This window comes from Culex pipiens, chromosome 2 (genome assembly GCF_016801865.2).
Source record: "Culex pipiens pallens isolate TS chromosome 2, TS_CPP_V2, whole genome shotgun sequence".
Classification (NCBI taxonomy): domain Eukaryota; kingdom Metazoa; phylum Arthropoda; class Insecta; order Diptera; family Culicidae; genus Culex; species Culex pipiens.
The window spans coordinates 140,871,443-140,943,531 of record NC_068938.1 but is presented as its reverse complement, the minus strand read 5'-3'; the positions used below and the strand labels follow the sequence as shown (position 1 = coordinate 140,943,531).

At 37.9% G+C, this 72,089-nt stretch overlaps 3 protein-coding genes and 1 long non-coding RNA gene across 11 annotated transcripts in view; 2 read left to right on the top strand and 2 right to left on the bottom strand.

Annotated features, from left to right (window-relative positions):
• Nucleotides 1-6,932, bottom strand: part of LOC120415253 (guanine nucleotide-binding protein subunit beta-2) — a 10,863-nt gene extending 3,931 nt beyond the window's left edge. The window contains exon 1 of the mRNA XM_039576719.2: nucleotides 6,656-6,932. Coding sequence (XP_039432653.1) covers nucleotides 6,656-6,727 — 72 coding nt within the window. The 5' untranslated portion in view covers nucleotides 6,728-6,932. The remainder of the gene's footprint in view (nucleotides 1-6,655) is intronic.
• A 4,479-nt stretch (nucleotides 6,933-11,411) lies between these two features.
• On the bottom strand, nucleotides 11,412-55,329 carry LOC120415234 (uncharacterized). Of its 8 annotated transcripts, none has more exons than XM_052708718.1 (4): nucleotides 55,312-55,329; nucleotides 50,102-50,702; nucleotides 24,191-24,492; nucleotides 11,412-12,167 (listed from the first exon to the last, which is right to left on the bottom strand). In XM_052708718.1, the coding sequence occupies exons 2-4, from the start codon at nucleotides 50,220-50,222 to the stop codon at nucleotides 12,069-12,071; spliced, it is 522 nt and encodes a 173-aa protein (XP_052564678.1). In that variant the 5' UTR covers nucleotides 50,223-50,702; nucleotides 55,312-55,329; the 3' UTR covers nucleotides 11,412-12,068. The 8 variants fall into 8 exon arrangements, with proteins under 8 accessions (XP_052564678.1, XP_039432626.1, XP_039432625.1 ...); XM_039576692.2 differs by lacking the exon at nucleotides 55,312-55,329 and adding an exon at nucleotides 54,743-55,300 and having other exon boundaries at nucleotides 50,102-50,649; XM_039576691.2 differs by lacking the exon at nucleotides 55,312-55,329 and adding an exon at nucleotides 55,033-55,300.
• LOC128093090 (uncharacterized) lies at nucleotides 44,696-46,896 on the top strand. The gene is made up of 3 exons (XR_008212229.1): nucleotides 44,696-45,225; nucleotides 45,285-45,352; nucleotides 45,412-46,896. It is a non-coding gene; the product is annotated as an uncharacterized LOC128093090 (long non-coding RNA).
• Nucleotides 55,330-65,189: 9,860 nt separating the features above from the next.
• On the top strand, nucleotides 65,190-71,627 carry LOC120415251 (leucine-rich repeat neuronal protein 2-like). The gene is made up of 2 exons (XM_039576717.2): nucleotides 65,190-66,019; nucleotides 70,179-71,627. Exons 1-2 carry the CDS (start codon nucleotides 65,912-65,914, stop codon nucleotides 71,538-71,540), a joined length of 1,470 nt encoding a protein of 489 aa, XP_039432651.1. The 5' UTR covers nucleotides 65,190-65,911; the 3' UTR covers nucleotides 71,541-71,627.
• The last annotated feature ends 462 nt before the right edge of the window (nucleotides 71,628-72,089 follow it).

Genomic DNA, 72,089 nt, shown 5'->3' with positions numbered 1-72,089 from the left:
TAGTTCAAAAACGTTACTTAATCTACCTTTAGGTGGTTGGTGCCTTCCTTTCATTTGTAGAGTGATTCCAACCCCCCTAAAGTGTCCACATGTTTATGGATCTCCCCTAACGTTCGCAGCACCTAAGAGGTCCTAATAAAAATAAGTGATGAGTAAAAAAACAGACTACCTACAGATTGTCAAGATTATACAGACACGGCCTTTGAGGAAAATAGCTACACGGCTTTTTCGTGGCGATCAGACCCGACCAGTTGAGGTTATGTGAATTCAGACCATTGTTTGAACTGCTTGTAAGTTTTAATAGGTAAGTCAGATCTTGAAAATTCTTACTCCACCTAAAATGTCTTCTCATATGCTTTCTAAAAATATATAACATGTGAGGGTTTCATGAAAAAACCACCCTTTTTACCATAATTTTAATTTAATATGAAAAAAGTTTTTTTTAACATAACTACACCCAAAGGAAGAATATATATCAAAATCTGCAACAGTGGATTTGCTGCAGAAAATGTTATATTTTATAACAGTTTTTGCAGCAAGCTCATAGCTCATTTTTGCCCGCGTCGTAAACATGTCAGCGATCTGCAGTTCTCACCAACACATATAAAGCTGGCCCGTCCCCTAGTAAACTTAAGAGAGGAGATTGTTTTGGTGCTCTGTCACACACAATCCATCAAGCGTCCATGGTGCGGTGGTAGCGTGTCGGATCAATTACCAAAAAGTTAGTGGTTTAATCCTCGTTCTGTTAAGATTTTTTTTTGCAATACAACCAAACAGCCGTCGGTGATGTCGATAATTATCGGTAACGGGCAAAATTGTCATACCCCTATAGCGCAATAAATGCATGAGGACAGTTTTCATGCAGAATCTGATATACTTTCATGCAGCCATGCATCACAATCATGCGACCGCCGGTTGAGTGTATTTAAATACATGATAAAACTGCATGAATTTAAATAGCAACTTAGGGGACGTTAAGACGGATCGATTAAATCCTTTCCGGCCAAAATCGGTTGAGCCTGTGACAGGATATGCCAGTGACATTGATTTGGTACACATGTCTACATACAGCCAAACACACAGAGATTTGCTCAGCTGGTGATTCTGAGTCGATATGTACAAATGAAGGTAAGTCTAGGAGGTCTAAATAAAAAGTTCATTTTCCGAGTGATTTTATAGCTTTTCTATACTAACAACTAATATGTAAATCTGTTTTGGGCTAAAACCAACTTTTTTAAAGCTTTCTGAACACGTTCTTAAAATTATAGGAAAACAACTGTCTATCTTATCGCACGGGAGCTTAGAACGCCATTTTGTGCAGCTCACAATCCCTCATTTTTTGACCTTCACTGGTCCCCGAAATTCGATTTCAATCCTGAGATATTTAATGAAAACCGATAAAACTCCATGCATTGTTTTCACTCTTCATATGAAAGAAGTTTCGATCAGATCGTGCTATCTTGACACCCCTGAAAGTTGCTGCAATTGCGACAACTGGTCGAAGGGATTTCAGGTCAGAACGCGTTTGACACACGTACATGTCCGACAACCAGGGATGCCATATCTACGGATTTCTCCGTAGATCTACGGATTTCAGCCATTTCTACGGATCTACGGATTGATCTCCAAAATCTACGGATTTTCATGCTGGCTGATAATTGTATGAAGGACGTGAAATTATATTTTTGCGTGATAAAAATGCTTTATGAAAACGTTTTGAACAATCTGTTTTAGAGAAGAAGGTTTGAGGAACGTTAAAATGAAAAGTCGTTTAGGAGAAATGGGAGAAATGAGGCGATGGCTGAAATCCAGTGCAGCTTATCCAGCTTTTGGCGTTCGAATGGTGAACGCCCGAAATGTCAAAATCACGCAGTGGTACCAACATTACGAAAAAAGTGTGCCATGGCATGACAGCCGCATTTTTTTTTCTAATGTTGGTGCTCTTGCGCGATTTTGACATTTCGGACGTTCAACATTCGAACGCCATCTTCGCTTAAAAACCTGGATAGATAAGTAATCGATCTAGTGGGTTGAGGTCACGTCAAGTCGATGATTGAAAAATAATTATGTTGGTGTACATAAAACATTAATAAATAATTTAAAACAAAATCGTAACATAAGTTAAACTTGAGTTAAAAGGCAAATTTGGATTGAAATTGGAACATGTGGTGTGTATTGGGCCCAAGAAACAAAAAAAAATCCCAAAACATCCTGTTTCTTTTCGGAGTTAACTCCTAGCGCTTTGCGATGTTATACTTAGTTATTCTCCGGATCAAAAACTTTAACAAAAATTGAGCATAGGAATATTGTATAGGGTTTTGAGTAACTTTCTCTAAGAAAAGGTTACAAGTGAAAATTCCACATATTTTTTTCGCGTGTTCATGAGGTCATTTTTAGTAACTTTTGCTCTACGAAAAATGTCACTTTTCTTCAGGGATGCACCTTGGGTCCAAGGGGCCCTTGGCGAAGCATCAATTTTGCGCCCTCCTTAATATTTCCCCACTTTGATGAATTGATTTTAAATTCAAATGTTTGCCGATTGCTTTAAAAAATTCTGATTTAAAAATTGCAATTGGCGTAGTAAACAGGTTGATAAAAAAATCCCTAAGTCAGTTTTCTTGTTGCAGTATTTTCAAATCGATGATTTAATTTCTAGTTTCTATTTTCTACTTTAAATTGATATGAAATTCAAAAATACAATTTAAAAATCAAACATTGAATCTGTTTTTTTTTTAAATTAATTTTATAATCAAAAAAAATTAATGTTTTTTTTTATTTAATTATTTATTTGTGAAATCAAATTGATTTAAAATTCAAAGATTTTAAACAAAACTAAGAAAAAAATATTTTTCAAACCACCTATAAAAATATTTTTTGTTTATAAATTTTATTATTTCTATATTTCTTAATAACTAAAACCAAATTTGCTTCGAGATATGTCCAGAGCATTAATATGGTAAATGAGCAATTCTCTGAGATTTCGGTCATTCGATTTTTTTTGTATTTTTTAATCCGGCTGAAACTTTTTTGGTGCCTTTGGTATGCCCAAAGAAGCCATTTTGCATAAATAGTTTGTCCATATAATTTTCCATACAAATTTGGCAGCTGTCCATACAAAAATGATTTATGAAAATTCGAAAATCTTTATCTTTGGAAGGAATTTTTTGATCGAATTTTGGAAATTTCTGAAGAGTTAGCATTTGATGTCCCCTAAAACATATCAGAAAAAAATAATGTTTTTTGCAAGTCATGTTTTAATGACAAAAAGTGAAGTAGAAAATCACTAAATTTTTTTTACCAACTACCATATTTTTTCAGTGTCGAACTTATCCATACCTACAACTTTGCCGAAGACACCAAATCGATTAAAAAATTCCTTCCAAAGATACAGATTTTCGAATTTTCATAAATCATTTTTGTATGGACAGCTGACAAATTTGTATGGAAAATTATATGAGCGAACTAATGATGCAACATGGCTTTTTTGGGCATACCGAAGGCACCAATAAAGTTTCAGCCGGATTAAAAAATACAAAAAATGAAATTAAAGAAAAAAGACCGATTCCGTAGAGAATTGCTCAAATGTGTTAATTTTGGCAAAATAACGCTGTAATATCCCACAACCTGAAATCCATGTAAAAACTAAAAAAAATATATAGACATTTTGTAACTTTTCTCCATACCAGCACGTCCCTGATTTTTTTTTTGTACATAAAAAAGATAAAAACAAAATTCATATAAATGTTTCAATAAATGTTTTGTTAAAAATGTTAAAAAAATTTATCATATAATTGATTATTTTTTTTTTTATTTATGACATTAATATAATTTTCATGAACGGTCTACACAAACAATTTTCGAAAACCGCCGTAGGCCAGATAAAATGCCTTCGCTGCCGGATGTTAGGTAGCCCTGGCTAAGCATTTGCGGAAAATTTAAAATTTTCTAAATTTAGATAATATTTAATGAATGAAAGGGCCATCTTGAATAAAAAAAATCGTGCTGTTCGGGTGACATTTTAAAAACTATCTTTTTTATTTTTTATATTTAAGTGGCTGTATCGCAAGAACGAAAAGACAAACCTACAATGTTTTTTTAGACGATTTTATAAAAAAATTGTACCTAAATAAAAACTAAAAAAAAAATAAAAGAAATGGACACTTATGAAGAAAAATTTTTCATTTTAAAATCTTTATCAAAATTTCTAAAAACTGCTATTCGATTCTACTTTCAAAAATGCAGTTGAAAATGTTTAAAATTTGTGTGAAAATTGTATAAGTCACGGCCAAACATACGTTTTTTTGGAAAAATTTAAATGCAAATTTTGGTAATTCAAAAGTTAATTATAAAAATGTGTATTTTTTTGTTAGAGTTAAAAATCATATATAGCATACCTGCGATCGATTAAAAAATATTTTGATTTTTAGTGAATTTCCGTTGTACATTACTGCAAAAGTTTTTTTCAGCGAAAAAAAAACCGTCAGTACTTAGATATTTTTAAAACTAATGATTGCAAAACAGCTGGGCAGGTGTAAAATGCATTTCCGAAAACACCAAATCAATCGAATAGTTCATTCGCAAGATAAAAAATTTCGACTATTGACCACTTGAAAACGTTGCAAATGTCATTTAAGTAATATTATATGTATTATGAAGGTTTATCAAATTTTACATCAATGATGGGAATAAGACTGTGGACATATTTTTTATGTAATACACATAAATTCAATGTTAATGTTGCAATTTTTTCTAAATAGGGTACCTAAGAAATTATAGTAAATCATTTTTTGTAATAAAAATCAGAGTTGTCTTGAAAATAGGAGTTCAATAAACTCAACATTAAAATACATTTCCCTGTGTTTATAAGACACATTCTCCGGGCTAGTATACCAGTAGGAAAATTTTAAAACTTGATTTAATGGCGAAAGATATGTTGGAATCCTGAAACATATCCGGTAGTCAGGATACATTTTTCCAAAGCATATCATGTCCAGAAAATAGAATATAATATTTACTTTCAGAATCTGTAACAATATTGAGGATGTTTTCTTTGAAATTTCCGAGTTACAGCAAAAAACTGAAAAAAAAGAAACGTCATTCTGTCACGGCACAATGTATCATAACCATCATAACGGACATATGCACATAAAATCATGAAAAAACATATTTTCGAAAAATCATTTATATTTTGTAGTTTATGTACACTAGCACAACTGTGGAAATATAGTTAAATTAGGCATGAAATTTGAAATTAATTTTTTGTTGATCTTGATAAAACCTTAATTCAATTTTAGTGAAAAAAAACTTTAAAAAGAAAACTATTTGTTTGGGAAATACTATAACCCCTAGCTAGAATAAAAATATTTTGGGTTCCCAAGACACCAACCATCTGGATTTTTTAACAAGTCTACGGATTCGACTTCCACCAGACCTGGCATCCCTGCCGACAACCGTTAAAAACATAATTCAATTAAAATTTTCATCCAAACATCGGGACAATGCAGAAAACGGCCAACCAAACAAAACTCGTTTGTAATTGTTTATATGGTGTGCTTTATTCGTTGAAATCTCAACAAAATAAACGTATTCAAAAATGCTTAAAGTTAAGGAATAAAAAATAACAAACGTTAAGTATTTCTATAGAGACAGTACTTGCTGAAAATGAGTTCTTGAATTTTGTTTGAATACAAAACTATGAATGGTGATTCAAGGACAAATATTTTTTCAAATTTTCAAGGAGCAGAAAAAACTAATAAAAAGAAGCTTGAAAATAATTTAAAAAAGTGACATTTGAGTGTAAAATGTAATTCAAAAATAAATATCAAATGAGACAAAAATGAAAATCAAATTGTTTTGACAAAATGAACAGGAAATTTGAAGTTTTGAAGGATTTTGAGACAACTATTTTTTTGCCTTCCGTCGGACGGGAAGTAAATGTTGGCCCCGGACTAGCCTAAAAAAGTTAGGTCGTTAGCTCAGTCCAGGTGTAGGAGTCGTCTCCCTGGGTCCCTGCCTCGGTGGAGTCGCTTGTAGGCAGTTGGACTAACAATCCAAAGGTCGTCAGTTTGAATCCCGGGGGGATGGAATAGGTGTAAAAAGAGGTTTGCAATTGCCTCAACAATCAAGCCTTCGTACACCTAGTTTCGTGTAGGAATCTCGCAATCAAGAACGCTAAGGTAATGCTGTAGAGCTAATAATTTGATGTTTTTTTGAAAAACAATTTAGCTGCTCTAATCATCTTGGTGAATTGTTTTATTTTCCACCCAATGTTCAGGAGGCCATTTTGAACAACTTTTGTTTTATTTTTATAGCTCTTTCTTGAGCTATTTAGGACCCGAATGACTCGTTAGTTAAGTGTAAAAAAATAGCGTGAAACGCGATTTTTTAATAATAACAAAATTAAAAAATCCTTTCTATGCATATTTCCAAATAAAAATAAATCGCTTGCGCATTCTTCAGGGAACTGTTTAGGACCAAATGAAAAATTGCTGTGCTATAAAAACTATCCCAATGTTTATTTAAGATTCAAAATTGGCTCAAATATTGTTTTCGGCCATTTTATTTTAAATCGGAGCCGGTCTAGAGGTAGGATTTGGTCTTCGCGGATTAAATTATCAAAAATTGTTTCATAAATCGTTATGACCCAGTTACAAACCTTTATTTTGGTGATCAAATCACTGAGTTCTTTCTTCAACGCGGTTACTTCTGCATCATCCTTTGGCGCCATTGTGGGTCCGCTTACTTAAAAACTTTTAATGTGATATTAAAATTTTCCAACAAATTCAACCGCTTCGACAAATTAAATTACCGCGCCTATTCCAGCCTAGACCGAGCAGGGAATGCTTTCACCATCGATTGGGTTCGATTTGTTCGCGTGGACAAACCTGCGTAACTGACCGATCGCGACGTTCAACGGAAGAGGACTAGCGCCCTGGGAAAGTCACATCGGTGGGCATACGTAAGGACTCTTGGGCCACGCTAATTAAATTTTGTGACGTTCCGCCTTCTGCAGCTACACATGGCCTTCGGTTTGCGTGCAAAACATAGGGGATGTTGATGTACATAATCATGGTTTGCTTTAGATACTGAACAAATCCTTAAAAAAGTTCCAATGAAAAACTGGGGTCAACTATATACGATTTATAAATTATTTCAAAATTTTGCATTTTATCAGCATTGCTTACCCATTTCCCCTAAACAAGAAGAATTTCAATAGATTATTTTTTCACAGTTGTTTTTCATAAACATTCTAAGCAAAACAAATCATCTGAAGTGAAATGAAGTTTTTGTTTTTCCATCAAAAATTGTTTCAACTCAAAAAATAATTATTATTAGGAAAAAAAACAAAATTAGTCTTTTTCAAATATTACCAACAATCAACCAGTGTCTGCCTGTGCGAAAATAGTGAAAGGTAAGAGCACTTTTGAGGTTTCTTCCTTGTTGCTTCACCGAGGACACAGGAAATTGGAACCGAAACCCTGAGTGCATATGAATGTCACGTTTCGAACAAGCTTTGAATATTGATACATTTGTTTTGAGAAAATATATTATAAAACTTGGTCCAGAAAAGCTTACATGTGAACCATTCGGCCCTATCTATATATTTAAAAAAATCAAAGTGCATCTATTTCTAGGGACCCCAAAGTTCCCTAAAGAAGGGCTCTTTCCTGACATTTTGTGGGGTCCGGCGAAGTATTTCGTCGGAGGGTCTGAGCAACTTTTTTTGAAGATTTTTTTTTCGATTTCATAGGATCTTTCTTCAGAAAAGTCGATGGAAATCGATGGGTTCATGTTCATATCCATCAAATTTCTTAAGAAAGTGCCTCAATCAACTCTCAATTTGACCTGAAAAAAATGTTTCCAACCCAAATTTACCAGATTTCTAGCTTTCTTTGAAATAACCCCAAAATCCAAGCTGAAAACTTCAAAACAACCGAATAAAAATCGTTTCTTCGTACAATTTGTCATGAAAATATAACAACAGATTGCCCAGATACAAATTCGAAATTAAAACATTGATAAACTTTAAGTATTTCCTTTAAAAGCTATTTATTACCCAAAAGGTTCCCAACATTATTTTTTCAATGTTCTGCCAAATTACACCATGACATTTTAAAACATTTTTGAATCAATCACATTGTAGAGAACAATTTCCATAAAAAATATCTATCTCGGTTCAGTATAAGTAGGGCGTCCATTTTTTCCGGGAAACGGGAAAAATATATTTGGAATCCCGGGAATTCCCGGGAATTTTTTTGAAACAGTAATAAAATCTACGTTTTAATTAAATTTGATATGTTTTACAAGCATAAAATCATAGAATCAGCTCAATACTGTTAAGTGGTGATAATCTATACTTCAATCTAAACAAGAACAGCAGTTTTCAGTTAGTTTTAAAAACATTAAAACTTGTTGTTTTTTATTCTTTGTTGTGCTTTGGATTTTTAATGAATCATAATGTTTAATTAAATGTGATTCAAATTATTTCATATTAATAATCTTACAATTCTTGTTAATATATATTTTTATTTTTAAGCGAAATGACTAAAGCTTAAAAAAATCATTTTACAGTTCTAACGAAAACAAATAAAATAATATCATCCAACGTAAAAAAATTACAATAGTTTAAAATTTCATGCTTTATAAAAACACATATTTTACAAATTATCTTTAAGTAACTTCCGCCAACTGGGGGAAGTCGGGACTGCAGTCTGAATAGGTACAGGATTTTTTAGAACAATAAATTTGAAAATATGTGTATAATTGTTTTTTTTATTAAAAAAATCAAAACATTACGGCAAAAAATGGCTTAAACAACTGTCCTAATTCGTTACTTTTGTCCTGATTTGCTCCAGATGCCGATGTTTGATGAAAAATAATTGAATATGATTTTTTTAAAGTTTGAAATCATCATGAAAGTACATCTTTAAAGAATAAATAAAATTTAATGGAAAATATTTAAGCACTTGGCATTTTCTGATCCTTACACTAAATTTTTTGTAATTTTTCCTTATAAGCCAGATAAATGTTTGCCGAGCTTCCGTGGCCGTGAGGTTACGGGTTTTGCCTTGTAAGCGGAAGGTGATGGGTTCGATTCCTGTCTGGCTCGGCAAAGTCAGATCCCTTAAAAGAGTAAATATGCTCACTGGGAATACTGACCACCGGTAGGGGATGGGTTTCGACGAATAAGTTCAAATTAGAGAGCTTTCTAATTAGCGGACATTCGAAGTACCGAATCCGCTCTGTACTTCTTACGGCCATCAGGCAAAAGCAAAATGCATTCTGCAGATTTCCCTTTAACCCACCGGCAGTAGCGTACGTGTACATTGTACACACTTTGTAAGAACACTTGTAATATACGCTAAAACACGCGAATCAATGGAAAATACGCGAATTAATGAGTAACTATGGAAATACACGAATCACTACGAAATTACTAGGTAATTCCGGAATTACAAGAATAACTGCAGAATTGCAAAGTATTCTGGAATTACTGAATTATATCACTTTCTATTTGTGCCGGAAATTCTTAACATGAAAATAATAGGCATTAATTAATTTATGAAAGGTTTATCGTGATTATTTTTAACAGTTCTGGAGTTTTTTTTTTGAAAAGGTCCAATAAACCAAATTATCAGTTTTTGCTTTTTGGGTGTTTTTGAAACCGCCTTGAGTCAGGGGTATCAAAAAACACCCAAAAAGCAAAAACTGAAAATTTGGTTTATTGGACCTTTTCAAAAAAAAAAAAAAAAACTCCAGAGTTATTTTCATTGTATTTTTTTTTATTTTCTGCAGTATGTTTTCACAAATAAGAATCGTGGAATTACCAATAATTACTGGAATTATCGGGAATTACCAGGATTACTCCTGAATTACTGAGTAATTCCGGAATTACAGAATTACTTGCTCAAACTCCAAGTAATTCCGGATTAATGACCAGTTCGAAACTATGCTGGAAACCCCTTGCTTTTTATTTTAACTTTGTTCTAGGAAACACACCGTGTCCTGTGTAACAAGTGACAGTTCGTCAGTTTCTAGTTTGACTTTGTCAATTTAGCGGGGTAAAAATTAAAAACTAACATAATCCACCTATGTGGTTGATGCCTTCCTCTTTTTTTACCAACAATGGGTAATATGAGTGGTTTGGACACATATTTCAGCTATTTTTTTGAATCCAGAAAAAACGTACACACATATAACATAAGTAATCATAACTCGAGACAGGGTTGCCAGATCTTCAATGTTTTGGACTCGTTGGAAATGTTTTTCGATAACCTAACCAACGATGGGTCGGATGGTGGATCCGGACAAAGTTTACATACATTTAAGTGAGATCCGGCTTCCAAAAAGTACATAAATATTACTTATGTGGCCATATCTCGAGACAGGGTTGCCAGATCTTCAGTGTTTTGGATTCGTTGGAAAGGTTTTTCGATTACCTAACCAACGATGGGTCGGATGGTGGATCCGGACATAGTTTACATACATTTAAGTGAGATCCGGCTTCCAAAAAGAGCATCAATATCACTTAAGTGGCCATATCTCGAGACAGGGTTGCCAGATCTTCAATGTTTTGGACTCGTTGGAAAGGTTTTTTGATAACCTAACCAACGATGGGTCGGATGGTGGATCCGGACATAGTTTACATACATTTAAGTAGTATCCGGCTTCAAAAAAGTACATCAATACCACTTAAGAGGACATATCTCGAGACAGGGTTGCCAGATCTTCAGTATTTTGGACTCGTTGGAAAGGTCTTTTGATTACCTAACCAACGATGGGTTGGATGATGGATCCGGACATAGTTTTCATGCATATAAGTGAGATCCGGATATATGTGAAAACACATTTTTATATATAACTTTTGAACTACTTATCGAAACTTCAAACAATTCAATAGCGATGTATGGGACCCTAAACCAAGTCGAATGCAACCGGTTTGATCAAAATCGGTTCAGCCAGTGCTGAGAAAACTTGGCAAGAATTTTGAACACATACATACATACACACACACACACATACACACACACAGACATTTGTTCAGTTTTCGATTCTGAGTCGATAGGTATACATGAATATAGGTCTACGAGCTGTATTTCAAAAGTTCATTTTTCGATCAGGATTATAGCCTTACCTCAGTGAGGAAGGCAAAAAGAGTCAAACGAAAAAGTGACAAAGCGCATTTGATCCATCATCAAATGTCATCTTATCATTTTAGTTTTTTTCATTAAAATAAGATGTTTTTTGTGCCTGCCTTTTATCGTTTTTCAGATAATCAGAACAGATTCAGGTTGAGATCATCTTGACCTATTATTAATATGTAATAGAAATTCCCTGAATTTTCAATTAATTATGCTTAGTTTAAATTTACTGCGAACGTGTTAACAAAGAAGACAAATAAAACGCTTTTCTTTATATTACTATAAAACCATGTTTTATTTATTTTTAAACATATTTTCATTAAAAAAAATTAACAACTGCATTTAAATATTTATACCTTACTTATTAATAACCATAAAATGCACTCCATAACTATTTCATTAATTTCGATCAGATCTCGCGAAATACCTTCGCAAATGGTCGCTAACATGCATTCTTCGTTCGAATTGACCCGTACCCTTCCGCTGACTGATTTGATTGATTGAGGTTTTCGCGGCTGGCAAACGCAAAAATTTATGCGTTTGATTTCGATCCGAGTGAAAACTCAATTACAACTGGTTGCGTTGGAATGTGCGTAAATGTTGGAATGTTTTTTTTTTCGCTGTTGCTACACACTGAAATCGGGATAATTATGTGAATAGTAATTGAATTGTGGCTTTCCTCCAACTGCTAATTGATTTGCGTTTGATTCGTGTGCTCTCCTCTCTCTTTTTATTAGCGCCATTTGATGTGGGCGCGTGGGTGGTTGCCCAGGTGGTTCCAGTTGACCTCCCGCCGATCATCGGTTGATGACGTCGATTGTGATTGGAAGGGTGGGTGGGTGCTGTTATTTATTGTCAACCACTTCGAAACACCACGTGGTGGTGGGATGTATCCCACGTGGATGTGTGCCACGTGGCTGCCATAATTCAAATGAACGAATAGCGCGGTTGATTTGTCGTCGTTTTTGCCAGGTCCAGCTCGGCTTTGGCGATCGGTTTAGCGGTGATGGGGGTGGAGGTGACGGCCTGCAAAAAACGGGGAAAAAACGTTCACTTAATTCAATTAATTATTTTTGGTTTTGGGATGTGTTTAGTTGGGTTGGGTTTGAGCATAAATTCATTTCCACCGCGTTTGGTTGCCCAGGGAAACTGCAACCAGCAGAGCGTTAGAACTGTCATGTGGGGAGGCAATTTATGAGTACGGTGATCTGCTGGTGGTGCGAGAATAAAATTGTGCCCACCGGGGATAGGTCAGAGAGATCATAAACTAGACTAATTTGCACATTAGCGAGATTCAATTATGAAATTTAGGTATTTGATTTCAAATTGTTGCAGAGTCATGGTTTTAATTGCGGTGTAAAAATTTATCGAATTCAATAAAGATTGGATCTTTCATAGAAAAATAATCCTTCCGTCATAAATTGCTCAGTAGGGTGGTTCATGGATATATGAAAAAGACAAAAGTGTTCTATTTCGTTTGCATCAACCGGAATTTCAAAGTTCTATGACCCCAGAAGCTAGCCTGAAAATTTGAGCTCATTTGGTTAAGGGACCGGGACCGGGACCGTGGTGTAGGGGTAAGCGTGGTTGCCTCTCACCCAGTCGGACTGGGTTCGATCCCAGAAGGTCCCGGTGGCAAATTTTGAGACGAGATTTGTCTGATCACGCCTTCCGTCGGATGGGGAAGTAAATGTTGGCCCCGGTCTAACCTAGAGGTGTTAGGTCGTTAGCTCAGTCCAGGTGTAGGGGTCGTCTCCCTGGGTCCTGCCTCGGTGGATTCGCTGGTAGGCAGTTGGACTCACAATCCAAAGGTCGTCAGTTCGAATCCCGGGGTGGATGGAAGCTAAGGTGTAAAAAGAGGTTTGCAATTGCCTCAACAATCAAGCCTTCGGACACCTAGTTTCGAGTAGGAATCTCGCAATCGAGAACGCCAAGGCAAAGCTGTAGAGCGAATAATTTGATTTTTTTTTTTTTTTTTGGTTAAGGTTTAGTTGCTCCAGTTTTGATCTGAAGTTAGTATGGAACTTGATTCAATTTAATATGGAGAATTGTAACTTTTTACATGTTCTTATAGAAAATTTCCCAAAACCCTATCAAATTTTCCTATTCATAGGTTTCTTATAGGTTTTGATCCGGGGAACAACTTTGTAGAACATCGCAAAGTGCTAAGAATTGATCCTGGAAAAATACAGGATGTTTTTTAGAGTTTACTTTTTTCGGCAAAATTTCAAAATATGCTAAACAAATTAATCTGTATCTTTTCGGGATCATTTCCTAGCGCTTTGCGATGTTCTACAAAGTTGTTCCCCGAATCAAAACCTATAAGAAAACTCTTACATGATAAAGTTTTATCGGGTTGAGGAAAACTTTCTAGAAGAAGAGTTAAAAAGTGAAAAATAAATCAATTAAATTTATTGAAATTCCATTCTAACTTCATATCAAAACTGGAGCAACTAAACCATAACCAAATAAGCTAAAATTTTCAGGCTAGCTTTTTGGGTCATAGTACTTCAAAATTCCGGTTGATGCAAACGAAATTGAACACTTTTGTCTTTTTCATATATCCGTGAACCACGCTATTGCTCAGATTAAAAAAAAATTGCTGACAGCTGGATCGTTCTCTACCTCATACGAAATCTGAAAAAGTTGCCCCGAACCCTCTTCAAATGCGTGAAATTTTGTCTTATGGTGTAATTTTGGTCAATAATCACGAATCCGAGGACTGTGTTTTGATATCTCGGTACGACCCCTCCCATTATTGAACATTCGAAAAAACACGTGTTTTCAATAGTTTGCAGCCTGAAATGGTGATGGTTATCGTGGTTCTACGAAAAAATGTTTTGAAAATGTTACTTTTTTGTTTTTCTTTGTTTCGTTGTTTGTATCTGTCGCGGGTGACCTTGAACGGCCACCAACTTTTTGACGTAGACTTACGTCTTTGTCGAAGGTACTGGGGTGTCATTCCAAAAAACCCGGGCCGAAGGCCCTGGATTACTGCGTCATCCGTCAAACGCTTATATCTTCCTTCCCTCTAATTGAATCGACACGATTTATGTTCCATTCGATTCGAAAATTATTCAGCAATTTGCTATAAAACTTTCATTGTTGGCAAAATAGTTTAACTATTGAAACAATTGAATGTTTTAAAATGTTTTCAAAATGCACAGATTTTGTAAGCAAAATGAGCGCTTCCCACTCACGGACGGGAATGTCAAGTACCTATTTTGAGGGGAAAATTATCCGAGCAACGCGACCGAGTGTCGGTCGCGAAAAGGAGGGGAAGTAGCGGGCCGAAAGGCTATATAAGAACGCGCGCCAGAGCCCATTCTATCATTCACGTCTCAGACGTCGGACCGGCAGCAGCAGCAGGAAAGCTCAACCCAGAGCAGCAGCAGCAGGAGAGACCAGAGCAGCAGCAGCAGCAGGAGAGAGAGACCAGAACTGGAAAAGAAGCGCGCATCGCCTTCTCGTCGTCACCGTCAGCCAGTTGCCTCTCGATGGCCGGACCGTTTGGATCTTTCGTGGTTGCCGTGGTTCGGAGTTGCCTCACTCCCCGTCCCTCGTCCCACCCGGGACGAGGCATCAACGAGATGAGGCGCCTTCCGCTGAAGAGCCTCTCGTGGGTCAAGCCGTGGTTGTGAAACAACAACTAGCTCGTCGCATTCGCGGCGAGCGCTTCTGAAAGAATTGCGTCGTGTCCAATTCCAAACTGTTGAAAGAGTTGCCTAACTCCCCGTCTCTCGTCCCACCCGTGATGAGTCGGTGAAATGCCTTTCAGGAACTAGTGTTGGTCTTCGGGGATGACGGATTGCACAGCTTTCTGAACCCCTCTCTCCCCCACATTATGGTACCAAATTTTCATTCGGTTCGCGAAAAAATCGTTTTTCGTTTTTCTCTCCTCCATTCGATGTTTCCATTGTTTAAATAAGGCTTTCTAGTCAAAGATTTACCAACACATTCAAAGTATGGTTACATGACAGTTGAGTTGACTGGAGTGTTAAGTTCTGTTTTGTCGGGGGGTCCATCTCCCATTTACGATCTTATTTCGTTAATGTATTTCAAGTATCTAGCTAATTCTTCAAAATTAAGATATGGAAAACTCAATGTCCACATCTCACAACTTTACGTAGTCTACGCCATTCCGGTTATGTCTGTGACATAACTACTTTGACTTTTCACAACTTTTTTTTTGTAGAATCGCGTTAACTCGTTATGTTTACAAATAATGTCCTTATATTTATCCATCACAATAATTTGTAATTGTCTGTTCTGCAACTTTTCAAAACATTGTTACACTCTAAAAATCAATCCTGCAAAGTTAGAAAAAATATAAAACTTTAAAATTAAATTGTTTAGTTCTAAATGAAAAAAAAAAAAATACCTTTGGCTGCGTTTTTTTTATTACGTAACGCAGTTAATGGGAGGAGGGGGAGTCTGTGTCTGTTACAAAATGTTACGAAAACTTGGGGAGGGGAGGTGTGCTGAACAATTGTGCAACGTAACGCAAAATTTTCATACAATTATTCATAAAAAACATGCAAAAAGACCTTCTATTACGCGTTACAGGGGGTAGGAGGGGTTCCCTTTCTGGGAAATTGCAGATTTGAAAAGTACATTAAATTTCCTTTAAAATTACATGTTTTAAAGAAATTAAAGTCGAGTTACGAATAATGGCACTATTTTTGCATTTGTTTTTTTTTAATGAAAATACGTTTTACAAATCAGGCGTCCAATTTTAAATTTTTCAATTTCGATTCGGTTTTATTTGTGAATAATCAATTTGCAATGAGTTCATTTAGGTACACAACAGAGTTTTGGTGCTCCTTTCAGCTGTGATTTACATCGTAATTCAATCGGAAAATTATTACTTATAACTATGGAATAGACAAGAGTAAGAAAAAGTTTTCAAAAATCTTACAGATAGTGCAATGGGAAAAGGATAGATAGAGAGAAAGCTTAAAACTAGATCACAGACAAAAATAATATCAATTATAGATGTGCTTGATCATCAGCTCCCCGAGGGCCAGAAATTGCTCCGCCTTGTTACGGCAGCTCCGAAACCGCGTCATCATCTCCCCCGCGAGAGCAAAGAACTCCGGCAGGGTAAAGAGATCTTCCCCGGTGACTCCTTGCTGGGCCGCATCGCCGCTACCGGCAGCGACCACGCTGGCAAACGAACGCCCCCATCCAGGAGGGACCGCTGGGTTGTCCGCTGGAACCGTACGCTGCCCAACTGCAGCGTCCAATTTTAAACAAAAGTCTTTTTGACACCAAATTTCCAAACCATAATCATTACAGGTTTTTTTCGAATGTACAAAAATGGAAGGGGTCGGACCTCCCCCCCCCCCCTTCGTTACGAGATTTCGAAAATTGGAGCTCAAATTTGGGATCAGGGACAAATGTTACATAGTTTCACGCAAATCGAAGAGGAGTCGAGGCAAATACTGTGTGAGTTGGCTGAGAATTACCCATGCACAAAATCTCAAAATTGCATATTACTGAAAATTGATCAAATCCACAAAAAGATAATTTCCAATCCCCCTGCAAGTTTAATGAAAATAATTCATGATTATTAAGCAAGACGACGTCGTCGTGCTATCATGTCGCACCCGCCATTTTGACGTTCCGAGAAAAACGCGTTTTAATGTTTGACCTTCAATATACAAAAACGAGAGCACGCAATGTAAACAATAACAAACACGTTTTGTTTGGCTCACCATTCTGTGCATTGTCCCAAAGTTTGGTTAAAGTTGGTTGCTGGAGTCCCGAGTTATAATTACAAATGTTTACGGTAGTCTAGCTTGTACGTGCGACAAACGCATCCTGACTTTCCTGGCCTGAAATCCCTTTGGCCTTTTGTCACACTTACATCAATTTTCATGGAGTGACAAGATAGCACGACAAGATTGAAACTACTTTCATATGTAAAGTGACAAAAATGCACGGAGTTTTTTCGGTTTTTGTTGAATATCTCAGGATTGCAATCGAATTTTGGGGATCTGTGAAGGTCAAAAGGTGAGGCATTGTGAGCTGCACAAAATGGCGTTTTTAACTCAATTTGGCCCAAAATGCACGTACGACAAGTTAGCACGATGGTGACGAAGAGACGATTTATTTTCAATTTGTTGGCACACGCAAAGCGAACTGTGCAGTTCTCTCAGATTTCCGCCATTCGATTTTTTTTGTTTTTTTTTTAATCCGACTGAAACTTTTTTGGTGCCTTCGGTATGCCCAAAGAAGCCATTTTGTATCATTAGATTGCCCATATAACTTTCCATACAAATTTGGCAGCTGTTCATACAAAAATGATGCATGAAAATTCAAAAATCTGTATCTTTGTAGGAATTTTTTGATCGATTTGGTGTCTTAGGTAAAGTTGTAGATATGGATATGGTCTACACTGAAAAAAATGATACACGGTAAAATTTTTATGATGATTTTTAATTTAACATCTTGTCACTCAAACTTGATTTGCAAAAAAACACTATTTTTTTATTTTTTTGAAATGTAATAGAGGACATCATACCAACTTTTCAGAAATTTCCAGGTTTTGCAAAAAATTCTTTGACCGAGTTATGAGTTTTCAAATCAATATTGATTTTTTTCAAAAAATCGAGATATTGGTCGCAAAAATTTTTCAACTTCATTTTCCGATGTAAAATAAAATCTGCAATCAAAAAGTGAATTTTGAATCTTAGCAACTAATGGTCCGATTTACAATGTTAAAAATGAAACATTCGTGAAATTTTCCGATCTTTTCGAAAAAAATATCTTCAAAATTTATTACCCATGACTAACATTTTAAAAGGGTGTAATATTGAATATTTGGCCCTTTTGAAGTGTTGCCTCAAAAAGATCGGAAAATTTCACGAATTTTTCATGTTTTAACATTGTAAATCGGACCTATAGTTGCTGAGATATCGACATTAGAAAATGGTGGGTTGTTTGGGTGAGATTAGAAAACATCAATTTTCATGTTTTTAAACCTGTGCATGGCAATATCTCAGCAACTAAGGTTTGTATCAACAAAGTTCAGAAAAGCAAAATATAGAGAATTTTCTCAGCTTTTCAAAAATATTTTGACAAAGGACTTTGTCTTAAAGCTCTATCTGCGGTGTCAATGCAAAATTTTTCGAAAATGTAGCGTTACCGTCGCAAGCCCTCGGCGTGACATTCTGTTTCTGTTGCGTTGATGCCGTGAAAACTATTTAAGCTAAAAGTTAGCCTCTGGAGGATTTAGCGTCCATCAGACTTTCATCAAAGACGGACCTTACGTTGGGAATTTTATTGCTCACACACACACACACACGCAGGTGGTGCACGAACTTGAGAGGAGGTCCAAGAAGTTATTGACGGTAGCCAGAACGGTCACCGGAATACCGAAATTATTGGGAACAATTTGGTAGGATATCGGCCACACCCGGTGTGGCCAGTGCCCTGAGGGAAGGTTCTACCGTGAGGACATTTACGGAACCATACAAATTTGGGCAATATGGGTATCAAAATTCATGGTTTTTGATACTGGTAATGAAAATGACCATTTTGGCAGGATTGGCCACACCCGGAGTGGCCATTCCCCTGAGGGAAGGTTCTACCGGGAGGACATTTACGGAACCATACAAATTTGGGCAATATGGGTATCAAAATTCATGGTTTTTGATACAGGTAATGAAAATGGCCATTTTGGCAGGATTGGCCACGCCCGGAGTGGCCATTGCCCTGAGGGAAGGTTCTACCGGGAGGACATTTACGGAACCATACAAATTTGGGCAATATGGGTATCAAAATTCATGGTTTTTGATACTGGTAATGAAAATGGCCATTTTGGCAGGATTGGCCACACCCGGAGTGGCCATTGCCCTGAGGGAAGGTTCTACCGGGAGGACATTTACGGAACCATACAAATTTGGGCAATATGGGTATCAAAATTCATGGTTTTTGATACTGGTAATGAAAATGACCATTTTGGCAGGATTGGCCACACCCGGAGTGGCCATTCCCCTGAGGGAAGGTTCTACCGGGAGGACATTTACGGAACCATACAAATTTGGGCAATATGGGTATCAAAATTCATGGTTTTTGATACTGGTAATGAAAATGGCAATTTTGGCAGGATTGGCCACACCCGGAGTGGCCATTGCCCTGAGGGAAGGTTCTACCGGGAGGACATTTACGGAACCATACAAATTTGGGCAATATGGGTATCAAAATTCATGGTTTTTGATACTGGTAATGAAAATTACCATTTTGGCAGGATTGGCCACACCCGGAGTGGCCATTCCCCTGAGGGAAGGTTCTACCGGGAGGACATTTACGGAACCATACAAATTTGGGCAATATGGGTATCAAAATTCATGGTTTTTGATACTGGTAATGAAAATGGCCATTTTGGCAGGATTGGCCACACCCGGAGTGGCCATTGCCCTGAGGGAAGGTTCTACCGGGAGGACATTTACGGAACCATACAAATTTGGGCAATATGGGTATCAAAATTCATGGTTTTTGATACTGGTAATGAAAATGGCCATTTTGGCAGGACTGACCACACCCGGAGTGGCCATTGCCCTGAGGGAAGGTTCTACCGGGAGAACATTTACGGAGCCATACGTCTTGGGGCAATATGGGTATCAAAATTCATGGTTTTTGATACTGCTGATAAAAATTGCCATTTTGGCAGGATTGGCCACACCCGGAGTGGCCATTGCCCTGAGGGAAGGTTCTACCGGGGGGACATTGATCGAACCATACGACTTAGGGCAATATGGGTATCAAAATTCATGGTTTGGCCACTCCGGGTGTGGCCAATCCAGTCAAAATGGCCATTTTCATTACCAGTTTCAAAAACCATGAATGTGGATTCCCATATTGCCCCAAGTCGTATGGTCCGATTAATGTCCCCCCGGTAGAACCTTCTCGAGGGCACTGGCCACTCCGGGTGTGGCCAATCCAGTCAAAAGGCCATTTTCATTATCAGTTTCAAATACCATGAATTTTGATACCTATATTGCCCCAAGTCGTATGGTTCGATTAATGTCCCCCCGGTAGAACCTTCCCGAGGGCACTGGCCACTCCGGGTGTGGCCAATATCCTATAAATGTGGTCCCAAGCCCATTGCCCCAAATCATTCTGGTCCGGTGACCGTCCTTACAATCTTCATAAGAACAGAATTCCTCCCAATTTAGTGCACAACCTGTGTCTATCAATGTGTGGATGTGTGTGTCTGAGCAATAAAATTACCACCGTGGATCCGCTTTTGTCGAAACCTCGTAAGGCACTGAATTTTTCTGAGGCTATCTGTTAGCTTAAATAGTTCGCATGAAATGTGGCAACAGTGGTGCAACATTCTCGCGTGACAGTTCCACGTAAACAGGAGAGGAGGCAAAATTTGCACCATGTTGCCACATTTCATGCGAACTATTTAAGCTAACAGATAGCCTCAGAAAAATTCAGTGCCTTACGAGGTTTCGACAAAAGCGGATCCACGGTGGTAATTTTATTGCTCACACACACACACACACGCACACATTGAAAGACACAGTTTGTGCACTAAATTGGGAGGAATTCTGTTCTTATGAAGATTGTAAGGACGGTCACCGGACCAGAATGATTTGGGGCAATGGGCTTGGGACCACATTTATAGGATATTGGCCACACCCGGAGTGGCCAGTGCCCTCGGGAAGGTTCTACCGGGGGACATTAATCGAACCATACGACTTGGGGCAATATAGGTATCAAAATTCATGGTATTTGAAACTGATAATGAAAATGGCAATTTTGACTGGATTGGCCACACCCGGAGTGGCCAGTGCCCTCGGGAAGGTTCTACCGGGGGACATTAATCGAACCATACGACTTGGGGCAATATAGGTATCAAAATTCATGGTATTTGAAACTGATAATGAAAATGGCAATTTTGACTGGATTGGCCACACCCGGAGTGGCCAGTGCCCTCGGGAAGGTTCTACCGGGGGGACATTAATCGAACCATACGACTTGGGGCAATATAAGTATCAAAATTCATGGTTTTTGAAACTGATAATGAAAATGGCCATTTTGACTGGATTGGCCACACCCGGAGTGGCCAGTGCCCTCGGGAAGGTTCTACCGGGGGGACATTAATCGAACCATACGACTTGGGGCAATATGGGTATCAAAATTCATGGTATTTGAAACTGGTAATGAAAATGGGCATTTTGACTGGATTGGCCACACCCGGAGTGGCCAGTGCCCTCGGGAAGGTTCTACCGGGGGACATTAATCGAACCATACGACTTGGGGCAATATAGGTATCAAAATTCATGGTATTTGAAACTGATAATGAAAATGGCAATTTTGACTGGATTGGCCACACCCGGAGTGGCCAGTGCCCTCGGGAAGGTTCTACCGGGGGACATTAATCGAACCATACGACTTGGGGCAATATGGGAATCCACATTTATGGTTTTTGAAACTGGTAATGAAAATGACAATTTTGACCGGATTGGCCACACCCGGAGTGGCAATTGCCCTCGGGAAGGTTCTACCGGGGGGACATTAATCGAACTATTCGACTTGGGGCAATATGGGTACCAAAATTCATGGTTTTTGATACTGGACATGAAAATTACCATTTTGATTGGAGATTTTCCGAACCATACTTGTTTTGGCAATTTATTTCCACAGAGGTGCCAAAGATTGAAAACATTTTATAGGAATAAATTATTTAGGATTAAATACATAGACAATGTTTTAAAAATATAAAATAAAATAGAATATTTTTTAGGAGTTTTGTACAAAGTTCTTTGTCATACTGGTCATGTAGAACATAACCACCTGCACCTTTTTTTTTCAATAGTGGGCAAACATGTGCCCTTATTTAAAAAAATGAAAAACTTCGACTATTTTGAAAAAAAGTTACCTAAAGATGGCCTTAACATGAAAACGGTGCACTTTATCAAAATTTCACTAAAGTACTTTCTGATTGCAAATGTGATTTTACATCGAAAAATGAAGTTGAAAAAAATTTGCGACCAATATTTCGATTTTTTGAAAAAAATAGTATTGATGACTCTCAAAACATAACCCTTTTGCAGGTCGAAGGTCGATTGTGAAATTTTAGTATTTTTTAAATGCAAAAATAAAAAGTGATCAATTTTTTTTGTATGAAAAACATGATATTTTTTATCTTTTTTAAAATAAACTATTTGAAAATTGGCCTTCGGAACCAATTGAGCGAGTCTTTATCAAAATTTTGAGCTGATGTGGTCAAAGTAGTGTTGAGATCTCGATGCATCCATTTTTTGAAACTGCTAACTTCAATAGCTACATCTCGGCATGACACAACACCCAAAATTCCGAGTCGAGAGAATCGTTTCCTCAAAATTTATTGAGGGCTCAGCGCAAAAATCTAGAGAATAGTGCTACCAACGCACACCACCATAACAAATGAGTTCATTTGTTAATTGAAACAATAAATCTTCAACAAGTGCCATACATTGACATCTGTCCACTCCTTGTTCACCAAGCTGTGGTGGCCGAGGCAGTTAAGTCATTGAATTAGTGTGTCAAAGGTCTCTGGTTCGATTCCCGTAGTCGACACTTTTGGTTTTTTGTTTTGACGGATGAACTTTTTTTGCAAATGAACCTCGATAGAATAATTCTCTCGCCAATCTCGAGCTGTGTTCTCTGTGTCCGTGAGTGGTACCACTATTCTCTCGACTCGAGGCCATTATTCTCTCGGACAAGCGCTGCCCAGTTTTGGGTGAATCAAATGTCTTCAAATTACTGGGTTTATATTTAAAAATCGATATTTTAATGCCCTTAAAACAGAATTCAGAAAAAGTTTAACTTTTGAAATTTTGTAACCCCTTAAAAACTTCAATTTTCTTGTTTCTTTTTCTTTTCAATGTCTCTTGGATATTTTATTGGATTTTTTCTGAACGTTTCGAAAAAAATATTTTAAGGAATGGAGAATCATGGATAATAATTAAGAGCGAGATTTTCACCAATGTGTCACAAGTCGTATCGAGGTACTTCATTGTGGATGAAAATTTCAAAGTTTGTTTGCCTATACATGCACCCAAAACTGGCAGCGCTAGTCCGAGAGAATGATGGTCTCGAGTCGAGAGAATAGTGGTACCATTCACGGACGCAGAGAACACAGCTCGAGATGGGCGATAGAACTATTCTCTCGAGGTTCATTTGCAAAAAAAAGTTCATCCGTCAAACAAAAAACCAAAAGTGTCGACAACGGGAATCGAACCAGAGACCTTTGACAAACTAATCCAAAGACTTAGCTGCCTCGGCCACCACAGCTTGGTGACCATGGAGAAGTCAGAAGTCGATTATGACACTTGTTGGAGATTTATTGATTCAACTAACGAATGAACTCATTTGTTATGATGGTGTGAGTTGGTACCATTATTCTATCGATTTTGGCACTGAGCCCTCAATAAATTTTGAGAGAACGATTATCTCGATTCTGAATTTTGCAACAAGTTTTGCAACGAGTTGCTTACACATTTTTTTGCAATTCCGAAAAACGCTTCTTGAATGGAATTTTATGTCAAACATTCATGTATTTAGTAAATTCACCGTTCTAAACAAAAAAATATTGATAACTGTTACTTTTCGATACTAGTGTTGAAAAGCTCAAATTTTCAGCATCTATTTCAGCACTGGTATTGAAAGTTTTTAATTTTTCATTCTGTTATTTTTGGTAGGGAAAAGTAGACCGTTTTATTTCTCCAGAAGGACAAAAAAAGTTGACAGTTTCACAGCGGAATTGCAAAATTGTAGTTTATGCAACAAGTTGCAAAAATTTGTACATTTGTTCAACGAGGTTCACCGAGTTGGATAAATACGACGAGTGATGAAGAAATCAAGTTTTTCAACGAGTTCCATACAACATTTTATTGCAATTCCAAAAAACATCCTTTGAACTGAATCATAAGGCAAATGTCCATATATTTAGTCAATAAATTGATTGAATCAAAAAAAAAAAAAATGAAGTGTTACTTTTCCAAACAAGTGCTGAAAAGTTGAACCTTTTCTTTAAACTTTTTGCGTACCTGCTTATGCCCCACCGCCAGTTCCGGCCGCTTCCCATTGGTGGCCAGCGCCACCTTTGGTCCCCGCGTCAGGTTCATCTTCTGCGCCTCGTAGCTGCGTCGCATCTGCAGAGCGCGCCGGTGCTGCCACCGGAAGTACGCGTACGTTACGAATCCGATCAGAATTAGCGTCACCAGCAGGATCAGCAGAATCAGGTTGTTGTTGTGGGTTAGGAAGAACACCGGAACGCACCCCACCAGCAGCAGCAGGATGATGATGACCGAAAACAGGATGCCCACCTTGTAGCAGCCGTAGTGCTTTTCTGGAATAGGAAAGGAAAAGCATTTGCTTTGAATTAATTTTAATATTTTTTCGAAGAATTTGAAAAAAATTGCAACACTGTCTTGAAATATCGATATTCAAACTTTTAGATAAGATTAATTAGGCATTTGAAATTCCTTTCCGAAAGATTACAGAACCAGATTTTAAAGGAAAATTAGCTGTATTAACCAAGTGTTAACATCGGTTCGAACAATGAGCAACTCGTTGTAAGTGTAATCAAACAAATATGAATCGGCTCTGCTTTTGAACGCCAGGCACGTTTTATTTGACAAAAAAAAGTTTTTTTTTGTTTTCGTCTTCCTTTTGGAAACAATAGTGCACAAATGTTTGAATCCAAGTAGCTCTGGAAGCACACGTTGGGCACACAATCTGCAGGGAAGCGCCGCAGCAAAGTTTTCGGTCGAAGTAGGTCATTTATGGAAGAATCACGTGTCTAATCTTGCCGCAACGTGACAAAGAGTGCATAAATGGAAATTGCGTTTTCTTTGGGGGGCCTTGGTGGGTTGGTTGGTTGGTTCGATGGGTGTCTTTGGAAATGGCTTCGGAATATTGAACGGCAAAGATCGTGACAAGTGATGGTGTGCAGATTGGCCAGTTATTGTTTGTTTGTGTGGGAGAGTGTGTGAAGGTGGGAGCGGGGGATAAAAATGTGGGCTGGTCACAGGAATTGATTTTAGGGAGGACTGAGTTGAATTGATTATTTTTTAGATTAAGGTTAATGCAAGTCTTCAATGAAAAAGAATATTCATTTAAAACCAGTTACCAAATATTTATTTAACTCTCCTCAATGTTATACCCCTAATTGTTATACAAACAATAAGGTGATAAAAACACAGAGCTGTGTGACCGTAATGCAAATAATGGGTGATATATAAATTTTGCATATAAGCTTTACATAAAAACAATAGTGAACAATAGAGATTTTTTCATTATTTTTTACGAAACAATCTATGATATTGCGCAATTCTCACTAACTTGGACTTCGCACTAAATTATTGCTATCGATCGCACTATTGCGACTTGTCAAACTGGCTTGGGAAATTTTGATTTTCTCAAAAAATTATCAAAGCGAGCCGATGTTGCCCACCTGTTTCAAAGTGCGAATGTCCAGTTTGATGGAAACTGCGGATATGTAAATAAACAACTGCTGGTTGCCTAGTTTTTGGAAATTTTGTTGTCAAAAGTGCGAGAGAAAAGTGCGGGCCGAATCCAAGTTACAGTGAAAGGATCAATATTTTGAAGAAAATGTTGACCAACCTGTGCCAAACCTCAAAAAGATACAATTTTTTTGTTAGCATATTAAAAAATGTATTGTTTCTAAAATTGATATTTGCGCAATGCAGTTTTTTGTGTGAAAAGCCGAATTGAAAAAAGGGATTTTATTGACAGTTCGACATAAGATACAGATGTTTAAACATTTTAATAGCCTTTTCGTATGGACAGCTGAACTACTTTTGATTTTTCCTAAATTATTTCGTGCTGAAAATGAGTATTTCTAAGTGTCACCTAATTAGCGTGTAATTTTGAACTGACGATATCTCCAAAACTATTGATTTGATTTTCAATGCAAAGAAATATAGAAGGCTAAACTACTGGCGGCCAGTTTCGCTAGCGCTCACACCAACCAGATGCCTGATGATCCAGTGACTGTCGTAGAGGTGAACAACTCCATCGATGCCATCGATCGGACCCCGCTGGCGGACAACCATTCGTGGTTGGTTCGTCCCAAAGAGGTGGCGCAGCTTATCCGAAGACTGAAGGCGAAGAAAACACCGGGCCAGGATCAACTGAGAAACATCGTGCTGAAGCGGCTTCCCCGGAAGGCGCACATCTTCATCGCCAAGATCTTCTCCACCTGTGTCCGACTCGGATACTTCCCAGCCGCGTGGAAGCATGCGGTGGTGATAGGCATTCCGAAGCCAAACAAGGACGCCACTAACCCCTCGAACTATCGGCCAATCAGCCTGCTGCCAACCCTCAGCAAACTCCTGGAGCGGGTAATTCTGGTGCGCATCGACCAACACTTGGAGAACACGCGGGTTATTCCGGACACCCAGTTCGGATTCAAGCGAGGGCACTCCACCAATCATCAGCTCGTTCGGCTCGTGAAGGAGGTGCGCGCGAACTTCGCGCGGCGCAAGTCAGCCGGCATGGTGCTCTTGGACATCAAGAAAGCGTACGACTCAGTGTGGCAAGAAGCAATCCTGCACAAAATGTATCTCGCCAACTTTTCGCTGTACATCCTGAAGATCGTCCGCTCGTTCCTGCAAAACCGATCGTACCACGTTGTGGTAAACGGACATGTGTCGGACCGGCACGAAGTTCTCTTCGGCGTCCCGCAAGGTGCCGTCCTTAGTCCCACGCTCTACAACATATTCACGGCGGACTTGGCAATGATCAATGGCGTCAGCTACTTCCTTTTTGCCGACGACACGGGATTCCTCGCGTCAGACTCCGACCCAACCATCGTCGTGACCAAGCTGCAAGCCGCCCAAAACGCCATCGGACGCTACCAGAAGAAGTGGAAGATAACGACAAATGCCGAGAAGTCGCAAGCGATCTTCTTCACACGCAAGCGAAGCCCACGCTACCTTCCCCGCAGGGAGGTTTCAGTGTGGGGTAGCCATGTGCCATGGTCGGAGGACGTCAATTACCTGGGGGCCGCCCTGGACAAGAAACTGACGTTCGCGAAGCACATCAAGAACGCCACGACCAAGTGCGACAAGATCACCAGGATGCTCTACCCGCTTGTGAAACGACGTTCCTACTTGGACCGCAACTCGAAACTGCTGCTCTACAAGACGGTGCTCAAACCGGCGATGACGTATGCATACCCGGCGTGGCACGATTGCGCTGCTTCACATCGGAAGAAACTGCAAGTGAAGCAGAACCGGCTGCTGAAGATGGTGTTAAACCTGGATCCCTTCCACCCGACTGACGACGTCCACAGGATGGCGAAGATGGAGCTGATTGACGATTGGCTTCTACGAGTGCTTCCAATGTTTTGGATGGGGTGTGCCACATCAGCTAACCCTCTGCTGCAGCGGATGTCCCCTTGATGTGATATTAGAATAAGAAATACCTCCTTTCCTCTAACTATCCCCTATCTATTAGCAATTTCGAAGGTTATTTTGTAATTTTTTTCCTTCCCCTGCTCAATTTTTCTCCCGTGTACCAGTAAACTCTAAACACTGTTTGAATTAGTCAGCTGTTGAAAGGTACCCCATATCTCAGCTTAGAATAATTACTGCACTGATGTTTTTGCCAAAACAATCCAATAAATGAAATGAAATGAAATGAAATGCAAAGAAATAAAAAAGAAAGAAATCACAGGCCTAGGTTTCATCATTTGGATGAAAAAAGTGTAAAATACATTTTACACGCGTCCAGTTGCTTTCTAAAAAAGCAAAAGTTTTATTATTCTGTTAAAAGGTGGCGTTAAATGTGTCGGATCATTGTCAAGTGTGAGATTATTATGTAAAATTTAATGATAAACACTTTTGTCAAAGACCGCAAAATGATCCGAGTTAACCCTGGCGAGTTATTAATGATTTAACCTTCCCTTGGTACCGTCAGTGGGGGTGACTATGGATCAAAAAACGATACACCTTTCGTTATTTCTTAATAACAAAAACAATTTAAATAACATCGAAAATCTTACAACGTAGATTTGTTCTTAGATAGTTTACTAACGTTTTCCCAAAATATGGTGGATTTTGATGAACACTACCTTAAATGCCAATAGTTTGAAAATTGACCCAATCTCAGCCCTTAGAGGGGGTGACATTGGGTCAAATGAAACTAAAATGATGCTCAAATAACGTCATGATTCGAATTCCCGGACGCTTCGAAACCCGGACACTTCAACTTGTTTTATGAACTATTTGGATATAAATTCGCATTATGAATGTAAAAAATTTGTTATCTGATGATTTCTAACATCAACTTTCATTTAAAGTTTGTTTGAACGCTGTAGTTAATGCCAAAACAGTTAAATAAAATAAAATTATAAGTTTACCAAAAATGCGAAACATTTCAACGGAAATATTTCATAGGCGTCCGAAGCACCGGGAAGGCAAAGCAGAAATTTATGGTTTTGATTTTCTTAAATTCTAGCCATTTTTTATATAAACTATCGATTATTTTTATATTAACAGCTTATTTGAGACCTAAAGAATGCCATTCACTATCATTTCAGTTCAAATTTGTCCGATTCATAAGCAAAATTGAGTGTCCGGAATTCGAAGCAAAAGTGTCCGGATTTCGAATCAGCTTTTAACAGTGTCCGGGATTCGAAGCACAACAAGTCATTTTAATTTTCAAATTCTATTGAAAAATTGTTAGAAAAGACATATTTTGCATGCATTCTCTTAAAACTGACTGATTATACTAAATCAAAATGATATTTCTACATTTCCAACTTATTACATGAATTTTTGACAGCTATAACAAAAATAATATGGTACTAAGTGTCCGGATTTCGAATCATGACGTTACAACGATATTATAAAATCAAGTCATCCAACAGTGTTTCTTGTTCGAGGGAATCGTATTGACATACTACAATGTTTGAAGTAGAGATTTTCAAACATTTGAGTAGTTTTCAAGCAATTCCAACAAAAAATATAAGAAAAATAATTTTTTGAGAAGTCATTTTTGGCCAAAAACGTATCCCAACTTTAGACAGTCATCTGGACCCAATGTCACCCCCACTGACGGTATTAAAAAAATCACACATAAGGTTTTGAGGTCCTTTTGGACCCCAAACTTTGAAAAATCGTCAAAAATGCGGTTTTTGACCGATTCCGTTTCTTTTGGTCACAAATGAAAGCTTAGAACGTCCCCTTTCTGAAACACGTTCTGGAAAACCGGAGTTGGTTCTCTGTGGCTACAACCGATTCCCAGGGCAGGGTGACCTACCAGTTCCGGAAATCCGGAACATCCGAAAAGTTCATGTTTTACTGTTTTTAACGTATGTGTGATACCAATACTTTCATGATAGTTGAAATTGATCCATAAAACTTACTAAAAATGAAGTTGATGTACTACATGATAGGTTTTCACCAAAAAAGTCAAGTTGGCCGTTCATCGGTTACCCGGAAACCGATTCCAGGTTATCCGGAAGTGGTCACTAACACTCCAGAGTGGTTCTGGCAATCGTGTTTTGTGTTTTTAGTAAGTTTTATGGATCAATTTCAACTATCATGAGAGTATTGGTATGACATATACGTGAAAAACAGGAAAACATGAGCTATTCGGATGTTCCAGTTTCCGGAACGGGTACGTCACCTGGCCCTGATATTAATGTTTGTGATCAAAGTACATGTGAATCCGGTTTTCCAGGTCGGTTTTTGGACCAAAAGAACCGGAATCGGTCAAAAACTGGATTTTGAAAAAAAATTAAAGTTTGGGGTCTAAAAGGATCCCAATACCTTTAAAGTAACTTTTATTATGAACGCTCCTTAAAGGTCGTCCGAGGTTTATTTTTTAGTGAAATGTGTATTAATACTATAAATTTAATGTCAAAAAATTTCAAGCCTCCACAGCTAAAAAAGTAGTAATCCAGCTGCGTGTAAAAGGCCTGGGTGTAAAATAAATATTGCATTATTATATGAAATTTTATATGATTTTACACCCTGAAATATGTAGCCCATCAGTATGGGAATCCTACTTGACCGAAATAGGGGGATGGCGTCGCTATTTTTAGACCACGTTTTCCACTTTTTCTCATCGAAACCGACTACTTTATCGACTTCATTTTGCTGGGCGAGATAGGACGCCGTCTATTTTTAGACGATGACTCAGCACTTTTCCACTCTTGCGCTTAAAAAAACCAGGTGGCAGCACGATGTAACGCCACGTCCCTATGTCAAGCTCTTATATGCGTTTATCCTTACAGATTCACATCGGTCTAATGGCCGAGTGGGCTAAGGCGCCAGTCATTACTGTTGGTGCTAGGTTTGAATCCCTTCGGTTGCTACTTTTTTTTGTGTTTGCAAAAATTGTACATGCAGTGTGTAATATTGAGTGTTTATTTTGACGAAGGGTATGTGCCGAAAAGGACCCCAATACCGTAGGAAGGTTAAAGAAGACGTTTTTGTATGAAAAGATGAACTTCAACGATAAAAAGCAATCCTTAACCCAAAACCGAGTTAACAATTTTCACAGTTAGGGTATTTGTCCCTATTTTGGGCCTACTAAGCCGAGCGCACTTTTTATTTGATGTATCCTCAAAGGCTGCTATAGGCAGCCTTGCTTGTATTTCATGAATACGTTGTTTTTTTAATGCTTATGCTCTTACTTAATCACATTTTTGACGAAAATACTTTATATTTCTGTATAAGCCCAAGAAAATAAAACATTTTTTGTCCCTATTTTGGGGATATTGCTTCTAGCATACGACCTTCATTGAGGCAGCTGAACGGTGCAAAACCGGGGCAGTGCAAAACCGAGGCGTGCAAAACCGAGGCATGACTGTACACACAATGTTATATAAAATAAAATCCAAAAATAGTGGTCATTCTAGAGAGAGTTGGCCTATAAAGCTGATATTCTGAAAATAAATAGTTGATAAAATTAAATGAAATTTGAATTATAATATGAAAATGTTTTTTTTAAATAGCATTTGAAAAAAAAATATGACACAAGTTCATTGTGGAAGCATTTTTATTTAAACAGGATAGCATAGATCAGAGAAAGGTTGGAGATAAGTCATACTTTTTTTCCTCAGTCAGCTGTATGAGTTCAATTTTTGATTAAAACTTCAGTGCAAATATGAATAAATTAAACTCAATTGACGGAAAAAATATATAACGCACAATTCAAAAATTCTGTTCTCCATTCAGTTTTGAGTCATCCTCGTTAGTATCTTCCTAATTCTGCCTGTCACACGGCACACTGACTGTTCTAAGGGAGATGTTGTTGTACACACTATTATGCTAATCAATTGACCTCTTTTTATTGCGTTCGTTTATGCAGATGCCATAATGTTTTGCTGAGCGAAAAATAAATGAGAGCAACATATGTGGGAACCCAAAGTTGGCAGGAATCAACCGCAGTAGATTGAGACCGTGTCTACTAGTCTAGAATGGAGGGTGCGAGCGGGATTAGACACGGAGGGGCAAGGTCGAAGATCATCTTTTGCTGAGCTTGTTATTACTGCTCTCTTTCATAGTTGAAGAAGCAGGTTGCAGGGTTGAAGTTGTGAGAAACTATATAGAATGGTGTGTGTGGGCAAGCCATCAGAACTGCTTTCCATTTTTCAATATTTAATCCAATTTTTCGAATCTTCAATTTCAGGTATTGACAAGATTACTACTCATTATCGTCACTACAGTTATCTCAACATTATCCACGATCAAGTGTCACCCCTTGAATAAATCGAACTCTCTAGTTTATGCATTATACCGATGTATTGAAAAGTGAGTGCAAGAAGACGCCAAGCCTCGTTGAGCTAACGAGCCCCAAGCCCAAGATGATGACGACAGGAAGTTGATGCACACATACACAGGCACGGACAATCATACGCACCACATGTTCGATCGCAATAACAAGCAAGAAGAAGCCGAGCTTCGAAGGAACGTAAGACCGAGAGAGCCTAGCTGGCGTTTGGGTGGAATATTCCGTATAACCAACCGGAACATTTTGAAAACCGTAGGTTAAGTTCGATTTGAATAATCTTATATAAAAATATTTAGAAAAATGTGTACAAAATCATATTTTTTGATCATAACACAAAAGAGCATAATTTTAAAGATTTAAAATTTAAATTGAACAATTTTTTAAATAAAATCACCAAGGTGTGAAACTGTTTTCAAAGAGAAAAAAATATGATAGCTATTTGTCTGGCAAAATTGTTGGTATTGCAAATGAGAATTTGAAAAAAATAGAAACACATCAAAACCAATATTTTTATGCAAAAGAAAAAAAATCAATACTTAAAAAAAACTTCTTTTCAAGTTTTATATTTCCAAAAAAATACAAGTTGTGTTTTTTGATGCTGAACAAAAAAACTGTTGGTTTCAGAATATGGCCTAAGAAGCATTAGCCCAATTTTCGTTAGGGACCATCCATAAACCACGTAGACCATTTTTTGAAATCTCAGTTTTATCAGTCTTATCAGTATTTTTTTTCGATAAAACCGGCAGGTTAAGTTTGAGAACCGAATCGGTATCAAATAAAGCTACAATTTACGAAAAAAAATCCTCTTGATCTTGAGCATTTCTAGAAAAGAGGTCGCAGAATACCTTCTCAACATATTATATTTAACTTGTTTTTAGATAATTTTTGAAAATTTGATAAAAAAAAGCATAAATCTCACCATGCATTAAAAATGCTTCGATTTAAAAATGTTGAAAATAGAGCCACTTATTTTACTGAGCGAGCAAAAATCTTAATTTTTCATGCATCTGACTTGGTTTGAACTTGCGGATCTGTTTTTATTTACTTAAATTTGAACAATGATCCACTAAAAAACAGAATTTTTTGCTCTTTTCAATAAAAATAATTTTAAGATTTTTTAATGAAGAATAACTTTTTGAAGAGGCTTATTTTTGATATTTTCAAATTATGAGTTTTTGTTATTCTATTAACAAATGACTTTTTGGGAGTTATTGGAGGTTACTGTAGGAAGGAGATTCTCTTCCCCTGAGGACATCGTGAATGATTTTGCTTGTTCGCGTTCAACCATCCCCTTTTGGCCCTTCATACGGCGGTAATTTGAAGATGCTCCCTTTAAGTCTGAGCCACTGTAATTCTAGGCAACCGCTACATAGGTCATCCTTGTTGCCCTGTTGGTTAACACATCAAATCAAATCAAATCAAATCAAATCAAATCAAACATATGAAACCCGATAGCTTACAGGACCATTAAAAACACCCCTCTGGAGATGCTGAGCTAAATTTTAAAATTTCAGAATGTTGTTGTTTATTTCATTAACGTGACTTTAACCAATTTCAGAATGAATTTATTAGGATTTTTCCAAGAGTTTATCACGCTCTAGGGAGGGAGGGGGGGTCTGAGCAAGTGTGACATTGCGTGTTATAATTATAGGAAAAGCGTGACAAAGGGGGGGAGGGGGGGGGGTAAATTTTGGCTGATTTTAGCGTGACGTACTTTATGGATGAAGCCAGTTACCGAGATATCGCGAGTTGAAAAGAGGACCTTTTAGAGAAAACTCATGTTTCAAGAAATTTAATCTTGAAAGGCTGTCACAACAACAAGCAGCCCGATCAAAAAAGTCTAAAATGGAAAATTGCAGGAAAATTTTCTCAGCTATTAGAAATCAGTATTTACTGAGGGTAATTTTCCTAAATAAAGTGTTTTTAAACTGAACTGAACATATCTTGACAAATTTCACTTTTAAATGCCTATAACTCAAAAACGGTGCCCTTTATCAATTAAAATGTGTAAAATAATGTTCAATGTCAAATTTATTTTGCATCCTACAAGTGATTTTGAAATTTAGTATCATAACATTTTAGATTCATTCAAACATCAGACTTTGCACCATCCTTTTTACGTCCTCTGAAACAAATAAAAAATCTTAAAAAAAAATTTAAAATGCAAGCAACGATGCCACATTATTTTATGGGAGATCTGCATTTTCCTGAAAATTAATCTGTATTTGAGCTGTATCATGTTGAATGCTGAATTTATAACAGCAGATTTAATTGTGGTTTGGTTGAGCGTTTTAGCAGAATGCATTACTGTGAATACAAAGAGACGAGTTGTTCCTTTTAATTCCGCTAAATATTTATAGCGGAATTAAAAGGAACAACTCGTCTCTTTGTATTCACAGCAGATTTAAGCTTTTTTATTCATATTGAAGCATGATTTAATTACTAAATTGTTGATTTTTTTTTAAATACAACAACTATTTTTAAATCTGTATATACAAATATTTGTTGTTTTTGGGGTTACAAAATCTGTAAAAAAACATTTGGCATGGCTTAATACGATTGGTTCTCTATGACCTCACAAATTTTTTTCACGATTTTTCAATTTTCAATTATTAGTTTTTGATTTGATGAATATTTATCCATGCATTTCCTTTGTCAAAAGAAGCCATTTTGCATCATTAGTTTTCCCATAGAAGTCATACCATTTTAGGGGCTGGCCATACAAAATGGGTATGTAAATGTATGAAATTCTCTATTTTGCGAAGGGATTTTCTGATCGATTTGGTATCTTTGGCAAAGTTGTAGGGATTAGGACTGTTTTGAAATAAAAAAAATTAGTTACCATCTCATGACTAAAAGTTAAAATCTCAATAAACGTATCTTAAAATTTTTATTTTTTTTTTTGACTCAAGAATAAGGGAAATATGCTCATTTTAAGCCTAATAAGCGGTCGTGTTTGAATGATGCTGGATAATCTAGATTGTTCCTTGAAAATCACTTAACACAACACCAACGAGTAGAGCAACTTTTTGTGAACATTTCTGTTTATTTTCACTTTTATTAAAAGTTATGCTATTCCTTTTACAAGCATTTAAAACAAATATTTTAAAAATGCATTTTAATCAGTCGAGAACATTGGGCCAAGCCCATTTTTCTATTTTCAGCTTAGTTCATTTTTCTTCCAGGGCTCTTTTGGGTCCTAAATTAGTGCTGCCAAAATTGATGAAATTTTAAGCGAACACTCAAGAAAAGTAGCATTTATAGCGAAAGTTTCCTGGCAGCACTTGCTCACTCTAACAGGCGCTGCACCAGAATGTTGGTGGTGTTGGTGGCCACCCTTTGTTCTTTATTTGCCTTTGCTTTGTAACCTTTACATACTGCGCTTCAGATCGAGGTGTTAGGAGAATCGATCTGATATCGTCTTGCCCGCCACTCGGCCTGACCCTGTGGAAAAATTTATCCTTGCCACACCCTGCCCTTTTCGAAACGGTCATCACTAATACTTGCCGATCTACGATCTGCTACGTGGACCAATCACAACTGGACAACGCATCGATCCCCTTTTCCGATCCGAGACAAAAGGGCTCGAGGCACGATCGATACGAAGGTCAAGATCAATTGTACTTCAACCGTGCGCGAGTACAAACCGTCGAGCAAGGCCACCGTCAGCCAAGCCTAGTGCGTTTAGAAAAGTGCGTAGTTAGAAAATCTCGATCGACCCAAAGTTGTAAAGATCCTCCGATCGACCACCAAGTGATCAGGTGTCCCAATAGGCGCCCACGGGCGTTGCATGAGCCTGTTTGTTGGCCATTTAAGTGAGTAGTTAGCGGTCCCGGAAGGAATTGTGCCCATAATTGAAATTGTACCCATTTAGCCATCTACCAGCACACTTGATCGTGTACAATTGTACAAAACACGAGGCAGTAGTAGACTGCGGAAGAGGTAAAGGTCATGTGGAGAAATTAGGGTCAGTTCGCTAATTGTCGTTCTTCTGCCTGAAGAAAACCTTCAGGGAGAAGGTTTTTCTCTTTGGTTTCTTCTCAGCAAACCACGCGGCGATCTTCGCCGGCCCGAACTCCGGACAGCATCTACCGGAGCGCGCGATCATCCGTAGCGTCGGACAGCACCTGGTCGCTGACCACGTGGTGCACACGAGGACGTCGACAAGCCCGTAGGAAACCACAGCCACGGTTTCCGAGCTAAGGGCGCAGCCTGCAGGGGAAATCCAGTTTCGACTGGTCGCCTGCCCGACAAAGTGATTTACGGTCACTCCGCAGGGGTGCGTACTTCACGTCTGGTAGTGGTCTACCCGTAGGGGCGCGCCAAAACCCCGAGCAAAAGGGAACCACCGGCGGCTGTAAAAATCTTGGGGATCCACTGCTTGCGAGCAGCGATCGCGATCGTCACCGGACGGGTGCGATCTATTTGACGTCCTCTACCTTCGACGCCGACGCCGCGTCCGGCGCACTTGGGCATCATCCGCAATCCGCACACACGCACGCACTCAAGCTCGACACACACGTGTACGCCATCTTATCGTGTGACAAGACTTCGCAGCGCCATCAACATCCTGCTGGAGCAAACCCGGTCGCACTGCATTGCAACATTTCACCTCGTGCCTCACCTCGTGCCAGCTACAACCACGTGGGGGACGAACGACTACCACGATCAACCATCAGCACGGGCCTTCGAGGAAACGCTCGGACATTCCAGCCTCGTGGGTTTTCAACATCAACACGCGGGACAAGCCGCGTGCGCCATCTACAACCACGTGGCGGTCGACGACCACCTCTTCACCTGTGAAGGCCGTCGGGAAGCGTTCGGACGCTCCAGGCCACGTGTTTCAACTGCGGGACAAACCGGTCTCGTCGTCAACATCTGGGCGGTGATCGACATCACCCGCTCGTCACCGAAGGCCGTCGACAAGCGCAGAGCCGCTCCGGCCACGTGATCATCTCTTCGTCCTGCACGTAGTCATCTAACGACAAGACGCCGAACAGCAGACGGCGTACGCAGCTGTGGGGTTCACCCGCGTTCCTGCCAGCGGCTGCACGAGCATCGATCGGCCACGCAAACATCAACCGCACGAGCGGCAGCGAGAAGAACGACAAGCGACATAAATCAGGTCAGATCAGCTAGATTAAGCTCCCCAAGTCGTCCCTGATGCATTTGGCCAGGGCAATAAAAATCATGTTCATTCCCCAAGTACAGTTTGTTTATTCGTTGCATTATTGAGTGCAATTTGGTTTTGACTTTTAATTTCGATTTTGCTGTAGATTTTTGGGTATCTTTGCCGTTGTACATTTGCGATTGTTCCACAACCCGCCCTGAGCAGAACTAGTCGGGCTCGTAACAGACCTTCCGCAGTGTGGCGATCGGGGCCACACTGGCGCAAAAGCGGGAGTGTTTCAAGAAGGGTAGTGTGTTGGCATTGGGTATTTCTTCCTGCAGAACCTGGCCGAGGAAGGTTGGCATTTCTGTATCGTATTGGTTCTCCTCCACCTCGGTTCAGCTTGCTGCGCATCGTACGACTCCCGTACTGTTACATTTGGCGCCCAACTATCGGATTTTTTTTGTAATTTTTTTTTTGAATTCCCGTAAATTTTTCGGAAATTTTCTTCACGCATTCGTGATATTTTTTTGTAGATTTAATTGGTTCTCTGAAATTTCAGATTTTCATTTACCGCTATCGCTACCGTTTATTTAGATAATTATTATCTAATTTACTTAGTTCTATCCCTAAAATCTTCTTTCCTTTTTTCCTTTTCATTATTTTTCTCTCTAATTAGCAGAATATTTAATTTTTGAATTTGTTTTGCGCGTTTAGTGTTTTTTGCTTTACATATTTAATCACTACTTATAGTTAATCATTTAGTAGCACATTTTCAATCAAGATGTACGATTACAGTGCTGATGAGTTAGAACACGATGAGGTGATTTACGAGCTTTTGCTCAGAGGTGTCCAAATTTATGATAATACACCTAAAGAAAACTTAGTTCGAACACTGCGCGCAGCATTGCAAGATGATAGAAAACATCGACCGTTTTACCAATCAAATCAAACTTTGTTTGGTGAACTAAAAGTAGTCAAAAAGAAAATAGCAGAGATTAGTACAATGCTAGCGCTTAAACCTGAGCACAAACTTCGATCGCGACTTATTCACTTGAAATTTCGTATTCTACGGTTGACAACAAACCAAGAAGCGTGCAGAGATTTGAAGCACAAATTTGTTAACGATATCGATAAATGGCTAAACATGTACTTTCCTGGCAAGAAGAAGAACACGATTACAGAGGCGACATCAAACCAGGTTCAGCAAGAATCAGAAGGAACACAAGAAGAAGCAGCAGGACTAGTAGACGAAGGGCCAGAAGTCAGCCCGGACTTTCATATGGTTCGTTCATTTGACCTGAATCAGAGTGGATCGAGTAGTTTCGCGAATTTAGAGACAAATGTCATCAATAATTACAACGCAAATCCTAATGCAAGCAGACCATTTTGGGACAGTAACCAACAGGCATCTAACATTAACAATCACCCCTCTGGTGCCATTCCAAGAATTCCGCAATTCGAGTTTCCGCCTCCTAACCCGCAGAGACAAGCACCTAATCAGATCCAAATTCCTCAGAATACAAACCCGAACAATCGCCCACCTGGTGATATTCGAAAAGATTCTCGTTATGATTTTCTTACAGACGCAGAAAGAGAGGCTTTGCAAACGATAATGAACGCGTCTTCAAATCCACCACTTCCGGTTTCAAACACCCAACCTTCAGTTGAAAACAACACCAGACACAACGCTTTTTCGTTAAACCATTCACAAAAATCAAAAGGCAACGCGATAAACCAGTCATCAGTACCCCAATTCCCACAACAACATCAAAACCCTCAGAAGAAAAATTTGCAACAACAACAACAATTTTCCCAACAACACCAATACTCCCAACCTCATCAACAATCCTCTCAGTTTTCCCAACAACAACAACACCCACAGCAACAACAATTTTCCCAACAACACCAATACTCCCAACCTCATCAACAATCCTCTCAGTTTTCCCAACAACAACAACACCCACAGCAACCAAATCAATTCCCTCCCCCTCAACTCCCCCAATCAGTCCCAATCGCGAATAACAACAATAGAAGAAACAATAACCAAGACAATAACAGATTCAATATGCATTCATTTAACCAGGTAGTAGACGAAATACAGTTTTCAAACACATCCACACTTAAACGACCAGCTGATGCGTTAAATAGCACACAACAGGGACAGCAACTTTCTCAAACAAACAACAACGACTTTCGTAATGAGATTAGAGCAATGATACAAGAAGTAGTCAGGGAATCAGTTCATGATTATTTCGGCAATTTAGAGTCGCTACCGACCCCAACCTTACCGCCTACACCAAACGTCGTTCCAGATCGCGTAAGACCCGAAATAAACAATAGAGCTCAACCCAATCCACCCGTGATCAACAACAATTTTCCATTCTTAAACAACAGCGTACCGAATGAGATACAAAATCCCGGAATTAACGCCGGAAACAGAAAGTTTAATCAAGATCCTCAAGATTACCAAAATCAAAACAATTACCAGAACAACTACTTGAGAACAAAAATTGAACGTTGGCCCGTGCAGTTCAGTGGTGAGCATAGCACAAGATCGTTATCAGTTAGCGACTTTGTACGACAAGTTACAATCCTGGCGAACACAAACCAAATTAGTCAAGATCAACTTCTTCAAAAAGCATACCTGTTTTTCACAGGAGAGGCTCAAAAATGGTACTTTACGTATTGGGAAAAGTTCCAAACCTGGGATCATCTTGTTTATTACCTTAAACTCCAATACGAACATCCTAACAAAGACAATGATATCGAACAACAAATTCGCGAACGCAAACAACGTGGGAATGAAAAGTTCAGTTACTATCAAGCAGATATGGAAAGGCTTTTCCAAAATCTTTCGTATAAGATTGATGAAACACAAAAGTTGAAAATCATATATAACAATACAAAAATTACTTACAAAAAACGACTTCAATTGACTCCAATAAGTTCACTAGATCAGCTATCACAGTACTGCTACAATTTCGATAGTCTCGAACCTGGGTTATTCCCTCAGCTCAGTTCGGGTAATCAAAGACATTCTACAATTAATCAAATTGATCAAACGAATTTAGACGAAGAATACGAAGAGGTCTCAGATGACGAGGTTAATGCACTTTACAAATCGAACAACAACAACAAATTCAAAAATCGAAATCAACAACAGAAAGCAAGGGAAGATAGGCCTGAGAGTTCAAATTTAGCACAGAAAACACCTGATTTGAGTATTTGCTGGAATTGTAAGCAAAGAGGACATTGGTATTCAAATTGCCTCGAACCAAGAAATGTATTTTGTTTCGCATGTGGTGAGCCATCGTTCACAATCAAGACTTGTCCAAATAAGCACAATTATCGATCTTCTAGTCCAAAAAACTAAGCTCCGGGGCGACCCAGGAAGAATCCCTGCCGCCGTCCCAAGAATTCAACTATTTTAATCGCGTCTTTCAAATTAACACAAGTCCTTCTCGTTGCCCCCATGCAACGGTCGAGATCCTTCAAGAAAAAATTGTTGGTCTTTTAGATTCAGGTGCAAACATTACCGTTACAAATGCAATCGATCTTTTAGAACGATTGAATTTGAAAATTATCAAAAACCCTATTCGAGTTCAAGCAGCAAACGGCTCGCAACTTTCATGTTTAGGTTTCGCTTACATCCCATTCACATTCAACAACAGAACTAATGTTTTACCAACAGCAGTAATACCAGAACTATCAAAAAAGTTAATTTTAGGCACAGATTTCTGGAATGCATTCAACATTCAGCTGTCCATTGAGGGAAAGCCCATTCCAAATATTGATTTATTTGAAAATTCTACAGATTCAGTCCACATTATCGAATACGACGACGATAACATTTGCTTTAATCTACAAGTAGACCCCTCGTTTCGCGGTCCGGTAGAGCCAACAATCAAAGACGAAAGTTTAGATATCCCATCCGTAGAAATTCCGGAACAGGACCTCACAAGACCAGAAGACGTACTAACTGAACACATACTTTCTAACTCAGAAAAACTAAATTTGTTTGAAATAATTAAGAGGTTTCCGCGTACAGTCAATGGAAATATTGGTAGAACGCATTTAATGCAACACCGAATTGTACTAACCAAAAGTTTGAATGAAATAAAACACAAAAAAGTACCTATTTACCCACTCTCGCCAAAGATCGAGAAAGAAGTTGATAAAGAGATAGAACGTTTAAGGAGCATGGATTTCATTGAGGAGTGCGAAAGCGATTTTCTTAACCCATTACTTCCAGTAAGAAAGGGTGAAAACAAATGGCGCTTATGCTTAGATGCTAGGAGGTTAAATTCATTCACTAGACGAGACGAGTACCCTTTCCCTAACATGTCCCAAATTTTGCACAGAATTGAAAAGTCGAAGTTTTTCACGACGATAGATTTGAAAGATGCTTATCATCAAGTTCTATTGCACCCAGATTCACGCGATTTAACTGCATTTCGTACACCAAAAGGGCTATTTCGATACAAAACAATGCCTTTCGGCCTGCTTAACAGCGGCGCAACATTAACTCGTTTGATGACAAAAGTTATTGGTTTCGATTTAAGTCCAAAAGTTTGGGTCTATTTAGACGACATTATAATAACATCAAATACGCTGCAAGAACATTTCGATTTGTTAGAAAAAGTTTCCGAACGCCTCAGAAAAGCAAAACTTACAATAAGTGTAGAAAAATCAAAATTTTGTCAAAAATCTGTTCGTTATTTAGGATTTGTTCTAAGCGAAGACGGAATCGCTGTCGACGCTTCCAAAATTCAACCAATACTTGATTACCCAGTACCATCAAGCGTTAAAGATATCCGGCGACTTTTAGGAGTCGCTGGGTTTTATCAAAAATTTATTGAAAATTACAGTGCGATAGTCACACCAATATCTGATTTACTCAAGAAGTCAAAAGGAAAATTTAATTGGACTGAACAAGCAGATCAAGCTCTTCTGGCGCTGAAATCCGCTCTAACCTCACCGCCGATCTTGGCCAATCCCAATTTCAGTGAATCTTTCACGATTGAAACTGATAGCTCTGATATCGCCGTTGGCGCAGTTTTGACGCAAACCTTGAATGGGAATCGTCGTTGCATTGCATACTATTCAAAAAAATTATCATCTACACAGAAAAAGTACAGTGCGACAGAGCGTGAATGCTTAGGAGTTCTCATGGCAATTGACCACTTTCGTCCGTTCATTGAGGGTACAAAATTTACAATCATGACAGACGCGATGAGCTTAACTTTTCTAAAAACGATGTCCATCAACAGTAGATCACCCAGACTGGCCCGTTGGTCAATGAAAATTCAAGACCTTGACGTAGATTTTGTGTACAAGAAAGGTAAAGAAAATATTACAGCTGACGCTTTGTCAAGATCATTAAATACAATTTCAACTCAGCTTCCTGATGCTCAATATGAAGAACTTCGTGATAATATCAAAAAATACCCTGATAAACACTCAGATTTCAAAGTTGTTAATAACAAGATTTTCAAATTTGTAACTAACGCTGGCAAGTCAGATGATCCGGCATTTCGGTGGAAGTACTACCCAACAGTGACAGAAAGACCAACTATAATCCGCGAAACTCACGAGCAGGCCCATTTGGGATTCGAAAAAACGCTAAGCGTCATTCAGCAAAAGTTTTTCTGGCCGCGAATGAGTGCTGAAGTCCTCAGGTATTGTAGGAAATGTCTAATTTGCAAACGTTCTAAAGTAGCTAACATAAATCCAAACCCACCGTGCGGGAAGGAAAAGATCTGCCACAGGCCATGGGAAATGATTTCGATCGACTTTATAGGGCCATACCCTAGATCAAGAGCAGGTAACACTTATGCGTTGGTAGTCACAGATCACTTCTCAAAATTCACCTTAATTCAGGTCATGCGTCAAGCCACCACAGCAGCTGTGATTAAGTTCTTAGAAAATAACGTATTTTTGCTGTTTGGAGTTCCAAATATTTTGATCTCCGATAATGGACCACAATTTGTCTCTCGCGCGTTCAAGCAGTTTTTAGAACTTTACAACGTAGATCACTGGAACTTAGCTGTCTATCGACCGAGTCCTAATCCAACAGAGCGCGTAAACCGTGTGATAGTGGCAGCGATTAGGAGTTCCCTCGAAGGTAAAACACAAAAAGACTGGGACCAGGGCATCCAATCTATCGCAGCAGCAATTCGAAATAGCGTTCACGATAGCACCGGTTATTCACCATACTTCATCAATTTTGGTCGTAATATTATCAGTTCCGGCCTAGAATACGATCACCTTAGAGATAGTAACTCCGATTGCTCGTTCGATCCCGCGAAGTTAGGCAAAGATATTAAAAACCTTTACGAAGCAGTGCGAATCAACCTCAAGAAAGCGTACCAGCGATACGCAACAAATTACAATTTAAGATCAACAAGAAAAGTCGAGTTTAAGGAAGGCGAAACAGTCCTCAAGAAAAATTATTATCAGTCTGATAAAGCAGCTAATTTTAATGCAAAACTGGCCCCGAAGTACAGCGAAGCAATTGTTAAAAGACAAGTTGGCTCGAATACGTACGAGCTCTGGGATAAAGATTTGAAGAAGAGACTCGGTGTTTTCCACTCGTCAGTACTGAAAAAGATCTAATACAAAAAGAAGAAACCAGCTTCTATCCAGCTGGCCCAAAAAGAACAATACATTTAAAAAAACAAGCTATGTCGACAATAGAAGCAATTTTCTAGGTCAACCAAAAGGGAATCAAAACAAAACACATTTATTGTTATCAGTTCCTCGCGAGATTCGTCTTCCCGAGCGATCCGCGACAGAGATAGATAGAGATCAATTTTATCTTCGTGCGTATTATAGTTGTGAGAGTTTCGAATATAGAAATATCGATGTCGTTGTATATATATTTTTTTTAAATTTACTCATACTATCAAATTTTCCTCTACTTTGGCTGTTCCAAAATAATCTAGCAATAATCCATTCCATTATAATCAATACAATCTGTACAATAGAATATCACAAATACAAATATAATCCCCTTTGTAGCAATAGTTCAATTTTTTTTCATTTCATTTGTTTTGATCACTTTTTTCCATTTGCACAGTTGGTTGGCTGATAGTGCTCAAGCAAATGTATGTTTCAGTAGTAGATAGATCGTCGTATGTGAGACAGCAGAAGCGACGGCTTCTCGAATGATTAAGTTATGCTCGCGGATGTATGAGATCGGTGCGCGCGCGAATACTTCAGTTTATTTTGTTTTTTCATTTAGGGTAAGAAAAAAAATACTCGAACATTTTCGGGATTGCGATTTACCGTTAGCGTTAAACTCTAGTACTAGTTAATACCAAATATATTTGGTGGACAAATTACCGTTTAGTAAATCAATTAGTGTGTCATAGAATGGACCACGAAAAGCTCCAGAAATGTCTGGACATGCAATGATACGCAGAGTGTTCGTTACAGTATGCAAGGACAGGTGTTAGAGGCAGCATAAAGTGTGTGATTTATGCTTTAGTTTTGCTGTAAGTCCATCCAACAAATAGCCATTTTGCAATAGAGATCCATTTGATTTTCAAGCCACTTCTATCTCTTTCTAACCCTTTTTCTATCTATTACCGTTCTTTTTTGAATCTAATTGTCGTTCTTTAATTTGCGTTAAAAAAATAATTCAAACTTCAAAAAAAATACATTTTTGAAATCATAAGCTGAATTCCAGCGAAAATTTTAATTTCCTTAAGAAATTAAAATTTTCTTATTTGAAATTGGGGGTAATGTAACCTTTACATACTGCGCTTCAGATCGAGGTGTTAGGAGAATCGATCTGATATCGTCTTGCCCGCCACTCGGCCTGACCCTGTGGAAAAATTTATCCTTGCCACACCCTGCCCTTTTCGAAACGGTCATCACTAATACTTGCCGATCTACGATCTGCTACGTGGACCAATCACAACTGGACAACGCATCGATCCCCTTTTCCGATCCGAGACAAAAGGGCTCGAGGCACGATCGATACGAAGGTCAAGATCAATTGTACTTCAACCGTGCGCGAGTACAAACCGTCGAGCAAGGCCACCGTCAGCCAAGCCTAGTGCGTTTAGAAAAGTGCGTAGTTAGAAAATCTCGATCGACCCAAAGTTGTAAAGATCCTCCGATCGACCACCAAGTGATCAGGTGTCCCAATAGGCGCCCACGGGCGTTGCATGAGCCTGTTTGTTGGCCATTTAAGTGAGTAGTTAGCGGTCCCGGAAGGAATTGTGCCCATAATTGAAATTGTACCCATTTAGCCATCTACCAGCACACTTGATCGTGTACAATTGTACAAAACACGAGGCAGTAGTAGACTGCGGAAGAGGTAAAGGTCATGTGGAGAAATTAGGGTCAGTTCGCTAATTGTCGTTCTTCTGCCTGAAGAAAACCTTCAGGGAGAAGGTTTTTCTCTTTGGTTTCTTCTCAGCAAACCACGCGGCGATCTTCGCCGGCCCGAACTCCGGACAGCATCTACCGGAGCGCGCGATCATCCGTAGCGTCGGACAGCACCTGGTCGCTGACCACGTGGTGCACACGAGGACGTCGACAAGCCCGTAGGAAACCACAGCCACGGTTTCCGAGCTAAGGGCGCAGCCTGCAGGGGAAATCCAGTTTCGACTGGTCGCCTGCCCGACAAAGTGATTTACGGTCACTCCGCAGGGGTGCGTACTTCACGTCTGGTAGTGGTCTACCCGTAGGGGCGCGCCAAAACCCCGAGCAAAAGGGAACCACCGGCGGCTGTAAAAATCTTGGGGATCCACTGCTTGCGAGCAGCGATCGCGATCGTCACCGGACGGGTGCGATCTATTTGACGTCCTCTACCTTCGACGCCGACGCCGCGTCCGGCGCACTTGGGCATCATCCGCAATCCGCACACACGCACGCACTCAAGCTCGACACACACGTGTACGCCATCTTATCGTGTGACAAGACTTCGCAGCGCCATCAACATCCTGCTGGAGCAAACCCGGTCGCACTGCATTGCAACATTTCACCTCGTGCCTCACCTCGTGCCAGCTACAACCACGTGGGGGACGAACGACTACCACGATCAACCATCAGCACGGGCCTTCGAGGAAACGCTCGGACATTCCAGCCTCGTGGGTTTTCAACATCAACACGCGGGACAAGCCGCGTGCGCCATCTACAACCACGTGGCGGTCGACGACCACCTCTTCACCTGTGAAGGCCGTCGGGAAGCGTTCGGACGCTCCAGGCCACGTGTTTCAACTGCGGGACAAACCGGTCTCGTCGTCAACATCTGGGCGGTGATCGACATCACCCGCTCGTCACCGAAGGCCGTCGACAAGCGCAGAGCCGCTCCGGCCACGTGATCATCTCTTCGTCCTGCACGTAGTCATCTAACGACAAGACGCCGAACAGCAGACGGCGTACGCAGCTGTGGGGTTCACCCGCGTTCCTGCCAGCGGCTGCACGAGCATCGATCGGCCACGCAAACATCAACCGCACGAGCGGCAGCGAGAAGAACGACAAGCGACATAAATCAGGTCAGATCAGCTAGATTAAGCTCCCCAAGTCGTCCCTGATGCATTTGGCCAGGGCAATAAAAATCATGTTCATTCCCCAAGTACAGTTTGTTTATTCGTTGCATTATTGAGTGCAATTTGGTTTTGACTTTTAATTTCGATTTTGCTGTAGATTTTTGGGTATCTTTGCCGTTGTACATTTGCGATTGTTCCACAACCCGCCCTGAGCAGAACTAGTCGGGCTCGTAACAGACCTTCCGCAGTGTGGCGATCGGGGCCACACTGGCGCAAAAGCGGGAGTGTTTCAAGAAGGGTAGTGTGTTGGCATTGGGTATTTCTTCCTGCAGAACCTGGCCGAGAAAGGTTGGCATTTCTGTATCGTATTGGTTCTCCTCCACCTCGGTTCAGCTTGCTGCGCATCGTAGGACTCCCGTACTGTTACAGCTTCTCGCTCGGTTTTCTTCAGCCTTCGATTGGAATGGGTATTCAAAATTCAAACGTCAGAAGACTTAGCGCGTTTGTTTTTTTGATGGTGCTTGCTAATTATTTGCATTTTTTCGGGATTATTTTTCAAGTGAGTGACTAACTAATGTGCCGGTAGTTGGAAGCAATTTTATGTCTTAAGCGCTTTGAAATCATTAGATGAAAAGATATTGATGGCGACTTTCCGCGAGTTCCGCGATGGCGAGTTACCCTCCGATCTTGTGTGTGGATGTTTGTGCCACCAAAATGACGAGAAATGGTCTCGCAAAATAAAAATTATGATCAAAAGTGCATTAAATTTGATCTTTTTTGGCCAGTAAATGGCATAAATTTGCGTGCTTACTCGAGGCGGTGCTGTTGCTGGTAAGTTTATAGCCTGAAAAGTATTTTTGGAGCTTTAATCCAGCATCAAACTCTCCATATGACGAAGATGGGTGTTTGATTAGGAACACTAAAATAAAAAAAAGTATCAAATTCCTAAATTCTAGGAATTTTGCCTCCTTATTAAGTAATCCAAAAAACCCAATAACTAAATAAGGAAAGGAGCCAAAATTCCTAGAATTTATGAATTTGGTACTTTTATTTTTTATTTCAGTGAAGGGTATATTTCCCCTACATATTTCCTCTACATCCCCTACATCACGTGTGCAAAATCTGGTTTGGTAAAAAAAAAGATAGAACTACTTTTAATCTAATCTAATCTAATCTAACCCTAGCGCAGCCAGTCTTTCGAGGGCATCCTGGAAAATGCCTTAGGTTGATTAACGCCTAGCATTCTCTTGTCAATATTAACATTTGCAGTGCCCCAACATAACAAAACGTTTAAGCGGCCAGGCCAACTGCGTAAAGTTAACCGCAAAGATGATTCGTTGAATTGGATTGAGTTTGAACACGAACATTCAAACAGCAATACAGTTCTGAATCTACAGGGGAGGAAGAAACGTGGGGATCCCCCGCTCACGTTCCTGTTTTTTGGGCAATAAATCGTTGGAAGCCACCATGCTAAGAAATTGTGGTGCTCCGGGACCCTCGGGGATGGGACAATGTATTTCCCTAAATGCCCTGGACACTATTTGCCGTGGTTATAGCGCCACAACTCGCTCAAAAAAAAAAAGATAGAACTACTTTTAGGTATAAATTTTCCTTTTTTAGGTTCCTGGAAAATAAAAAAATAATTCTTGAAGCACCTCTGAAAAAATTATTTAATCAATTTCTCTTTGAAGCTTTCAAAAATAACGTACCGTAAAACGGGGTGAGATTTTTCCGCAAAATGAAGAGCATTAATTAAATACGTACGGAATGGTATGGAATCATACTGACCGTGGTAGAGAAGTTTTCAAAGTTCTTCTAGAAAAAGTTTTCATGTTTTTTTTTTAATTTCATAAAGTTAGTTAATGTTGATGAATAGCATTATTTGAATATTCTCAAAGTGTCATGATTTAATCCGTGAACATGATTTCAAATCTAAAAATTAAATGCATTTTCAGATTTTTGAACAATTTTCTACCTGAAGAAGGTTTAATAAGTATGTTAATAATAAAAATTACATTTTTTTAAATCACCAAATTTATAGGCATTTTCAGAAGGACAAGTTCTTTATAAAATGTGAAAACTTTTGATTCGTGCTTCGAAGTCAGTTCAAAATAAAAAAAAAAACTAGTTTCAACGAATTTGAGGCAAAATTTTGACTTTTTAACAATTTTACCTAAAATTTATATGTATTTTGTTAAAAAGCTTATGAACTTAGTTAACTACACGTAACATGACGAAATCCAGTCTGCTAATATCACCGTCTCCTAGCGAAACGAAGCGAAGCTTATGAACTTAGTTAACTAAATAAAAAATATTTTTTTCTACAAAAACTATAGTAGCAACCTTATTGATGGTAGATTTAACGTACACGTAAAATTTGAACACTTTAAATCTGATTTTATCAAAAAAAACTATGACTTTGCACCCGAAATTCAAAAAAAAATTGAACGCAAAAATTTTCATACACCATTGAAATTATTATTTTTTAAATAGTGCAGGGAACTTGTGTGACCTACCCAACTATATGTTTTAAAAATAATAGTCTTGAGATAAACCTTACCAGTTGGAAAATACTCCAAAAATAAAATGAAATCCTATCAATGTAACCCCGGTTTACGGAAGCAATTTTGTATGGCCTTGTTTGGAAAAACGAATGATGCAAAATGGCTTCTGTTGGCAAACCGAATAGATGAACAAAATTTCTTTTGAATAAAGAAACAAAATTAAAAATCTTGACGAAAACTGCGAAATTCTACAGAATTACTCACAAGCATTCTTACAAGCATTAATAAATAGTATTGAAGAATTTGTTAATTTTCAGCAAGCACAGAACTTTAAACCAAAATGTTCAGTGTAACCCCACCCTTCGGTGCGGTACATTCGAGCCCAGAAATGATGCTGATTTCGCTTTTCTTCGTGCGGGCCGGGACGTGGAGAAGCCCAAGGAGCTCAACATTTGCCGTGATTATGCTGATGCCGCTGACAAACTGGATTAGGTTAGTGTATAGAGAAGCGTACCCTGCTGTGCTAGGCTGAGGCTGAGGCTGCAAGTATGTATGCATATGCCGATCCTGTACACTGAATTTCCCTCCCGACTACAGGCAGAGATGATGGTCCAAAAAGGTTCCCCGGGTGCTATCAATCAGATTCGCATTACATTATCTTTTCGCCGAGTCGTGCAGGAATCGTACTCCTGCCTCCTACTTCCGGCTGCTGCTGCTGGGATTGGAACTGATGTGACTGCAAAATGGAGCAAAAAACTGGAGCGGAAATTGAACCGAACAGGGGAAGATAATTTTTCATTTCACTGACTAACTCTGCTGATATCGGTGCAATTACGTGTGTAATTAGCCGGATGGAAACTGGGTCAAATGATGTCGCTTGATGTGAGAGCACTATGTAGTTTTGTGAAAATAATTAGTGTTAGGAATGTAATGACTTAAATCCAAAAATCTGCAGAGTTCGGTATACTTAGAACTGGTAACAAGCTGTTCTAAAAGTGTTCAAAACACTAAACTGCGAACCACGCCACATTTCTCAACTGCATAGTTTGCTAGTAAGTTAATACCAACCTGTTACATTTCCTCCGTCCTGGCTGTAGGGGTAGCGGGTTCCATTTTCGCCACGTGTTGTCCCACTGCTGCCATCCCCAGTACCACTACCGTCACCACGAGAACAGCAGGAACATGCCATTCCTTACACACTATAATTGCACGTTTGTGGTCCCAAAACTTTGTAACTTCCACGACTTCCGGTGGATTACAATAATTGTACACCGAGCCTCTTCTTGGCGGTTCCACGTGTTTGCTGGACAATTAATCTCCTATAGCCAGCCCCGCACAGTTGACCGGAGTGCAGCTGGGAATGCGGTTGAGTCCGCGACGACGGCGGTCGCAATTTCTGCTTGGCTAATCACGACACCGGTGCTAAACTATGACAACATTCCATTCCACACTGGACATTCTTTCACCTGTCTCGGACGATGATGGCCAACACCTAGCGTGCAGATTTGTGCTGATGATCGGTTGACCAGAACGGCGGCGGCGGCGCGTGGTGGCCGTGCTTCATTATCACATTGCAGTAGAACACCGGTTAGCACACACACGCTATAGAATCAGCTCTATTCAAATGATCCGTTTTCTGTTTATAATTACAGGTCTATTGTGGGCTACACTGGTTTGCAAAAAGATGTGTTTTAACTTATGTTTAGATTAAAATATATATTAACACGTTGTTGATTTATTTTATAAAATGTAGTCAATTTATTTTCATATTTTTATCAAGTAATTTTACAAATCGAGTTTAAAATTTTAAAATTGCAAATATATAATTTTTAATTACTGTTTCAATTTAATTTGTTTTGTGTCTATTTCAATTTAATTTTAAATTTAATTTAAATTTGCATGAAAAATTATGTTCAAACTTGATTTAAAAAAAGAAGTTTCATATAAATTTTGCAAGTAGAGCAGTTCTCTCAGATTGCGGTCATTCGATTTTTTTTTGTATTTTTAAATCTGACTAAAATTTGTTTTGGTGCCTTCGGTATGCCCAAAGAAGCCATTTTACATCATTAGTTTGTCCATATAATTTTCCATACAAATTTGGCAGCTGTCCATACAAAAATGATGTATGAAAATTCAAAATCTGTATTTTTTAAAGGAATTTTTTGATCGATTTGGTGTCTTCAGCAAAGTTGTAAGTATGGATACGGACTACACTGGAAAGAAATTATACACGTCAAAAAAATTGTTTATTTTTCATTTAACTTTTTGTCTCTTTAACTTGATTTGCAAAAAAAAACACTATTTTTAATTTTCTTTATTTTTTATATGTTTAGGAGGACATCAAATGGCAACTTTTCAGAAATTTCCAGGTTGTGCAAAAAATCTTTGAGCGAGTTATGAATTTTCGAATCAATACTGATTTTTTCAAAAAATCGAAAAATCGGTCGCAAAAATTTTTGAACTTCATGTTTCGATGTAAAATCAAATTTGCAATAAAAAAATACATTAGTGAAATTTTGATAAAGTGCATCGTTTTTAAGTTAAATCCATTTTTAGGTGACTTTTTAAGATAGTCGCAGTTTTTCATTTTTGAAAATTAGTGCCCATGTTTGCCCACCTTTTTTTTGAAAAGCTGAGACAATTCTCTATATTTTGCTCTTTTGAAATTTGTTGATTCGACCCTTAGTTGCTGAGATATTGCCATGCAAGGTTTAAAAAAATGAAAATTGATGTTTTCCAAGTCTCACCTAAACAACCCACCACTTTCTAACGTCGATATCTCAGCAACTAATGGTTCGATTTACAATGTTAAAATATGAAACATTCGTTAAATTTTCCGATCTTTTCAAAAACAATATTTTTATTTTTTTTAAACCAAGACTAACATTTTTAAGGGCGTAATATTGAATGTTTGGCCCAATTAAATTGTTAGTCAAGATTTAAATTTTATGAAAATATTTTTTTCGAAAAGATCGGAAAATTTCCTGAATGTTTCATATTTTAACATTGTAAATGGAATCACTAGCTGCTGAGATAACGACGTTAGAAAACGGTGGGTTGTTTGGGTGAGACTTGGAAAACATCAAATTTTCTGTTTTTAAACCTTTGCATGGCAATATTTCAGCAACTAAGGGTCGTATCAACAAATTTCAAAAAAGCAAAATATAGAGAATTTTCTCAGCTTTTCAATTATTTTTTTCAAAAGTGGGGAAACATGCGCACTAATTCAAAAAAAATAAAAAAACCGCGACCTTTTTTCAAAAAAGTCACCTAAAAATGGATTTAATTTGAAAACGGTGCACTTTATCAAAATTTTACTAAAGTACTTTTTGATTGCAAATTTGATTTTACATTGAAAAATTAGGTTGAAAAATTGTTGCGACCAATATTTCGATTTTTTGAAAAAAATCAGTATTGATTCAAAAATTCATAACTCGCCCAAATATTTTTTACACATCCTGGAAATTTCTGAAAAGTTGGCATTTGATGTCCTCTAAAACATGTCATAAAAGGAAAAAAATAAAAATAGTTTTTTTTTGCAAATCAAGTTGTAATAGCAAAAAGTTAATTGAAAAATCACCAATTTTTTACCGTGTATCATTGTTTTTTCAGTGTATTCCTTAACTGTGCCCAAGACACCAAATCGATCAAAAAATTCCTTCGAAAGATACAGATTTTTGAATTTTCATATATCATTTTTGTATGGACAGCAGCCAAATTTGTATGGAATATTATATGGACAAACTGATGATGCAAAATGGCTTCTTTGGGCATACCGAAGGCACCAAAAAAGTTTAAGCCGGGTGAAAAAATACAAAAATTAAAATTGAAGAAAAAAGACCGATTTCGTAGAGAATTGCTCAGTACCTTAGGTATAACAAATAACCCAAAGTTTTGATCAGTCTTTAATTTGTTTTTTGACCTACATCATAGGAACATTGAAATGTTGCCCTTTTTTAATTTGTTTTCAAAAGCAAGCGTCATCGCTGTAACTGTCAATTTATCGCCACTTTAGAAAAAAAAAATATTTTATCTCGTTATTGTATTTTTTTCTGATTCGTTTGCAAAGTGTCGTATACTTTCTTGCTCTTTGTTGCGAAAGATCATGTAATCACTATGTTGAAAACTATTTCCACATTTTGAATCAAATTAGATGCATATAGCTGGAGCGTCAAATCGAACTTAAAGTTGTGTTAAATTATGCGTAAAATTACGTTTAATCTAATTTTGGTGGAACATGATTCGAGTATTAATCTCAAGGTAACATTTTTATTTTTTCTCTTATTTTTTTTCAAGGTAACATTTTTATTGCAGTATGTCATAATAAATCACCCGATTTCATTCATAGCCCAAATATTTCTTGATTCTTTTTATTCGACTTTTCTCCAATTTTTGTCTTTGACTTTAGCTTGATTGAAAAGAATTTCGGCATGCTATTTGTTTTGTGTTGACCACACTACTGGTCATGAAAAAAAGATTTTGAGTTCCCATTAGGGTGCCCAGAATATCGGACTTTTTTTTCAAAACCTCGCTCCACAAGCTGATTATTGTTTTTTGAGCTGTTTAAGGAATCTGATCCAAATATGAGCAAAATCGGTCAATATTTACACATTGATACTCAAAGGTGGATGTATGGGACAATCGCGTTACTTCCATCGTAATATTTCCAAGAGTGAGATTCTCATAGGAAATTTAATCCTCTACAACTTTGTAGAATATACCAAGGCTGTAAAACTCGCCTCTGAAAAGTTAGTAGCGATTTAATAAAGTAAATTTTTGTATGAAAAACTTTATTTTAACCTGCTTCAGGCTCGGGTGTTCATGGGTTAGCACTGATGCTTTTAATATCTTATTTATTCAGTTTTTTATTTATTTATCTTTTCATCTTATTTCAATAAATAAACAGGTAGCAGTTATGGATCAGCGCGCCAGTATGCTTATTCTGCAAATTCAAGTAGTATCAAAAACTCAAAACTTAAAATTTCAATATCTCTGGAAAGAAACATATTCCTTTCTGTCAATAAGTGATTTTTATGAAAAATTGGCAGGGGAATGCGATGATGAGTTCAAATTAAAAAAAATAATAGGGCTGTTTTGAGATGCGGCCATCTAAAGTTTCCAATTGCGAAATACAGGTAGAACAAATATTTTTTTTCGAAATTTTGATCATGGAAATGGATTTTACGTCCAATTTCCTTCAAAATTGAGCTTAACACCGACCTTCTAAGATGTGTGGTTCCTGAGCTATCGCCGTTTGAAAAAAGGGGTTTCGCTCAAAAATCGTCAAAAAGTCGATTTTTTGGGGAAGTACCAACATTGAGGGGATGGGGATTCATGCATATTTGTATTTTAGTTTTAACAGCTCTGCCAAATTTGAGCAGGATCGGAGAGGGTAATTTTCAATTTTTTTTTGAAAAGGTCAAATAAACCAAATTTCTACTTTTTGCTTTTTGGGTGTTTTTGAAAACGCCTTGATCCAGGGGTTTTAAAAAACCCAAAAAGCAAAAACTGAAAATTTGTTTTAATGGACCTTTTCAAACAAAAAAAAAAAAAACTCCAGAATTGCTGTTCCGCTTCAGATGGAATGACCCATATCGCATTATCAAAAATAGTTTTTTTAGTTTCATTTTCAAACACTTTTTGCGAACCAGTGTCGTTCACAACCCAACTGTCATCAGTGCCACCCAGCCCGTTTCACCACCTCCTCACTTTTGCTCACAAACACATTCTCTCGGCAGGAGACAGCGAGCGAGAGCCACCCCGGCTCAACCGTTTGCAAAACAAAACACCGTCACTACGCGGCTTAAGCCACCGGTGACCTTCACCGTTTGTTCACGCTTGTCGTGTTTGATGGTAAATATTTTGAACTGATGCTGCTGCTGTTGTGGCTGCCTTTTAATTCACGCGACTTTTGTCACGGTTGCGGTCAGGTTCAACAATTATGATAAATAAAAACACCAAACTCGGTGGAAAGGTCACACGTGGACGGTTTCTCTCACTTTGGTTTGGGGGTAAACACAACAAACACACAAACACACTTGAATTCCAAAACCACAGCAAAATGACGCGATTCTAACGGTTATCGTAGGTCCTCTTTTCACGACGTTCACCTGCCGAGGCCAACAGGTGCCGCAGGTGTCCACGCGCGAACAAAACTCACGACCAACGCGATCAAAGCTGGCGGAGAAATTCTTCCCCAACCTGACACACAATAATATTCACGATCGATTGGCTTTCTTTCCGCGTGATCGACTTTCGTTCGAGAGAGCGCGACTCACACTCAAAACAAACCGCAAACCGAGATTAGATAATGGACTCGTGCCCAGCACGCGGATTAGCCGCCAAAGAAGCTGTGTGGACCGACGCACCGCGATCGATCGACTGAGCGGCCAAGCTCGGGAGAGCTTAGCGCGCGATCATGGAGAAGGAAAAAAAAACATCTTTCGAAATTGGAGAGAATTTGAATTTGATGTGCTGATTGTGTGTTTGCGTGTTTGCGGGATCACGAGTGGGTGAGTGTGTGAGAGTGTGCATTTTTTGAGGAGGCTCACACGATATAAGCCACCCTATCGTGGTGAAGTTGAACTAGCGAATAGTAAAACATAATCTTACTTTTGTTAGCTTAGGAAGACAAAAAAGTATTGGTTTTGAATTTTTGACATCAATTGCAAATGCTTCACCAACTGTCCACCTCTATAATTTATCCTATTTGGTAAGGCCGTTGCAAATATTTTTCAAAATTTATGTCCCCCCAAATGCCAAATGGGTCATTCCACCTGAAGTGTGCAAGAAAAAATGCAAATTTGAAAATTACCATCTCCGATTCTGCTCAAATTTGGCAGAGCTGTTGAGACTATCAAAACATGCAAAAATCCCGAATTTCATCCAAATCGGACCACCCCCTCCATTTTTGTACCCTCCCAAAAAATCGACTTTTTGGCGATTTTTGAGCGAAACCTCTATCTTCAAACGACGATAACTCAGGAACCACACATCTTAGAGGGTCGGTCTTAGACTCAATTTTGAAGGAAATTGGACGTAGAATCCATTTCTGTGATCAAAATGTAGATTAAAATATGTTTTCTACCTGTATTGCGCAATTGAATACTTTAAATGACCGTATCTCAAAACAGCCCTATTTATTTTTTGAATTTGACCTCACCATCGTATTCCCCGTCCAATTTTACATAAGAATCACTTATCGACAGAAAGGAATATGTTTCGATCCAGAGAAATCGAATTTTAAAGTTTCGAGTATTTGAGATTACCTAAATTAGCTACACTCGCCGCCTCTGCTAGAAGCACTCGGGCGCGCTAATCAATAACTGCTACCTGCTTTTATTAAAAAAAGATTTCATCCCAAATAATCATTAACAAAATAGGCAAATATTGAATGTACACCACTGTAGGAAACTGCTGTATAATCTTAAATTAAAAAAAAGTACACAGTGAATTTGTGTGCTAGCCCAATGAATAGCCCAAGAATGGAATTCCCGCAGAGCTAGCAGGAAATTGCAATTGATCTTGTAAGTAACACTTAAGAAAAAGTGTACGATACATTATCGTGTTAAAAATTATGAATTAACATGAATAAAACTCTCGTGAAGCATGATTAAGGAGGAGGATTTCTGGAAAGTATAAAACTGAAAAATGTAAGTAAATCACAAATATTAATCTGATTTATTATTTGATTAAGATCAAATTCAGTTGTGTTGATTTCGACACCGTCCGAACAATAATCTTTTTTTTGTTTGTCAATCATTTAGAAATCTTGAAAGACGATAAAGCTGCTGTCAATTATTCAGATGAAACTGGCTAACAATATAAAAATCGGTTTAATGTGATCAACCTTTCAAACCGTAAGGCAGATATTTTGGAGTTTTTGCTGAATGGCACTATTTTGCTACCGCACATGGCAATAGGGTTATTTCATCTACCACAGCACTATGGGGTATTTCCATATAAGCGAGCGGCCAAAAATATTTTTTTGCTTTTTTGTGACTTTTTTGTGTTGTTTGTACTTAGTATAATGAAAACAAATGAATTTTGATATTTTTCAAAAAAAAAGGTTAAATTTTCGATTTTTTCATATATTTGCATTAAAGTGGTGAATTTTAATATTCTTGCTCTGTCTATTTGATGCACGGAATGGCGGTTTATGCTATGTTAAAGTTTCTGATTTACGTTCAATCTCCCTCCCCTTTTTCTTGATTTAAAATCCACCTCTCTTTGAAGAACCCCCCCCTCCCCCTCCAATTAAAATTTGATTTTTGCGGTGTTTTAGAATTTTAGACGGTTTATTTTATGGAACATTGTATGGATTCTCGTCCACGTTTTTGGTTGATCCACTTGCAAAATTCACGTTTTCCACGATAAATTCTTCTAAATCAAAATCACTATGTAACCGATTGTCGTTAGATTACTTAAAATATGAACTTCTTCTATGGGCTTTTGTATACCTCGTTTTGAAGCTACAGAACAGCATTTTCCTCTGTGGGTTTTTCCTGAGTTGATCATGTGATGGTTCTGCAATGTTGTAATTCTTACAAATATACTCGAAAGCAGATCTCACGTTTTCAGAATAGTGCTTCGTTATATCGTACAGGGACACTACGGTATTATTATCCATACTTTCAAAAGAACACAACAACGAACTGATATGAATATTCGACGAATCGTTTCTGTAAAATACTTAGAATAAGGATTTCTAATTTTATTAAACGTACCTAAGTACTAACAAAGTCATGAATATCAAATCAATTTCAAAACATACATAGCAGGTACGTCATTTCTGCCTCCGCAGGTAAATAATGTGAATTTAACCAAGCGTATACGCGAAATCATTAATTTTCTTGCATGAATCAAAATGTTCAAAATGGCATAACTCAAAAAGTGCACATAAGTGCACTTTGAAATTTGGAGACAAGTTAGGACATGGTTCAAATTTTAAGCTGCAAAATTTTCAGATCGCACAAATGCACACAAAAAAAGTACTCCATTAACAAAGTTGAAAAAAACTTAATTTTGAATAAAAATCCATCTGTTTTGATTTTTATTATTTTTTTAGCCTGTAAAAGTGTGTTTTGTAAAATGTTATTGAAAAGTTGAATCAATTACCTTTCTGAATATATATAATGATGCAGGAAAAAATACATAAACAGCTACACAGTACAACTATGAAAAATAATCATTTTTTTGTCAAAAAACATGTTTTTTCTTACCATTTTCGCCTTTGAAGGTCTGCAATTCAGTGAATTTTGAACCTACAACTTTCAAACTCCGGATTTTTCTTAGTTAGAATGTTTATTTTCGAAAAAAATTAACCAAAAAAATAATTAGAGTATGTCGGTTTTTCGATTTATGGCCGCCTGAAACCCCATAGTGCACAGCCAGCTCTACATTTGTTCTCACTTCAAATAAAAGAAATAATTTGATAAAGTGGGAAGAAATGAGGAACTAGAAAAAATATAAAAATAATAGAAAAATGATATTTTTTTGAAAATTGTATTGTTAAAACTCTGTACTGCCGTTCTTAGTATAATTGTCCCATGTCATTTTTTGAAGATTTTGACCTTTTGACATTTTTAAGTTTAGTTTGTCGTATACTTTTCGAAAAACCCATAAAATCTAGTACTTTGTTCGGAAACTCATCAAAAACAACACCAAGTCTGTTTGTCGCATCGTTAAATTTCTACGCATAGTTGTCCCACCAAGTATTTTCTTTCACGGAATCATTAGTTATACGAAGCATTGAGTCTTGTTTACATACTGTACAGCAAGAGGATCATAAATAAGAGTGATTACTACTACTAACTGGGGCGATTGGGGACACATAGGACGAATTAGAACCCACGGGACAATTTTGCGTAGAAACACAGAAATCGATCGAAAAATTTCAATCGCGTTTTTCTCAGTTGCACTTTTTTGAACATGGGACAATTATGCGTAGAACGGCAGTGTAGCATTTGCAAATAAATATTCAAAGTTCAAATTTTACTTAATATGGTTCAATGACACTGAGGCTTGGACCGTGGTGTAGGGGTAAGCGTGATTGCCTCTCACCCAGTCGGCCTGGGTTCGATCCCAGAAGATCCCGGTGGCAAATTTTGAGACGAGATTTGTCTGATCACGCCTTCCGTCGGACGGGAAGTAAATGTTGGCCCCGGACTAACCTTAAAAAAAAGGTTAGGTCGTTAGCTCAGTCCAGGTGTAGGAGTCGTCTCCCTGGGTCCTGTCCTGGTGGAGTCGCTGGTAGGCAGTTGGACTCACAATCCAAAGGTCGTCAGTTCGAATCCCGGGGTGGATGGAAACTAAGGTGTAAAAAGAGGTTTGCAATTGCCTCAACAATCAAGCCTTCGGACACCTAGTTTCGAGCAGGAATCTCGTATGGTAATTTTCAAGTGCTGTTCCGCTTCAGATGGAATGACCCAAATGCAAAATATAGAAAATTTTCTCAGCTTTTCAAAAATATTTTTTTCAGAGGTGGGCAAACAAGTGCACTAATTTAATAAAATGACTATTTTCAAAAAGATACCTAAAAATTGACCTTGACCTTGAAAACGGTGCACTTTATCAAAATTTCAAAGGAGTACTTTTTGATTGCAAATTTAATTTTACATCGAAAAATGAAGCTTAAAAATTTTTTTGCGACCAATTTTTCGATTTTTTGAAAAAATCAGTATTGATTCAAAAATTCATAACTCGCTCAAAGATTTTTTGCACAACCTGGAAATTTCTGAAAAGTTGGCTTTTGATGTCCTCTAAAACATATAAAAAAATAAAAATATAATAAAAATAGTGTTTTTTTGCAAATCAAGTTTTAGTGACAAAAAGTTAAATAAAAATCACCAAATTTTTTTTACCATGTATCATTTTTTTCCAGTGTAGTCCATATCCATACCTACAACTTTGTCGAAGACACGAAATCGATCAAAAAATTCTTTCAAAAGATACAGATTTTTGAATTTTCATACAAAATTTTTGTATGGCCAGCTGCCAAATTTGTATGGAAAATTATATGGAGAATCTAATGATGCAAAATGGCTTCTTTGGGCATACCGAAGGCACCAAAAAAGTTTCAGTCGGATTAAAAAATACAAAAAAAAACGAATGACCGAAATCTGAGAGAACTGCTCAATAGGGGGATGGCGTCGCTATTGAATGAAAATGGATTTTGGAGTTTATTAAATCGAAGGCCGCCAAGAGAATAGCTTGTAGAGGATCATTTAACAGTTTATAAAGTTTTTGTTAGGCAACTTCTCAAAAAATTAGTCAAATATTATTATAATAATTGTGATATACACAGCACAAAGATATTTATAAAGCAAAATGGCATTATTTGTAACATTTTCATGCATTTAGTTACAGGACGCATGATAAAGGTCAGGAATGCAATCGAATTTGGAAGAATGTTCTATTTTTGTACTGAATAGTGAAACATATATCTGTGACCGGAACAGTAATACTGAAACTAAACAACGTTTAAGAAAAAAAATGCAATTGCCAAATGTGAATATTTTGTAATAAAAGATTTGTTTCTAACGTCGGCAAAAACATGTATGTTAAAATAATGTTTTGATATTGTTTTAGCTGATTTGGTTGAAATTACAACAATTGATTGGTCCAGTTCTGCCTATATCCTCGAGGCTTTTTGCTAACTAGATCACGTTATTAAACGACATCTGCTTTTCGTTTTTCGTAAAGAAGTAATTTTTTTTCGGAAATTGCGCCATACTCAAATTAATAAATACAATTTAAATTGCAATCCAACTTAAGTTAATAATTTTGACATATTTGATCTTTCTATTTGTGAGATTTAAAATTTGACTTCCGTTCTCTCAAATTGTCCCTTTTCGTTGGATTTGCCGCGCAAACTTTCCTTGCGCTCTTCACCCACTTCTTCGAGTGTGTGCTTCCTCTGGTGGCGTCGTGGCGTGACACAGATTCGCGCGTGATGTCTAAATCACTGCCAAAGAGCCAAGGTTGGCTGGAGGTGTTTGGCGAGAGACTCCTCTTGCTGCGCCTTGCTGATAAAGAGAAAGGTGATCGCGCGAAAGAGCGAGCAAAGCGGACTAGACAAGAACGTAATTTGTTTATGCTGATTTCTTTCCGTTCGGTTGGCCGCTGGAATCAACACACAATCATAAAATTTCTTTTAAACTTGCCTCTGTAACCAGTTTATTGAAATGAGAAAAAAAAACATGCAGAAATTATGATTTTCATGACAAATTCTGGTTTCAGCTCTTGAACAAATGGTAATGCTTTTTAGTGTTGGTTTTACTCCAAACAACCCAATGTTTTCAAATATTTGAAGCAAGCTTTGAATATATTTTTTGCATTTTCGAGAACAAACAGTAGAAAGTAATTTTTCAATGATTTTTTTTATTATTATGCAACATGATTTTAATTATACGATACATTAACATCATTCCACAAAATGTCTTCCATTTTTCATATTTAACCCTCTAACACCTGTAGTTGCACCAGTGCTCCATAATTCTTTCACTTCAAATTGTATTTTCTTTAGTACTAGGTATTCAACCAATTCAATTAATTCTTTTTGCACAAATTCGGTTTTCATCTCGTTTGATCATGGTAAACAAAAACGTAAAAAAATATTGTTTTGATGAAATAACATCAATCTGTTAAAAGCATACCTAATTGTAATAATTTAATACAGTTGCGTCAAACATTAATATTATCAGAAATAATTCTGATATCATAACTTCTGATAAGCTGATTCAAAAATCAAACCATCCACATTAACGACCCCCGGGTCTTTTGTGGTCACTATTGCAAGTTTCTGCTCGAACCTAGGAGTCCGAAGGCTTGAATGGGGAGAGCGCCCAAACCTCTTTCTACTCCAAGGAACCTTCCACCCCAGTGTTTGAACTGACGACCTTTGGATTGCGAGTCCAACCGCCGCCAGCGATTCCACCGGAGTAGGCTTGGTTTGGTGTGTTGTTTGTCCTTATGGCATGGAGACGACTCCTACACCTGGAATGACTTAACGGCCTAACAACAACCAAGGCCGGGACCGACATTTTACTTCCTCATCCGATGGAAGGTTGGAGCAGATGGGAATTGAACCCAGAATCATCCGCTTACAAAGCGGACAGCGCACTGCTCTGATAATCTGATTAATTATAAATAAACCAAACAATACATTTAATTGAACAAAATCATGTTGAGTTTGTTCATTTTTATTTTTTCAGAGCATTTTCAAAAAATAGTTCCAAAAACTTAAGAAAATGTATTCTTCCGCTTGAATTTCGGGACGGAAATATTTTTTTCGGGAAATCCCGGGAATTCCCGGGAATTCCCGGGAATTTTTTTCCCGGGACGGGAAATTGGACGCTCTATATTCAATTTATGATTATAACTTTTACATTAAACGAATAGCAATGCTCTCAAGAATGAGCAAATTTTATGAAAATTTAATTTGTGATTTGGATGAAACTTTGAGTAGAATTTTGAGAATTGAAAAAAACGTTGAAATCACAAGCCATGGTATAAACAATTCAACGAAAAAAAGTCTTTAAAATTGTATTTCAAACCAGTCAGTTTTGAAATCATTAGTTTTCAAAATATCCGAGTATGTGCATCGGAATTTCACAAATAATCAAATTATAAAAGAACATGCTAAACATTAACGTACGAAAATGCATTTCAAATTGCTTTCGGTTTATTACACTTTTGTTTCTATGTACATAATAGAAATACGATGGAATAATCATCATCATAAGAAAATCTTTGGCCGTTCATCAAGAATGAAAATCCGAAAGGAGCTTGGTTCTCCTCTCTCGAGTACGATACATCGGTAAAAAGAATCTAAAAAAAGTCATCATCCTGATTATTCAACGAAACATCTTTTTCACTACTACACTTGCAAGTGTAACGTCACACATTGGAAAATGACTGACAAGTAAATTCACAAAAAACATCAACAGAATGATTTTTTTGCGGAATTCGAGAGCGATTTTTCAATTGCGTGATTTGCCTCCGCTCTCTTTCGCGGGTGAAGATAGCTCGCAAGCGAAATTGATTTTTTTTGCGATTATACCATCCCTGGTTTCTGTTAGTTTTTTTTATAGAATTGAATATATCTTGAAAACGGTGAACGATATCAAAATTTTTGTTTGGTTTTGCATCTGAAGACTCGGAAACAAAATTTTCCGCTTTATTTAACGTTTTTAAAACTCATGATTTTTTCGAAAAATTGGCAAAACTGTCAATGAATTTTGACCAATTTGTGCCATAGTTTAATAGAAGGCATTTTTGACAAAAAATATGAATTTTTAAAAATGGATAATTTTTGCAATTTATTTTTTTTTGCGTGAAAAGTCCAATAAAAAAAGGGTTTCTTAAGGGCAAAGCATATTTTTTTGAAAATTCTAGGCTATAACTATAACTTTGCCAAAGACTACAAATCGATCAGAAAATCGGTTCTCTAGATGCAGATTATTGAATATTTTAATAGCTTATTTCTGTGAACGGTTTTCAAAATTGTATGGATTCTTTTTTTTTTTATCGAAAAAGTACATTTGAAGTTTCATCTGAAATAAAATAAATGCAAAAAATAATACTTCCATAATCAAATGTTGATTGTTTTACAGAAAACTGTCTGAAATATGAACTGTTACGATGTTATCCGATATTTTGATATCTTCAAATCTTCAAATCTTCAAATCTTCAAATCTTCAAATCTTCAAATCTTCAAATCTTCAAATCTTCAAATCTTCAAATCTTCAAATCTTCAAATATTCAAATATTCAAATCTTCAAATCTTCAAATCTTCAAATCTTCAAATCTTCAAATCTTCAAATCTTCAAATCTTCAAATCTTCAAATCTTCAAATCTTCAAATCTTCAAATCTTCAAATCTTCAAATCTTCAAATCTTCAAATCTTCAAATCTTCAAATCTTCAAATCTTCAAATCTTCAAATCTTCAAATCTTCAAATCTTCAAATCTTCAAATCTTCAAATCTTCAAATCTTCAAATCTTCAAATCTTCAAATCTTCAAATCTTCAAATCTTCAAATCTTCAAATCTTCAAATCTTCAAATCTTCAAATCTTCAAATCTTCAAAACTTCAAATCTTCAAATCTTCAAATCTTCAAATCTTCAAATCTTCAAATCTTCAAATCTTCAAATCTTCAAATCTTCAAATCTTCAAATCTTCAAACAAAACCATATAAAATCATATCTTCTTATCTTGTAAAACACAACATACACAAATTAAAAAAAATTGTTGTAGGGGAAATATACCCATTTTAATTACTCAAAGCCGTTCGACCAATTCTCATCACTTTGCCGTTTTCCGCTATTAAATCAACATTTGCAGATATTTCAACAATGGAGAGTTGCTTGCTCACTTTAATTCGAGCTATTTATAACTTTGGAACAGTCAAAAACACTTTGTGAAAGCCGTAATTCATTAACAAAGTGCTGATAGGCCGATAATAGAAATAGGCTGAAAAAAGGTATAGTTCCCCTATATTGAGATTGAGATTTAAGATGTGTATTAAAAAATCATGTGTAATCTTTAATCTAAGAAAATTGGAAAAATGTAGGTAATCTTTATTTCTCAAGAACTACAACAATCTTGAAATGCGGGAACAACTAAACACATTTCATCCTGATGATATTACACTACCACGAAAATTTAATGACCCAATCTACCAAAATGTTCAAGTGTTTCAAATCTGATCAAAGTTCAATTTCCAACGAAACCGACCGATTGCTCACCGTGTTTCCAGAAATTTTGCAAAACGCATTCCCCCTTCTTTCATTCACCCTAGTTTCAAAACGGTGATAACAAAAGCCCTCAATCTGTTATCTGGTTCACCGGTTTCCCCATTTTCGACGTCGCCATGGTGGTGGTGTTGGACGTCATTTCTTATCACCAGGTAAACACCCGTTTTGGGGGGTCTTTCATAAATCACGCAATTGATTTGAAGGGAAGTGATACTTATCGCATTAGTTAATGTTAGAAAATGATCTATTCTTTAAATACATTATTATTTTTGAATCGTAGTTTAAGGAAGGCCTCTTACCTGTGCGTGTTGAGCGCTTGTCTCACTTACACAACTTCGCTCAAAATTCGAAACTGATAACAGACAGGTGCAGTTGGGCTAGGGTACATTTGTTAGTATCTGCCATTTTAGTAGAACGGTAGTAGACTGATTGATTCAATTTCCGTGCGTGCTCCACCCCGAAAAAAAAACCATCAGTAAAGCTCGAATTTTCGACACGACAACGGTCGCAACTTGCGGAACTTCAGCCTGAAGATTGGATTCAAAGGAAAAGCCAAACTCAGAAGAGGTGGAGGAGGAGGGGGGAAATCAATTTTCCTAGTTCCGAACACGGAAGTTGGGAGAGCAGTGGAGCGGAAGTCGCCCTCCTTTTTTTCGGATAATCCATACAGAAGGAAAATTATGCGTGAAAGGAATTTTCCCACTTTCCACGATTTCAATCTCAACAACGACTTCGAGGACGGGGAAAACCAGCAACGGTTGTGAACCCACTGTGTGTGTTTGTGTGTCGCTTGTGGAAAATCGGGGAAACCCGAGAAGACGACGGTAGTTAATTAATGGTTGATTCATACTAATTAAAAATTTTACTCTACACAATCGGGAAAATTTGCGGGAAAGGAAAATCCGCTGCTGAAAGCAGAGAAGGGATAAAGGCGTCCCCTCCGGTTTTTTGAGAGTGAAAATAGGAAAGTGTGCTGTGTGTTTAAATATTTGATGAGGAATGATAATTTTAATTAAAATTAAACTGGTGATCACCGTAAACTGATAAGACGTTTTTTCGTGAGTGTCGGGACCCCCGCGAGCTTTGTGTGAAAGAAAGGAGTCAACGTGGGCAAACAAAACCATGGCTGTGATAATGTTTGGAAAATTGTGCCTTCTAATTTGCGTGCTGAATGCTTCCGGCGTCGAGATCGTACGTGGACAGGAAGCGGACAGTACCGGTAATGATGAGGTGAGAAATTATGTGCTAAATTGCAGATTTAAATATTCTTAGCTCTTGATGGACGTTTTAAATGATATTTTAGTCTGACAACTATTTTTTTAGAAATTTTATGTTTTTATTTTATTTTGATGAATCTTTGTGTGTACCGTAAAATGGGGTGACTTTGATAGGTTTGAGATTTTGCCGCAAAATGAAGAGTGCAAATTAAATACGTACGGAACGGTACTGACAGTGGTAGAGAAGTGTTCAAAGTACCTCAAGAAGAACTTTTCATAAAATTTTGAACAGTTTAAAAAGTAAGTTAACTATGGTTAAGAAAATGTTGATGAATAGCATTATTTAAATTTTTAAAGTGTCATGTTTTTCTCATGGTCATGGTTTCATAGACATTTTCAGTTGAACAAATTTCATAGAAAATGTGAAAACTTTGGATTTTTGCTTCTAATTCAGTTTTAAATGCAATATAAATCGATAATTTTATAAACAAAACTTGTTTTAACAAATTTCAGGCAAAATTCTGACTTCTAAACAATTTTACCTACAATTTATATGTATTTCGTCAAAAAGCTTATAAACTTAGTTAACTAAATATAAACATTGATTTTTCCTTGAAAACTATATTAGCAACCTTAGTAATGGTACATTTAACGTAAAAATAAAGTGTGAACACCTTAAATCTGATTATAACAAAAAAAAATAAGACTGTCAAAGTCACTCCGGAATTCAAAGTAAAATTTTTGAGCGGAACTATTTTGTTAAACGCTATTGAAAAACTTTTTTTTTCAAAAATGGTGTTGGACCTTGTGTGGGCTACTACTAGTACTTGGTTTAAAATTAATAATCTTAAGACGAATCTTACCAGTTAGAAAAAAAATCCAAACAGTAAAAATTGCAAAAAAGTGAAGACTTATTTAGAGTGTTTTTTTTCTTAATAAGTCAAAACATTACCTACAACTTTGCCGAAGACTTCAAATCGATCAGAAAATTCGTTTTAAAGATACATATTATTTAATATTTTTTATGAATTTTTGGATTAACGGTTTCTTAAATTGTATGAATACTAGGATGTAACTTCGTCGCTTCAGTGGCCAAAATGCCTCAAAAAGTTACATTTTTGAAAACATCTTTTTTTACGGGTTAAATCCCGTTTAAAATTCAAATGCAAAGCGCCAGTTCCTGTTACGTCCAATCAAGCTCATATTTTGGATTTGGGCTTAATACGCCCATCGGAACAAACCCTTGAATTCTCGTCAAAAAGTCATTTTTGTTACACTCTAATGAATACTTGTATGGACGAATTGATGCAAAATGTTTTCTTTGGTCATAGATAAAGTATCCCAAAATTTTCATTTAAATAAAAAAATACAAAAAAATGGTAGTCTGAAGTCTGAGAGAACAAGACTTTATTTATCATAATAAGCCGGGACCGTGGTGTAGGGGTAAGCGTGGTTGCCTCTCACTCAGTCGGCCTGGGTTCGATCCCAGAAGGTCCCGGTGGCAAATGGAATGTTGGTCCCGGTCTAACCTAGAGGTTAGGTCGTTAGCTCAGTCCAGGTGTAGGAGTCGTCTCCCTGGGTTCTGTCTCGGTGGAGTCGCTGATAGGCAGTTGGACTAACAATCCAAAGGTCGTCAGTTCGAATCCCGGGGTGGATGGAAACTAAGGTGAGAAAAGAGGTTTGCAATTGCCTCAACAATCAAGCCTTCGGACACCTAGTTTCGAGTAGGAATCTCGCAACCGAGAACGCCAAGGCAATGCTGTAGAGCGAATAATTTGATTTTTTTTTAAATAAAACACGAACAAAAATAATAAATATTTATAGGTGACTATTTTGAGAAATTAAATAAATTGGTAAGGCAATCAAAACCTTTAAAATATTCTGGTCTCTTCCATTTTGATTTTAGTTCCAATGTCATGAAGGATCAACAAAAGTAATTATTATTTAAAAAATGTGTTTAGTAGCCCCAGAAAAAAATGATCCCTTGCTCTACAAGCAGTTAACTGTTTTTATGTTTTTTTTAAGCTTCTGTGGTAAAGTTGGTGAAAAAAAAACCGATTTAAAAAAAAAATTCGTCCGGATCCAGTTTCCGATAGATGGATAGATAATCAAAATAAATTTCAAAAGTGTTCAAAACATTGAAGATCTGGCAATACTGTCTCAAGTTATGGCCATTTAGTTGACATTTATGTGCTTTTTCGGAGCCGGATTTCACTTATCTGTATAAACACTTCGTCCGGATTCAAATTGCGACTCATCATTGGATAGGTAATCGAGAGGCATTTCAAACGAGTCCAAAACATTGAAGATCTGGCTACCCTGTCTCAAGTTCTGATTATTTAAGTGATATTTATGTGCTTTTTAGAATTTAAAGACGTAAGTTTAAGAATTTTAGAAGCTGAATCTTTTGGTTTTTAGTTAGTTACCATGTTTGACGCTAAATTTCAACTATTTCTTGATTTTTAAAGTGACTCATTTCTGGCAAGGAGTGAGGAAGGCACCAACCACATAAGTGTATTAAGTTAGTTTTTTTATTTAACCCTCAATTACTTATGAGTACACCCAAAGAAAAATATATATCAAAATCAGCAACAGTGGATTTGCTGCAGAAAATGTTACATTTTATAACTGTTTTTGCAGCAAGCTCATAGCTCATTTTTGCCCGCGAGTAAACATGTCAGCGATCTGCAGTTCTCACCAACACATATAATGCTGGCGCGTCCCCGAGCAACACTCTAGAGAGAAGAATATGTTGGTGATCTGTCCCTCACAATTCAACTAGCGTCCATGGCGCGGTGGTAGCGTTTCAGATCAGCAACCAAGAAGTTGTTGGTTCAATCCTCGTTCTGTTAAGATTTTTTTTCTGCAATATAATTAATCAGCCGTCGGTAATGTCGATAATTGTCGGGCAAAAATTTCATACCCTATATTTCGCAAAAAATGCATGAGGACTAGGGTGCCCAGAATATGGGACTTTTTCTCAAAACCTCGCTCCACAAGCTGAATATTGTTCCTTGACCTATTTTAGGACTCTGAGCCAAATATGAGCAAAATCGGTCAACATTTACCCATTGATACTCGGAGGTGAAGTTTGTATGGGAAAATTCGAAAAAATGTATGGAAAACCCAATTTTCTTACGGTTTGGTCTGCAGGGTGCGCTACTTCCATCCAAATATTCCCGAAAGTGAGATTCTTATTGGAAATTTAATGATATACAACTTTGTAGAACATACCAAAGCTGTAAAACTCGACCCTGAAAAGTTATTAGCGATTTAAAAAAGTCATTTTTGTATGAAAAACGTTTTTTTCACCAACTCGGGTCGGGTATCAATGGGTTAATCTCAACCAATTTCGCTCAAAATTTACACAGATGCTTAAAATAACCCAAAAAACCGTTTTTTGCTTGTGGAGCAGGGGGTCATTTTTTCTGGGCACCCTAATGAGGACAGATTTCATGCGGATTCTGATATACTTTCATGCCGCCATGCATCACAATCATGCGACCGTCAGTTGGGTGTAAATGTAGACTATTTTTTCATTTTTGACTCAGAGGCCAAACACAGCCCATGGAACAATGTTTTGGAAAAAGTTTTATGACATTCATTTGAATTTTCTCAAAAAAGTCAGGCAGCATAAAAATGGCTAAAACAATAAATTTTCATTAAAAAAACTTAAACAATCGAATGTAAACAATTTGGAATATATTGTTTAATGTTCATTTTTTGCATTTTAAATCAGATCGGACAGTTTTAGGTTTTTAACAAATTTAGATTGTTGAGACCTGAGATAGAATTTGTTGATGTTGTTAATGTAAATTTTGATTTTTTTTAAGGTAATCTGACTGTTTTGATGATTGAAGCATTTTGTAATACTTTTTTACTCTAAATTTTGACAATTTTGCTTACAATTTGACAACAAAAAGTCGGACAAAAGATGTTGTCTTTTGCTCGATTGGTACCTCCATTTTAAAGTTCCCGTGCTTCGATTGGTACTTTTGATTTGAGATGGCCGTTCTCTTATAATTCCAAGTTATATATAATTTGAAGTTAAGGAGAAGTCGGCAATTCGAAAATGGGATTTGAGTAGTTACTTTTCAACTTGTTAGCGAATTGTTCTTTTTAATCATAAATAAAACTGAAGTCTAAATCAATATTTTTTTTATTTTTTCCAGAACTCCGCCCTGGTAACACAGCTGTGCAACTTCGACAAACCCCTGCTGGACCCGTCGGACGACGCTGGCGGCAAGTTCTGTGGCTGTGACGTGGAAAGCTCCCCACCGTGGGGCATTCCGGTGGTACTGATCGACTGCCGTGACCATCACCTGCAGAACGCAATCTTCCGCGCGGAGACGCTACCCCAGGGAACGATCCGGGCGGACATGTCGTACAACAAGTTTGTCGAGGTGCCGCTCTTTTCGGGCGATAAGCTGAAGTTTTTAAGTCTACGTAACAACGCGATAACATCGCTGAAAGATAAGAACTTTGCAAATGTTAGCGGGCTGGTCGAGTTGGATCTGAGTGAAAACGAAATCGAGCTTATCAACAGCGATGCATTTACGGGATTGGTAACGCTGAGGCAGCTTAACCTGGCTGAAAATAGAATAACAGTGATTCAGGCCAATGCGTTTTCTCCGTTGCAACACCTGGAGCACTTGGTATTGTCACACAACCCACTTGGAGCGTTCTTGAATGCAACAGAGAACGATATTTTCCTGAAGTTGGGCGTTACACCTCGACTTTCGATCATCGAACTGGAGAACTGCAGCTTAACAGTCGTTGACCTGACTAACGGGGTCGGTCTCGACCAGATCGTCCTCAGTTACAACCAGCTGCTCAGCATCCAGAAGCTCCCGAAAGCCGTAACCCACCTTGACATCAGTGGCAACCCCTTCAAAACAATGTCAGCCAAGTTCCTGCCGCACCTGTTCCACCTCCAGCACCTTACCATGGAGGACATGCCGTACCTCTACAAACTCGAAGAATACGCCCTGTTCGGTCTGCCCCGACTGTCCCACCTGAACCTGCAAGGTTCTCGCAACCTCACCACCTTCGACCCGCACGCCTTCGGACGCAACGTAGTGCTCAACGAAACCGACACCGTCCTCCAGGAGCTGATCCTCAAGGGAACGAGCATCCGAACGCTCAACTCCTCGCTCCTGCAAGCCTTCGACCAGCTCAACGTCCTGGACCTCACCGGATCGCCGCTGACCTGTGACTGCAACGTCCGGTGGCTCAAAACGCTAAACGTGACGACGCACGCCTCCTGCACCAAGCCGATGTCCCTGCGGGGTCAAAAGCTGGCGGACATCCCCGAGGATCGTCTACAGTGCAAGGAGGAAAAGTCCTGGCTGTACACCGTGTTCAACGTGGTGTTGGTTGTGCTGCTGGTGGTTCTGGTGGGAGCGGCGGTGTATTTGATCTACTTGGCGATACGGCCCCGCCGTCAGCAGGTTCAGCTTAGGAATAAGGTCGGAGTGAACAGTCCGTACGCACGGGTGACGATTGAGCCAAATCAGGCGGAGAATTTGTACTGAAAGGGGGGTGGTTTTAGGGGTTAAGTTAGGCATTAATCATCGAATGTAGTTTTAATTGAAGTAAATGTATGATGTGGAGATCTATCCTGAGTTTTCGTGTTTCAATGTCTTAATTCTCTAACCCTCTGAATTTCCCAGATCACTTTTTGGAGCATATTTGGACAATCGAAAAATCGAGTCTGAACCAAAATAAAACCATTCGTAAATAAAGTTTCTCATCCGCGAAAAAGTAAGTGCCGTTCGCATTATGCATTCAATGGAGTCAAACCACCATTTAGCAGCAGTATTGTTGTGCACACAATAATAACCCCCGGCGAACGCTTCAACTATTTGTTCAGTCCATAAGAAAAATGGATTGACGTATCACGCGGGAAAACGGACTTTGCAGAATCAATAACGCTATTAGCGAAGTTGCAAACAAACGTGAAGTGGCATTCCCCAAGTGGGATAAAAAATGGAACTCTGTACACACTGCCCCGAACGGAGCAAAGAAAAACTTTTCCTGCGCAATTGAAATAGAAGAGGCCTCCCGGAAAGTTATTCTGATTA

Excerpts from the sequence above, each read along its gene's own strand:
- LOC120415234 (XM_052708718.1), bottom strand. The coding sequence starts at position 50,222 with ATGGCATGTTCCTGCTGTTCTCGTGGTGACGGTAGTGGTACTGGGGAT. Across the intron at positions 24,493-50,101 it reads GGACGGAGGAAATGTAACAG|AAAAGCACTACGGCTGCTAC; the intron begins GTTGGTATTAAC and ends TTCCTATTCCAG. Across the intron at positions 12,168-24,190 it reads TGGCGGTGGGGCATAAGCAG|GCCGTCACCTCCACCCCCAT; the intron begins GTACGCAAAAAG and ends CGTTTTTTGCAG.
- LOC120415251 (XM_039576717.2), top strand. The coding sequence starts at position 65,912 with ATGGCTGTGATAATGTTTGGAAAATTGTGCCTTCTAATTTGCGTGCTG. Across the intron at positions 66,020-70,178 it reads ACAGTACCGGTAATGATGAG|AACTCCGCCCTGGTAACACA; the intron begins GTGAGAAATTAT and ends TATTTTTTCCAG.